A 72,089-nucleotide genomic window follows, 5' to 3' on the forward strand; every position below is an offset into this window, starting at 1 on the left:
CACGACAATGACAACAGAACTCCCCCCCCCCCCCCCCCCCTTCCCCAACCACTATTCCTTCTTTTCCCATAATAAGCCGCATGGTGATGGGAAATCTGGGGGTCCTGTGAAGCTAAAGACTCCTTATCACAGCGCCTTTTCCACCCCAATTAATACCCATCTCCCCCTATAAAATCCCCCCCTCCATTAAGAAAAGGGGGACACACTATTCTTTCCCCCCTACTGTCGATTTGAGAGAGAGAGAGAGAGAGAGAGAGAGAGAGAGAGAGAGAGAGAGAGAGAGAGAGAGATAGATAGAAGAGTCTCAAGGGAAATTCCTCGCTTGGAAGAAGTTTCAAGTACCCTCTCTTCCTCGCTATTCCCGTGATCTCTCTATCAACTACCACCTAGTTGGCAAAAGGTTGCAGAAGTCAAGGCAAAGCGTAGGAAACTCCAGCACAAAGGAGTGCCCCGAAAGAAGAGAAGGCCCACATTCCAAGCTCCGAAATGGCCCCGAAGCGCAAACTCTCCCAAGTAACCGAAAAGACCTCAACCATGAAAGGAGGATTGGATAAAGATGTCATCGCTAACCCGAATGGGTTATCAGGTATAAATGCTAATTCGACACTCCAAAACCACGTACCGTTATGGTGTCTAGCCCTATGAACAAAATAGTAAAGCATAATCATCGTAGAAAGAAATCATACTTTTGCATCCTGTAATCTGCATAATTGGAAAGGTAGTTGTAAAGGCATGAATCAAGTTCATGATCATGATTTTCCATGAATCGATTAAGCATCTATGGGTTGTTGCAATACTAAGGTGATTATTAGGCATCAATTTTTGCGAGTGCATCTTAGGTTACTAATATATAAATATGCAAGACCGTGTAAGATGATGGCATCCTATAAACCATTAGAGAGATTTGCCTTGTATTTACATAAGGCATGACGAATTCATGTACCTCACACAAAGAAAAATACAAGTTACAATTTATGATTTGCATAAGTTCATTGAAATGAATTTCAAAGAATAGAAGCTCTGCATTGCATCATCAACTCAGGAAAGACTTGCATCTAGATTTGCATGGCATCATGGATAGTTTTGGTTGCACTACATGATAGGGATTCATCTTAAAAGATAGATTTAGGATGCACATGTAAATTATTAAACTTAATTGCAAGAGGCAATTCGATAAATATAACCCTAGATGATAAGTAAGGCTAAGGTCTAATTGTAGAATTAATGCTACAATCATAGATTGACCTAGAATCAAGTAAATACACTCACGGGTCTCTATCTTAGCAAGTAGTTGTTGCAATAAGTTCAATAACACCTGTAGGGGTATCATTTTAAACCATGATACAACTCGATGTTAATACAAGAAAACTACTCGATGTCAATATAAGAAAACTCGAGTGTTGTATCCGCAAGAAAGAATGACCATTCGCCACGTGACGTTTGATGCTAGTGATTGCTCAAGGATTGCAAAGGGCTTAGTTTGCTCTTGGCTAGTGGGAGGAATGAACAAAAGTTTATGTTAAGAATTCTTAAGGGAGTGAAACCCTAGGGTAAAATTGGAAACCCCAACAAGGTTCTAAGGAGAAAAATGGTTACCAAATGACCAAATGAAATCCTAGATTGAGTTATTTCAGACATGTGATCCTGAGACAAGAACCCCGAATTAAAGGCTAGCAAAATAGGGCAACTACCATCTAGAAACTATTAGATATAAACCCAATAGTGTAATTGCTCGCTCCTATTGCATAAGAATGAGGGTTGGAATGAGGGTATTCCCTATCCCTCAAAAGGTCATGGCAATTGACAATAAGGCAAGAAAAACCCAAAAGGGTGAACGCTAAGTGTTCAAAAATAGGAACTCCACCTTAGCAATTGTCCTGAGCACTCACCTTCATTGTTGTTTGTGCTTGTAAATTTAGGAACACCGTCTATGAAAGGATTGTATGATCTAAACTCACAAAAAGAAATTGGATTAATGAATAAGGTTAAATTCAAGGAGGGTGTGCCAAACCACCCCCAACTAGCCACCAATCCTATCCACGGGGGTTAGTTTGAACGTAGAAGGACGCTTGGATCCCAGGGGGGCTTTGGCTGTAAATTTCCCACCTCCAGGTCCTACTCAAATGATCTACATTACTCGAGATGGATTCTCGAGGCCTTATTACTAGTGCAAGGATGGAAACTTGGAGGAAATAAGATGCATCCTCATGGATTGCGGGAATCATCCTTTTTCGACAAGATTTGTATGTCAATTAAAATGCTAATATAAAGTTTACTTCCAAGGAACCTATCTAAATTATTTTCGTGTCAATGCCATAAGTTACGCAAACGAACCCTGTTCCTTAAAATGCTTAATTAAATAAGCTAATTTTAAATGTCACACATAAATGTGGTATGACCTAATTAGATAACTAAAGAACGCCTATTGAGGGAAGCGGGTGGGCAAAACCCCTGACGAGTCCGTCCTATGGAAGGGTGGTCGCAAAGAACTAGGAGGCTTCTCACAAGATTCTACTGTCATACGATCTTTAGGCGTTGCTAGGTTAAAACCCGATTCATGCCATTTTAGGGGACTAGAATGGGATTATACCCTACGGGTAGAGAGGTTGAGTGGTGCATCCCTCTCGTTTCCCATTCTGTTTGAACCAAGTGCGGCATGGGTCAACTTCAATTTGGGTATCTTTGTGTAAAGTAGGATGCCCAGGAAACGAACTGACGCTAGAATGCTGTTAGTATTGAGATATTTGCAATCTCACCTATTGTAGCCTCTTTTATGAGGCAGTTTAGGATTAGGACATGCAGACAAACTGAATCCCATATGCACAGAGAGGAAGATTGCTACCCATCCAACAACTATAAAGCATTGAACTTGACTATCACTTTTTATATGGAATGAATACAATGTCATGATGCTTTGTACTTTCAGTGAAGTGTCTTGTCTTTGTCAGTCCTACACAAGATTGTGTTTATGATTCCAAGCTGCCATCTTGGAACCTAGTTCACTTGTGTAATAGTTTGTCTCTACTTGTCAGTCCTACACAAGATTGTGTTTATGATTCCAAGCTGCCATCTTGGAACTTAGTTCACTTGTGTAACAGTTCGTCTCTACTAGTCTATGTCATCATTTTGTTTGGTCCTCATCTTTGATCCACCATAGCCACTGCCATGTTCTAGATCCGTGTCTTCCCCCAAATGAATACAATGTCATGATGTTTTGTACTTTCAGTTAATTGTCTTGTCTTTGTCAGTCCTACACAAGATTGTGTTTATGAGTTCAAGCTGCCATCTTGGAACCTATTTCACTTGTGTAATAGTTTGTCTCTACTTGTCTATGTCATCATGAGTTTAGTCCTCATCTTCGATCCACCATAGCCACTGCCATGCTCTAGATCCGTGTCTTTCCACATGGTATCAGAGCGCAGAGCTGAGCATGGCTTAGCATGTCTCAACTCTCCTCTCTGCTCCTCTCACTGTTCACAGTTTGAGATCAACTCAGGATAAGTGCATAACTTCATTTTTAACTTCATTTGCATCTTGCACATTGTGGTAGCCATAACCAGTCTGCACCCTGCCTCCTTTGAGCTCTTGGATATCTTCATAGAAGGCATATCTTTGCAAGATTCCTTTTGGACATATCTTGCTAGACTTCCTGTGCTCCTCTCTGGCACTTCAATCAGTAACATTGCTGCTCCCTAGCTTCAGCATTGCTGAAATTGATCACGTTGTTCAGAATTGTGCCTTTGACGGGTCATATAGTTCGTGTCGCTGGTAGAGGCCACCATTTGTCCTGCGATGATATGGCTTTTTAAGTTACATATCCAAGATACCCTCCCATGAAATATCTTTCCAAATGATGTACTCTACGCGCTACTATGACTAAAAAACTAGTCGACCTATTCTGAAACCCTAACTCCATAACCATCTTCAACTTCAAGCTTATCTATTATCTCATTTTCTCTCTCCTACCACTTAAGCCCAATCATTGATGCCTTGATTCACTGATTTACTCAAATCTACACATCAAGGAGAAGAAGTTCTCAGAGATCTTTGGAGATTTTTGGAAGGTTTGTGAAGATTGGAAGACCAAGTATTCAACATCAAGCTCAAGCTCTTCTCCCACTTCATTTTTCTCACTCCTCTTGACTCAACAAAGTTGCTGCCACTCTGATCTGAGCTCCCAGCTTAGTTTCTAACAAGGATTCAAGTAAAATTTATCCATCAGCAAGGAGGGGACTCAAGTTGAAGGACAAGACAAGCACCGAGAATCAAGTCAAACTCAAGTAACAAACATCAAATTTCAAACTAGTATCTTTTGATACTACATTGCCATTGCTTGTGTTTTTTGACACATACAAAGATCAACTCATTGTTGGTTATTCTCAGTTTGTGGGAATTAATTTCTAGTCATGTCAATGACAAGCAAGAAGATTTCTATGTGGATATACTTCATGAAGAGTAGCATGACTCATGTTTCTTATCAACACTATATGGAAGACTTGTTTGTTCTACTTGCAAGGATGGATGGATTTCCCTGTTCTAAAGAGCTATCAATGAATCTATTAGAAGATTTTGAAGACATTTTCATTACCTCAAAGATGATACCTTTGCTTGAGGGGGACATGGAAATGAAGATTAATGCAATTGTTGCAAGAAAAGTCAATGAAGAAGTAGACCAGGAGGACCTAGAAGAAGAGGACCAAAATATCAAAGGGGTGGACACTAAATCTGCAAGAAAAGTGAAGAACAAGTACAAGATCAAAAAGAGCAAGCTGGACTACATCGACATCTACAATAAATAGAAGATCTATATCAAAAGAAATGCTAAAAACCACAAGGGCCTCACGGTCCTCGATCTTATTTTTTACTAACTTTTTTAGCCTTGTAATTCCTAGCCCAAATGCTCCTTATATAAGCTTGTAAAACTCCTCATGTAGCCTTGTACTACAGCCTATGTACACTTTGTGAGGCCCCCCTTACAGCCTTTGGATGACCATCATGTTTGTGGTGCCCACACTTAGCCTTTTTTGTGATAGCTTTTGGTGTTTTGCCATGTTTATGGTATGCCCACACTTTGCAAGTGTTGCTCTCACTAAAGCCTCTACACACTTTGTAATTTCTGGTTGTGATTAAGAAGAGGTGTTGAGATATTTGCAATCACACCTATTGTAGCCTCTTTGTATGAAGTAGTTTAGGCTTAGGACATGCAGGCAGACTGAGTCCCATATGCACAGAGAGGGAAATCTGCTACCCATCCAACAACTATAAAGCATTGTACCTGACTACCACTTTTTATATGGAATGAATACAATGTCATGATGCTTTGTACTTTCAGTTAAGTGTCTTGTCTTTGTCACTCCTACACAAGATTTTTTTTATGAGTCCAAGCTGCCATCTTGGAACCTAATTTACTTATGTAACAATTTGTCTCTACTTGTCTATGTTATCATGAGTTTGGTCCTCATCTTTGATCTAGCATAGCCACTACCATGCTCTAGATTCACGTCTTTCCACAGTTAGGAGACCTTGACCACGAGGGACCCAAGTTTCAAGTCGATCCTAGTGGGTTTGGCTGTGAACATTCCATTGCTAGGCGGACTCGGGAAACCCTAGGTGACAAACCGTGCGACATTCCATGGAAGTTTCGGGCAGCATCGCTTAGACTCGTCTCTCAATGGACCACTAAGAGCGTGCCTGGTTAGCTGATAGGTAGGCACATTACAGTTGATATCAAAGTCAACCAGCGAATAAAATAATCAAGATAGGAATAAATTGGGAAGAGTGAAGTGATGTTTTCACTAGGAAACATTTTTTTTCTTTTACTCGTGAATTGTTGCTGCTTCCAGACCTACAAGTCATGGAGCAAGTTCCTCATGTTTCATATCATGTTTAGGATGGTTGTGAACTATTCAAGTTATCACAAATGATCCGACATGATGGGGGTCTTGGATTGACTCTACAACCCTTCACTATTGTATACGAAAAGGCATTGGACTTAAAGCATGGGTTACTGCTAGATAGATGCCAATCGACTTGCCTATCTTCAAAACAATCTGAAGAGGCTAAAATGGTTGGAGGACTTGAAGATTATCAAGTTATTCATCTTCCATGAGGCACATGTGAACTCAATCCTACACATCGAATGCCGGCAAGTAGAATAGACTCGCTACATCTATGAGGAGGTGATCAAATCTTGCCAGCAGACATAATTAAAATAATGGGGCAAAACGAACGTCATGGCTATCAAAAACAACATGAACGTCCCATGACTTATTGCTTCCTGAGAATCCATTCCCCAAATCTAGATTACTATTTTGTCCCTGTAGCTAAGTCCAATAAGGAATTATTAACTTGGCGTTGGTGTATCTCTTGGGAAGAAAATCATTCCAACCAATATCTATCTATTCCCGAATAATTGTACTTGACGCTTATGCTTCCTTATGGATAAATAAGAATTCTATGATTATTTGATTTGTTGCATCGTAGTGATAAAAAAATAATTTGCTCATTGATATAGATTGTGTATAAATGTGTTAATGCAATCCTAATGCGAATGTTTAAATTGAAAACAGACATAACCCCAAACACGAAACCAGAATCTTGTCCCCACACTAAGCGTGGCGGAGACACAAGAGAAGAAGTTTCTTCTCAAACAAATCAAACCTTCGAAATTTGATGGGAAAGGGAAGACTATTGAAGCCGATGCCAAATTATGGATTGAATCCATGGAAGATTACTTCAGTGCAGCATGAACAACACCTACAAACTAGGCCATGATTGCCAAGATCAAGCTCAGTGGAGAAACTAGGCTTTGGTGGAAGCAATGGTGTAAAGACGAGGCAATCACTGAAAGCACAGTAACTTGGGATAAGCTAAAGGAAGTAGTGCAGGGAAGGTACATGCCACTTGCATACAAAACTCAGAAGATGAATGAGTTCTTTAATTTGAAGTAGTTGGTCCTGTCTCTGGAGGCGTACTACTCGAAATTTGTCTCGTTGTTAAAATATGCCCCGACAATGAGTATTCCCCAGCAAGTCTCGAAGTTCTATGATGGGCTGAGCCCACAAATGAACACTCCGTTGGAATCAATGTGTCCTTCAAATTTATAAAATGCATTGATAAGAGTGGGACCTATTGCCCAAGACATCCAACCAAAGTCTAGGAATAATAGACCATGGTCTCACAAGGACCAGAATCCAGGGATGTTGAAAGCTCAATTTAAAAGGGCGCAAGGATAGAGTCAAGGCCAAAGGAAGAAGCCTAGGGCAAATGCGATCAGTGACTTTGTCCCCACTTAACAAAACGGCCAAAGTCTGCGATGTTTTCACTGCAAGAAACCTGGGCACTACAAAAGAGAATGTCCCAAACTTGGCAAAGATTGTCATCAAGGAAAATTCAGTGGACAAGCTAGGACTACCCGTGGCTGTGGACGTGCAGCACAATAGGAAGGGCGAAAACTTCCAATATCACCACGAAGGCAATCAATGGAGAAGAAGACCAATCTCCATCGAAGCTGAGAGTGAGAGGGCATTCGTTCATGCTTCTCTCCACAAAAAGGGCCCAAATCTCCAATTTTTGGTGATCTAAACTCCATTGGATTACCAAGGTAAGAAATCAAAACCTTGATTGACTGTGGCAGTACTCATTCTTTCATTTCACCAGCTTGTGCGAGAGGGTTAGGGATAGCCATAGAAGTTGCACCTGCCTTACTTGTTGAACTAGAAAATGGGCAAAAAATTACTTGCACAAGACAAACTACTAAGGTGGAATTTCTACTCAAAAACGAGCCCACATCTGTTAAGTTCAGAGTAATGAATCTAGAAATCCATGAGTGCCTACTTGGGATGGATTGGCTAATCCCCAACGTCGCTCATATCCTTTATGTGAAAGGACAAGTCTCCTTTCGAAATCCTAAAGGTGAGCTAGTTACTATACAAGGAGAAGTAGGTAAACCAAAGATCTAACAAGCTAAGGCAACGTGAATAGCTCAAGGAATAAGGAAATGATTACTCATCTATCTGATCAAGCTAAATAAGCCGAAACAAGTAGAGGACTCCAATGAAGAACCATCATGGTTAAAAGAGTATGCAGACGTGTTTTTGGAAGAATTGACAAAATTACCACTACCTACAGAAGTGGATCATGAGATTAGTAGGCTAATACCAAGAGCTACACTAGTCCCAAAAAGGCCCTACAAGATGTCCATTCCTGAAGCTATTGAGTTGAAGGAACAACTCAAACAGCTATTGGACCAAGGCTACATACGCGCCAGTAGTTCTCCTTGGGGGGCTCCATTCTTGTTTTAAAAGAAGAAGGATGGTACACTTCGCCTTTGCATTGATTATATAGGCATGAACCAACTAACCATCAAAAAATAAATATCCTATTCCAAGGATAGAGGAGTTACTTGATCGATTGTAGGGAGTAAGAATCTTCTCTAATATTGACTTGAGATCAAGATACTACTAGGATTCATGTCAAGTTTGAGGATATTCCTAAGATGGTATTTAATACCAAATATGGTCATTTCGAATTCACAGTAATGTCTTTTGGTTTGACTACTGCTCCTGCCACATTTAATAGGCTAATGCAAGACATTTTTAGACCAGATCTCGATGATTTTGTACTTGTCTTCTTTGATGACACCTTGGTTTATTCCAAGGAAGAGGAGGACCATGAATCCCAAGTTTGTCAAGAATTGCGTGGTGGGGGGGACTTGCTTGAGCTATGGCGCCAAACACACACTATATACACAAGAGGAAGCTCACTCAAGAACACAAGAAGAGAGATTGAGGCCAAAACGTTTTCTTGCTGGTTTCTTCTTCTTCTTTCACACACTATACAATGTATACAAAGTATAGATAAGATACAGCATAAAGGAAAGTGGCCTACTAAGCCAAACAGTGCATAACTGACTACACTAATCGACTGGCGCTATGTATTTGCCAGCTGTAGGTAGGTGTAACAAACTAAATATAATAAGTGATAAGTCAGTGTCCATGTGAGTATCATAATGACCACCAACTTGCTAAGTGTAGATGTACGGACCCATCTAGCCAGGCGGTCCATTATCAATGTCCGTACATGTTGAGCTTGCCACCTCAACATTCCCCCTCAAGCTCAACTCTATCTCTGCAACTTCAAGTAAGCTTCGGAACTTTCGAAGCTTCTCTGCACCTAATGCCTTTGTGAAAATGTCAGCTATATGATTCTGTGTGTTGACATATGCCAAGTCAATCTCTCCTGCAAGTGCCTTCTCTCTCACAAAGCGGTAGTACACCTCAATGTGTTTTGTCCTAGCATGGAACACTGGATTCCTAGCTAGTTGTATGCTGCTCATGTTGTCACAATGAATGACAACTGGACCATCTCCCTACATGTCCAAATCACCTAATAACTTTTGCACCCATACCACCTCACATGCTGCCATAGCAGCACCTCTATACTCAGCCTCTGTACTCGATAAAGCAACTGTAGGTTGCTTTTTGCTACTCCATGTAACTGCTGCACTACCAAGGAAAAACATGAATCCACTTGTAGATCTTTTGTCTGACATGCTACCAGCCCAATCTGCATCTGTGTATCCAAAGACTTATGCATCCTTACCTGCCTCATAAAAAAGTCCATAATGTAAAGGGGACTTCACATACCCCAATATACGTCTAACTGCATCCAAATGAGGCTTTCTAGGCATCTGCATAAACTAACTAACAAGGCCAATAGGATAGCTTAAGTTTCGCCTTGTGATAGTCATGTAAATCAAACTCCCTACTATCCTCCTAAACATAGTAGGGTCTTCTATCATATCCCCAACATCAGCACTCAACTTCACATTTTGCTCCAATGGTACTGAAAGGGGCTTACATGCTATCATACCATACTTGGATAACATATCCAAGCCATACTGCCTTTGGGATAGCCATATACCATCATCACATCTAATCACCTCAATACCAAGAAAGTATCTTAGCTCACCCAAATCTTTCATCTCAAACTTCTTCTTCAAGAAGTCCTTAACTTTAACAATCCCATTGTCACTGTCACCTGTAATAATCAAGTCATCCACATAGATGACTATGATGACCAACCTTGCATCTCCCTTTCTTACATAAAGTGAGTACTGGAATATTACTAGTCTATCAGCTTTATCTTTTAGGGCTTCAACTCCAAGTCCCGCTTCGTATCTAGGAGCTGTTACCATGTCCCAAGCAATAGCATGCCACTGTTGAGAATCCCCTTCGTACCAAAGGAAGTGCCTGAATTTCTTTTCTAATTCCAACCATCTTGATTTGTTGAAAGCAAAAATTGTTGCAGCAAAAGCCATCATTGAAGTGAGAATCACTAGCTTCCCTCCTGGTGAGTAAGCATCACTTCTCCATTTAGAGGCCTTTCAAGTGAATTTGGTGAAAAACCACTTTGAACTTTTGCTTTTGTGAAATCCCTATACCCAAGGGATAGCCCAAGTACCGAATGATTTCTCTCCTTCTGCAATACTTTGCAGTCTTGATTTGCCAGCCATTCAGAGTCTTCATCGTACCCAATGTAGAGCATCTCTATCTTCTTGTGGCTCAGCATCGAGCCTAATAGGGAGGGCACCCCTACCTTATCGACCTCACTAGATCGAAGGGTCAAGAAGTACAGGCGTTTATCTGAACCACTGCAGACGCGTTGGTGAAGAGGGTTGACGCCATGCTGACAAACTTGCTGTTAATGCCAATGACGCGCAGGGTGGTTAGGATGAAGTCCCATCCTACCCGGTCATAGGCTTTATCGAAGTCTAGATTAATCAAGACCATCTTTTGATCACTAGCTAGGGCTCAATCAACAACAGCTACCAGATTTAGTACTGCGTCCTGGATTTTGCGCCCATGAATGAAGCCATACTGTCTACCATGCAGCAACTGAGGGAGAATATATCATACCCTCAAGGCCAGAATTTTAGCCATTACCTTGTAACTAATTACAGTGACCAGAGTGAGTGGTTGCCACTGGGAGATCTTCAACCTCTCGGCAGACTCCGGGATGAATTTAACCAGGCCCCGATTGAATTTAACCATATCAATCGCCATTTAATTGTTGGGAGAGCCATTGCCACTGTAGCCCCCCACCCGCGGAAACATTGCTTGCATAAACAGAGATCACTACTAGTGTTTTCCCTTCCACTAAGATAGAGACTCCTAGAATTCATCCATCCATGTCAGCCCACAACACCGAAGGCATTAGCTCTTGCCGAGCAATCACTAGAGAGCCACCTCCTCCTCTTAAGGAGTTTTTAGCCAGTGTCACATATCCTGGAAATGACATTTGACAGGCCTCCCATGGAAGATGAATTCCTGCCCCAGTTTGGGGCAACCTATCAGGGCCGAGCGATCATACAGCAGTTCCGCTTCGTCGGTAAGGGTTTTTTCCTGGTCTTCCTCAACTCGGCTGCAGAGCGTGATTGGGTGCTTGGTTGTGCTGTTGGTTTTAGAGGTAATCTTGTCCTGGCTATGCCCTAGAACCCTGCCTTCTCTACGGATACGGTACTCCAGTTTGAGTGCCCTGTTTGGGTCACTCTCCCTTACCTACCTATTTGGCTGGATGATGAGGTCGTTGCCATTGCAGGCACCCTACTAAGGTAGAGTACTCTATGTACCCTCCGCATCCACTCCAATGGGTTCGCTCAGACCCGACCGCAAAGTCTGCATCTTATGGGATAGGAAGAAAACTACACCAGAAGTATTGGAATATCACAGGTTCTGGAGGTTTTGAACTCCTGCTACAGGTTCGTTCTGGCGCATTCCTTGATACATGCTATCTATGCAAACAAGGAGGTCATTTTGCTAAAGATTGTCCTACGAAGGGTGCGGCTCCCACAGGAACTGAAGCTGAAATGGAGGTCAAAGGATCTGAGGCAACTCTCACTGTAGCAAAGTCTAAAGGCAAACCGCAAGAGATCAAAGAGACTCCCACTGCAGCAGCAAAAGGCAAAGCACAGGAGGCTAAAGAGGCCCCAAAAAGGACTGCAAAGAATGGAAAGACCAAGGGAAAAAAAGGAAAAAACAGGATCCCCATCAAGCAGCTGGCTCGTCTACCTTTGGTGGGATAGAAACTTTTATGCTGCTATTGCTGGTGAAGATGGCATCTCGGATGATCTCATTTCCTTGGATGAATAGAACATCAATGAAGCTGAGGCTGGCCTCCTGGAACGTTAGGGGCCTCTGCTCTGTGAAGAGGAAAACAGTTATGTATGATCTAACTGCAGAAAAAGAAAGCTTTGATATGGTTGCATTCGAGCGGTACTTTTGCAGCACTAATATGATCGACAGCTTCAAATATGTACATGTATGCTTCAACAACAAAGAGTGAATTCTATAGGATCCCATCATCGGGGATGAGAGAATAGAGGAGCGGACAACATCAGCAGTACGTGGAATCCCTTCTTCTTTCTACAAAAAGCTCGCTCCCTCCCATGGTTCTTAGAGACATTAGCGATGACAGCTTCAAGTCTAGCGTAGAGTAGATACTTCAGGGACAAGTAGCCTTGGATCAGGCAGATCATGAGAGAGTTCTAGTCCCCTCTAGGCTTCACGCTCACAGCAATTATAAGCACTAATCCAGCGCCATGGCATTGTGATCTATCCTCAGGTTGAAGGGTCATATTCTAATCCCCCCAAATTAACAATGTCGGGGAGGTTGTAAGTTGATCACTGACAGATTACCATTTGCAGCACCACATCCTCTCCCCTCAGCTTAGAGTTTAACAGCCACTGCAGACCCATCACCAACCTTCCATATCGGACCGAGAGTATCTTTGCGGCAGGTCATCCAAGTCTCATGCTAAGGCCTCACTCAGAAAACTTGCATCTTGTCGATAGGAATTTCTATGCCCCTATATTGAGGGTGCATGAGTATCATATGGATGATGTGCATGGTTCTGTATAATAGGCTGAAACATTCAACCAAGACTGTCTCAGTGACATGGAATATGAAAGGTTTTTGACCTTTGACAAAAGGAGAAACATTTGATATGGTTTGATTCGAAAGCATAAGTCAGTAGTCATTGTCCTTCAGGAGATCAAATTGGATGAAGCAAGAGTTGGTGGCTTCACCTTGCCAGGCTACTCAATTTTTGCTAATATTTGCATGTATGGTAAGAGAGGCACCCTTTTGGATACGGTAGTATTTTAAAAATCCCTTATGTTGAATCCATGTGATACATACATATATTTATGGCTAACCTCCCCAAGATTGAAACTCAACTTGGCCATTACAAGTTTCTTGTAATGCCTTTTGGATTAACTAATACACTTGCCACCTTTAGTAAAATTATATTTTTCTTAAGCATCAGCATTATATGGGTTGACATTATAGTTACTAGAAAATTCACAATATAGCACAAATAACTTCTATAGATGTGATCGATTACATTTATGTCAACCCCTATAAAAAACATAGCTACAAACCTTGTGGGTAATATTGCGTCTTAGGAGATTCAACATTTGGAATCTTTTAAAAAGTTTCTAGCTTTTATATCGGATTTGAAAACTATAGTTTTCTATGTCAATTGATCTAAAAAGTGACATACAAACCTCAATTCTTTTTAGCATTTTGATCTTTTATAGATCAAATATTTGGTAAAGTTAAACTAGTTTCAACCACTTCTAATCATAAGAGAAGTCTCGTTATAATATAGGATATCTACTTTTTCCAACTTTCTAAACTCTTTGGTTGAACCACATTAAAGAATGTAAAGAAGATTCTAAAACCACTACCCTTGCCAAGAATGTACTACTATTTTTTGAGTAAAACTCACATAAAAACGTGATAGTGCTAAGCTTTATTTCTCACAAGCTAGCATTTTCTTGTTAACTTAAGAACCCCACAAAAATTGTAATTTTCTTCTGTGCAATCAAGCATAAAATTAGTCATTAACAAATTAGAAACTTTATTAGAAACTAATTTGATCCTTAAGAGGCTTTTGGGGTGTATGGTAGCATTTTGTTTTAGTTCCCCTTTTGGAAGGGAATCACCATCTTATACAGACAAAATTTATGTGAAGAAATTGAAAAATCGACAAATATAAGACCATATTTAATTGTTGGAAATATAAGTGTGGTCCCTTTTCATAAATGCCATCAATTTTAATAGTATGAGACTCTTTTTCATCAATAATAGCCAATCTTGGAAGAAGAGGCCCATGCTAGCTACTTTAATAGTTGGATAACATACTCTAAAACCATTGAAAATGGAATTAAATGTGAGAATATCATGTTCATTTTAAGATACCCATTAGATATGCATTACCATGGTATACATCTTCAATGGGTGACCTTTAAGAAGGATTTTTAAAAGAATATTAGAAATCAACCTAATACAAAAAGAATATTTTCACATACTCATTGAATTGACAAGATAACACCAAACTCTTAAAAATTTGAAATAGAATTGATAATCAATACAAGATTATACACCATGAATATCAATAATTCTAAAGGGATCATTTATGTTACATATGTGCCCTCTCTAGAAATTTGAAATTGTCAACCATTTGCAATCCATTTGAAATTAGAGTACCCAAATGGAGAAAATGTCTAAATTTCCTTAATTAGTATATCTTATGAAAACTTGGATTATGAGTTTTGAAGATTGTCCAAAACATAGTCATTTTTGGTTTTTTTAAAGGAAATCTCCTTATGAGAAACATGCAACCTACCAAATGGTTCACAACTATGTTAAAAGCAAGCTTTGATTTTTTCTATTCCTATGTTGATTCTATTCCAAGTTTTTGTTCATAATTTTTTGTTGATTATGTGACCTTGACTATGGTTTTGTGTTCTTTCTTTGGGTAAGTTTACAAAAGACTTTTGACAAATCCGTGCATACATTAACTTGAGCCCCTATTTTCCAATTGTTTTGATGAACCTTCTCTTGTTATTAATGGTATTTTAGCTACCTAATTTTTAATAAGCCTTCCTTTATTATTACTGGTGTCAATGATTTGGGATAGACATTGTTTGAATGCAAGGTAATGCCCTTTCTTTATTATTACTAGTGCTAATGAATTGGCATAGACATTATTTGTATGCAAGGTAATGCCCCATTTCCTATGAAAGTTTACACTATGTATCTAAAGAATTTTTTGCTTTTTCCCATGTAGTAGAGATTTGGAAGCATTCTATTATGGGTGTCAAATTCCCTATTAAAATTCATTAACAAAATGTTACACATTTATTATCTCAACCATTGGTTATTGACAAGTATATAAGATGGACTTGACTTATTCTAGCTTTCCAATCTTTGATCTAGATTCAAACTAGAAAGCTTAACATCCTACCTAATGTTTTAAGCAGACTTTTTGTCCATAAAAGGAGATGTTGGAGATTTTAACGTCTCATCAATGTGTGAAATGTCACCATTTCAAAGAACATGGATCAGTCATGCCTTCAGTATTCTACAAGACCAAACAAAACGTGGGAATACACTTCCAAGGATCCATAGTTGGATTGCCACTACAACTAAACATAAACGCATGATTCAAAGTGATTATTGATGGATTTAGCAAGCATTTGCAATTTATTGCCTCCTAAAAAACACACTCTACATCTCAAAGTACACACCCAATCCTTATGATAGTTTTTGTAAATCATATAAAGGCCAAAAATTTAAGCTTCTAATTGTGACATTCTTAAGAGTCATTTTTTTCCAACCTTAGCACTCAGAGATTTCAAAATTTTTTTCCATCCAAACAATGATAGTCTAAAGTGACCAATAGTACTATCTCAAGTTTTCTATCTTACACAATCTCTAACACATGCATTTCCATCCACATCTCCATTTTTTATTATCTACTTGCAATTTTTTGTATTCTCAATATGGAAGCCAAACTAGTAAAGTACTCATTTATTTCAATATTGCTTGCAAATGAGAACATAAATTGTGGAAGTAGTAGGTTGCATATCCTTTTATGTTGGAAGGATTTATTTCCCTATCCATTCCTTGCCTCTAACTCTTTTAGCACATATTGAGCTAGCAATAGGACATGTTGGCTAGACACATTAACTATGAGCTATAACTCAAGCACTTTGGTACATCTTTTAAATGAAGGATTCCTATCTTTATTGTATGTTCTTTCTCATTAATCTAAAAGGACTATATAAAGGATGAGCCAAAGGGGTAGCAATCTTCCACCTAAAGACGATAGAAAATTTTGCCATTCAATATAAATGTCCAAATTCTTATGTTTATAGGGCCTTTTGGAAAAAAAGAGGGAGTTGTTTGATGTAAAAAAGGTTTTAACATCATGGTTCATTGTTGGATTAATAAGGGAAAACTTCTAAGGATCCCAAAGGGCCATCCTTTTGTTGGAAGAGGTTTCTCATACATTTTAAGTCTGAATTTGGATGTTAATGATTGTTCCACAAGCCACTAATGGTTTCAACCTGTGTGTCATGCTAACATTGAATTTCCTTTGCATATTAGAACGCACCAAGTGAAATTCATCAAGTCTCTTTGGGAGGACCTACTATGAGTTACCTAAACAAAGGTCTGCAAAGTTCTACCAAATGTCTTCCCTTTCTTTTTCTAGACTAGAGCTACTTGTTTGTCTAAAATCCACAAAGGTGTCTAAGAAACTTCCTGAATGTAACCTCTAAATATAACTTCTTTGGGCTTTTACTGTTAGTAATGTGTAAAGCTCTGTATATTTGTGAAATGAAATACTACAACCTTCCTTTGGCATTTAGAGGGCTTTGATTTGCATTTCACTAATTTCTTGACAAGCTTATAGATGTCAATGCAAGATCCATGTATTTTGGTTCTAGTACAACTTTTCAAAATCACCATGGAAATCCTACTCTTCCCATAGTGTTTGGTGGGATTTGATATGAATTTCACTAGTCTCTCAACATGCTCATAGGTGTCTTGGATACAAGGCCCATATATTTTGGTTCTAATACTACTCAAACAACCACATAAATATTTTGTTGCCATTGTTCCCTAAAGGAAACCCATGTTAATGTTATGTCCTTTGTGCAAGCTCTTCCTACTAGGCTTCCAACATGCCAAGAAGGATAATAGTGAATTCTAGGAAGAATGAAACATTTCAAAACAATGTTGTATGCATTAAAGAATGTTGAAAATCCTCCCATCTTTTGAGCTTATTTATTTATTTATTGTTATCAATTTTCATTTTAATCAACCATTAAAACCAATGAGTCATAGGAGCTTGAACATTTTCCCTTCTAAGATTTCTTCCAATCTCAACTCTTAACCCCATTATGATACTTCCTTTTATTAGGATTTTATACCTATTTCCCTAGTGACCATGGGATATGAAACTATACAAAATTGTGGGAGGCCTTCATAAACGGATCTTATTGACTCTTCATGTTGCACTATGCCAGTGTTGTTTTTTGGAAAATGTTTGACACATCTATACACAAGCTATTCAAGAATGGCATGCTTCATGTAGAGGTAGAAACAAATTATTAAATCTCTACAATGAACTTGAGATGAGATGTAATGGTGAAGAAGGGTTGTTAACCTAGGTTAATTAGGTAAGAGACTACTAATTTGGATTCAAGATTAGCTAATAGGACATCAACCCACCTCCTAACATTTACTCCCAACCCCATAAACTCCAAGGCTTGTACAACATAAGGCAACTACAACCTATGACATGAATTTTTAGTGCCCATTGTAAAGCAATGGTTATTGTTTATAGTGTTTAGCATATTCAAGATCCTAAGTATCAATGTATGAATAATACTTGTAACTATGATGAGGGTTTCTACTATTATTGATCCAAATGTTTTATCAAATGGCAAAGGTTTGTCATTTAGCATCCTAGTTTGATTCTCATTCCTTATCCCCTCTTTTTGCCAACCAACTTGCAATTATTAATCCTTCACTTGCAATTATTAATCCTTCACTGTAAAGCATTGATAATTGTTCTTTTTTTGGTCTATTAGTTTGCTATTCTAATGTTTTGGTAAACTATTCCTACAAGTTTGTTGAGTTTTTCTAGGTGACATTTTAAAGTTGTGGCTTCTCATCCCATACCTATTTGACAACAAAGCTTTGTCAAACAAAATCCTAAATGCAAGCAACATCTATGAGGCCAACCTACACAAGTTTGTCTAGCCTTGACTTGCCTCCATTCTCAAGACACCCAATGCAACCAAGATAAAGCCCTCTCTTTGAATGTGTTCACAGCACTTGCTCAAGGGCATTACAAAGCCCCCTTCACACATACAAGTTAGTAATGACACTTTGAAAGTGTAACTATAATCTTCCAAAGGTCAATTTTGTGTCCATTGAATTTTTCCATACTCAATTGTGTCCATTGAGCCTATCCACTATGCCAACTTTTCAACACTTTCCTTATCGAAAAACTATTAAAATACCCTCAATTCTTGTGGAAATTCCAAAATACCCATCAAACTTTTAAGTTACTAAGAACCCTAAAATAATTTTGTTCAAACTATAAAACTTATCTAAATCATTTAATCTAACCCTTGAGTGTCTTAGACAAAAATCACCACAAATGAGCTTGAGAATAATCTACATCTCCATCAATCATTATCTCATCTTATCTATCATTCGTCATTGCTCAAACATAATATCCTCATAGTCAAGGGAGATGCATTTTATTGAGGGTTATTATAGCAATTTAAGAAATCTAAGGGATAGTTTGAAAACTTCAATTTTCCTTTGTTGTGTATCACTTCATATCCTCATTACAAGTCACTCAAGCCACACGTCCTTAGACCGACCAAGCAATCCAAGCCCAAATAACCCAAAAAAGCTCATACAACATGGCTTACTATAAAGTATATCCACATGAAGCATACATGGTTAAGATGCCACACGTTAACATACATGGTTAAGATGCAGATGCTACACATTGGTCTTGGCAACTAAACAATAAACAAAACACAAGCACTATAACCATCGAACTACATGCTAACCTGCCCCAGAAGGACATGCCACAATTAGTGATCCTCTCAACCAAAAAAGTAGGTGCAATAGAATGGAACAAATCCAAACAATGCAAAGGCAACAATAATTTTTTTTCCCAAAGACAGGAAATCTATCGCTAAACTATAAGGTTCTCATACAAGCACTCCAATGATAGAACAAAACAAACAAAAGAAGTCCAATACAAGAGCTGGGTGAACAGCCACTCAGGCCGCCTATAACAGCAAACAATATGTGACTCTAGAGTTACCCTGTAACCTCTCCTGTCCAAAGGCAATAATAGCTCAATCTGATGTACGTGTTGCACAATCTGATGTACATTTAAAACGTGAACTAGAATGCAGGTCACTCCATGAGAAAACAGCATCTACTTGTATTACAAATCATGGGTATATGAGTAAGCACTCAAAATCCAAGTAATTGCTACATCATTAAAAAACCCATGAGTAACATTGAACAGTGTCCAAATAGCAATATCTCTGGTGTCTTGAAACCCTAATAAACTCCCCCTTATTGGCTGAAAGACTAGACGAGTGTGTGCATCAATCTTTTGACCATTGAATACCATTGTTGCATTGAGCTTATTGGACCACAGACAAGTTAAGTGATTGTCTTATATGCTCTTTTTTCTACATCAAGTAAATTTGTCGATTATGTTCAGTACATTGATCTTCAAATGCTTATTGGCAAGTCTTTAACATACCTGATTCTGGTACCATTTTTGTGTGAGCAGATGGCCATGACAAAGTGAGTAAAAGAATGCGAAGGGCATATCTTTTTAGCTGATTTTCATGCTTTGCTTTTAATATCTTCAATTAAAAGCAAACTGATAGATCAAGAAATAACCGGTTTTCCATTCTACCAGGATATAGAATGACAATTTTCTGGCAAAAACCAAAGTTGTTGCATGACTTGCTTTGCAACCTGTTAATCTACACTTCTTGCAGCATCTTCTCTGGTAGTCCTTGGTCTAACAGTGACCAAAATTACCACAGCTCCATAACCAACTAAAAGCAAGCCTAGGCAATTGACAAACATTGACTCCAAACTAGATCTTGTAATGACCTTGTTAACCATGAGAAATGTTACTTTTTCTAATAGACCTGTCTCTGCAGTTACAAGAGCCCAAGAGTATGTGACCAAGCCCAAAAATATGTGCCAAGGTAAAAACGTTGTTCTTATCTTTCCAGCAGCACCAGGATACCAATAAATTACAAATGCAGAAATCCACTGCCAAAGAGTCAATGAATGGTCATTAGTTACAAAACTGACTACACAATTTGCCAATGAAGTACAACCACCACATTTTAGTTTTGCCAGCATGGTAAATGCAGAATCACATTAAGCTCTCTACCTGTAAAGAAAACATAAGGACTGTTGAAATACCCAGCCATGAGTGCAAACTGTAGAAATCATCAATTCCTTTTGCACCATGATACTTAAAGGCTGCCCAAATGCCAACTATAGCCAGCACAAAAGCCAATGCTTGGATAGTAAGATGAACTGCTTTCTTATAACTCTTTGTACCTGGAACACCCTTGAACACCAGAATTGCTGCATGGACATTTTGCAGTACAATTAAAATCCCATGCTTAACTTCAGGATTTGCAACATTTATTGACAGAGGTTAGTCATGTAACTCACCTTCACTTGTCAGGACAATGAATCCCACTAGCATGAAAACTGGATGCACCTGCAATCAAAAAGTGTGGCTTATCAACTTTTCAATTTTAAGTTACTTAGGGGAGGGGTTACTGAAAGAAGTAGAATATGTTAACCATCGGGATGTTGTGATAAGTTGAGTGACAGGGTTTGAGTAGACCATGCAAACCAGAAGATCTGGACAACTAGAAGTATGCCAATTATCCTTCCGAGAGCAGGTTAAACACACAATAGTTTCTTAGCCTCTCTACCAAACAAAGATACCAAAATAATTGCATGCAGAAGCTGCATGGCTCAAAATAAGGTCAGCTTCTGTACTTTTGTGTGTTGTGTACTTTAAGGATCAGACTCACTCGTCCTCATTAAACAAGCTAAACCAATCAAATCAATGTTCATATGCACATCAAGCACTTGTGTCACCTGTGTTCACAAAGACAGTTGAAATAGTTTACCATGTTGCAAGTAAACTGCTATTTGGTGTTCTCAAGGTTTTGATGAACTAATTCCTAATCACTATAGGCAGTTTTTGCTTTGTGTAATCACTGATCATATTGCTCTTTAATTTATCTATAAACAAAAGGGGATAGTCTTGAAAGCAAGGGTTATTCGAAAATGTAAGAAAGAGTTGTCAAGCACATACGTGTGAGAAATATGCAGATCATCAACATAGCAGCTGTCATATAGAAATTGCTGCAATCACCAATGACTATCTAGACAAACTGTAGGAAACATTTCCTTTCTTTTTATAATGCCCAAAGGGCTCAATATCTAATAGAACTCAAGAACTTGGACTCTGATAATCTGATAAGAGATCTGCCAAATGGCCAAATTTGTTTTCTTTGAGAAGGAATCTAGCATGTGACTGATTTGATAGTCTAGACTCTATTGAAAAGAGCTTTGGTGGCCAAGCAATCTGAATGAAGGTGTGACCTTAAGTAGGCTACAAACATTTCAGACGATGAGGTCAAACAAATTGACCCTTAACTAGCCTGTCCAACAAAAAATATCCAATCAAACATCTTATTTTGAAGGCAATTTGTTTTCCATATATTGTCAAGAGTTTTTGTCCACAATCTTAACAACATATTCATATGCCAAACATGATCTCCTAGGACATCTAGATCAACCAAGCTAGACAGCTCCATCAATCAATATCCCCGTCTCTGAGTGGACTATGTCAGAGTCTCACGTGTGGACTGGGCTTGTAGCTAAACTGAGGCCTTATGGGTCTCTTTGCAAACAAATTTGTGATCTGCCTCTGGGTGGGTGCAACCAGCCTTCCTTCTCAGAGAAGGTAGTGATAACCTGATTAATCAACAATTACAGCAAGCATAAAATTCACATGAACTAACAATGCAAATGTTACCACTTAATTTTGGACAATGGACAGCATGTTGGTCCCAAAACTGGCGCCCCTTGCTAAATTGATGGAATACAATGAGATTCCTTGAATCTCCTTTACTTTCCCATTGCCTCTTGTTGTTATAAATGACCAGCAAGCCTTCAAACCAATTTGCCCCCTAGTTTGCTCAGGGATTGAGCTTCAATTGTGCTCCTTGGGTGACAAATTCAGCCCCAAATGTTTGCTACCTGAATGGCCACTTGAATCTCTTGAAATTGCCCAAATTTCAATGACTAAAATTCAAGTCTCCAAGCCTTCAATTTTGAGCACCCTTTGTGAGGTGGCTATCAAACCCTAACTTTTGACATAAATTAGGGTTTAAAACAGAGATTAATCAAAAACTCCACCTCCAATGTTTGCTTTTGCTGGTTTCAAACTTGCATCATGAGAAAATTCAAACTATTTAGACTAAGATAAAAGCTATCTCCATTGACAAAACACCCCAAACATGATATTGCTTGGCTAAAACAACCCTCAAACTACTATCACCTACCGCTAGTCTCTTCTCGGCATGTCACTAGCTCTCGAGGGTCTCTTGCTAGCTATAAATGACCTGTCAACTATTATTGTTAGGTTAGGGTTCAACAACACGTGCACACTCACACACACAGTGAACAAGCGAAGAGCAAGAGAGAAGAGAGTGCTAGACGCTAACCTAACAGTGGTATCAAAACATACCTTTCAGTCGCCGCCATCACCACCTTAACTGCCATTGAGCCCTGTGCTTGGTTGCTCTTCTCCTTGCTTGTCATCAACGCTCAACTACATGCTATCTTCTCTAACCTACCCTTGACAGTCTTGTGCTGAGTTGACAAGTCAGCCCGAACAACATCCACTCAAACATCGCTTGTGCTGATAGCAACTGATGCGACAGCCCCTAACTTGCACCATCAGCCCCATCATGACACACCTACCAACAATCCAACCGCCGACACTCTATCTGATTGCATAACAACCAATCGGCCAGCATTCATCACGCCAAACGACCAATCCCCACCAGGTACAATCACCTAACGACTGCCACACCACGCTTGTACAGCCCAGTCAACCACTGTCAAATCTGCTGCCCTATCCCATCAAACTTGTTGCTTGTCGCCTATCAACAAATCTACCGTCCCCGACAATCTATGTTTTCTATTCCTCTTGCCATGCCACATCGAACCTAGCACCAAACAGTCAAACATTAATTATTATTTCTTCCTAAACCTTAATCAACATTAAGCCCTTTAAATTGCTGTTGTTTGCGTGCAATGCGCTTGTGAAGCACAATATTTGGGGATTATGTAGCAAATCCAATTTTCCCCCAAGATTCTTCCAAATTTTTTGGGACTTTTGCCTAAAAATCCATAATCTCACCAAAATTTTGAAAATTTGCACTCAAAGCTCAAAAATTCCTCAGTCTTATACCCAAATTTGGGGCCTTTCACATTCGAGCTCCAATTTCACTAAATTTCACCAATTAAATTTTGGTCTTTTGCAAAATTTCTCCAAATTCATCCACATTGCAGCCAATTATACCCTCTACATCGACATTTGTGCACATTAAAGCCCTTTCAACTAAAAACTTTTCATCGTTGCCATTAATTTTGTTTTTGGTCTTTTCTTTGATTTCTTTTTGTGTAGCACCTACATTTGTACTTTAGAAAGCAACTGGTTACAAAAAACCAAAAATTTCAGCAAGCCATGGCAAAGCATAATTATTTACTCAACATGTTTGGGGACTCCAACAAATTAAATGGCACTAATCATCCCATGTGGGCATGCACGATGAAGCATGCACTTGTTGCCAAATAGATTTGGGGTTATATGCATGATGAAGCATACACTTGTTGCCAAATAGCTTTGGGGTTATATGTTTGGGGACTCCAACAAATTAAATGGCACTAATCATCCCATGTGGGCATGCATGATGAAGCATGCACTTGTTGCCAAATAGCTTTGGGGTTATATGTGTGATTCAAAAGTTAGGTGTGCAAGCCCTACTACATAGAATGACACAAGTTCTTCTAGCTCATTCACAATCACCAGTGGATCTTCAGCTCCATGTCCTCCTACACCTCCCACAATAGATCAGTTGAAATGACACGGGTGTGATGCCCAAGCTCGTGCTTTGATTACACTTTTGTGCAAGAGACAAGTTATCTCACATATTCGGTCGTGTACAATGGCCAAGATTGCTTGGGATAAGCTTGCTTCATTGTATCAGGTGTGCAATGAGGCTCATGTAGCATATTTGCATAAGTAGCTTGAGATGGACAACATGATAGAGGGTGATTCTATGGATGTCTACATTACACGTATCAAGGGCATCACAAAGTAGCTTGCTACTATTGATGAAATCGTTCTCGATATATCTACGTTCTTGGCTGGTCTATCTGATACTTATTAGAGTTTTGCCACTACAGTTTGTTTACTTGTAAAGGGAGATGCTAATGCTTACACATTTGATGTGTTGGTATCACTATTGTTGCAAGAAGAGCAATCAAGGCTGAATCACTCTAATATAAGTATAGATAATCAAGCATTTGCAGCCAGCCATGGGAACAAAGGCGAGTCATGGCAACCGTGAAACTCCAAAGAAAAATGCAAAACAACTTCTTCTATGGGCTCCTCAAGCACCAAGGATGATGGTGCTAAGAAAAAGAGATGCAAGTATTGCAAGAAGAAGGAGCATGTTATTGAAGAAAGCAAAAAGAGAATGGCAAGTAAAAAGAAGAAACAATCAGACACGAGTCTTGCTGAAAATTCAGCAAATGCAAAGGATACAACAGTACATTTGGCAAGCTTGGACATTGCTTTGGTTAGTCTTATGCCTTTGTTGTGTGTTGTTCGTATGATCCTTCTTCACATAAGAATGGTCTTTCAGTTGCTGAAAATTGCACCACACATGGTATTTTGACAATGGCGCTTCTAAGCACATTACATCCTTTTGTGACTTGCTTGTATCATATGCAAATGTAAAAAAAAAAGGGATCAGTTGTATATGCAAACAATGCTTTCATATACCATTCCAGGCATTGTTCAAATTCCCATTGACGCAGTGGATGGAAAAACTATCGTGCTTGAAAAGGTCTTATATGTGCCAAGCATTAAAAAAAACTTGCTTTCAATTATCATTGCATGTGCTAGTTTTCTAGTCAAATTCCACATGGTCGATGTTGTGCCCATGACTATAGTGATGGGGATGCCCTCATTGTCACTGGCACTTTGCACAACTCTATTAGGTTGACTTATATAAGAGGAGAGTATCAAAGGATGGATTACATGTTAATGCAACCATTGTAGATGACGTTGAGTTATGGTGTACTCAATTTGGTCATCTTAACTATGGCAATTTGCTACACCTAAGAAGCAAAAATATAATACTCGATCTCCCTCCATTGAAAGCACCCACTCACAATGTATGTGAAAGTTGTGTACTTGACAAACTGCATCGTGCTTCATTTCCCAAGGGTGGCACTATGTGTGCTAATCAGAAATTACAACTTGTGCATAGTGATGTTTATGGGCCCATGTGTGAAGAAAACTGCTAGGGTTTGAACTGAGGACACACAGAATGTACGACCACGACAGAAACACAAAGAGACAGACACTGATACAAAGGGCAAAACTCAAACCCTAAACGCAAAACTCAAAACTCAAACCCTAAACGCAAAACTCAAAAACTCAAACCCTAGACGTAAAACTCAAAACTCAAACACAGAAACTCAAACACAAACAGAAAAAGGGAGAGAGAGAACACAACTCTGAAGTGAATGAATACTGTAAATGAATGTAGAAGTGTATAGTGTGCTCAAGGGTAGAGCAATGTCGGAGTGTGACGTCCACCGGAGACGGATCCCAAGTCTGTGACCACCAGTCGGAGTGTAGGAGTGCTGAATAGCGAATGGCAGCAGGTTGGTCACCAAAACGCAGCAGTCTGAAGGCTGAAACCTGGTAAACACAGTAGTGTACCACTAATCGGAGACTAGAAACTGCACACAATCTGATGTAAACAGTAGGCTGAAACAGTGTCAGATGTGGCTGGCGATGACTGGATGATCAGATCACAGCAGATGATGATGCCGCCAGCAGCTGACGTCAGTATGGATGAAGGCGTCAGTATCAGGAGCAAACATGGATGGAGTGGCAGCAGTCTTGAGGGCTGGACAGCCACGTGGGAGGAGGCTGATGGCTGAAATCTGCACGTGGAGTGAAGAACCTGCACAGACGAAATGAGGCTAAATGGGGGCGACCTGTCTATTTATAGATGTGGAAGGGCGCCCCAAATATTAGGGTTTCCACTAAACTCTCCCAAACCGCTCCCCGTTTTAGGATTTCCACTAAACTCTCTTCATAAACAAGACTTTTGTTAGTGGAGATGTGGTATTCACTAAATATATTGGTAAGCCCTTTATGGACTGCAAAAATCAACCCAATGTGGTGGCTATGGACATGTTTGACAGTTTGTTGCCTTTGTTTCAGCAAAGTGAACCTGATTTTGGTCAATTTCAGCAACCTATTAAGGGTTTACAGCAACAAATACATGCTGAACAACAGTCTCATTTTCAGCCCATTGATCAAGGCATTGCTGATTTATGAAGTGTTCGATGAGAGGGCTGCTATCCGGAAAGCTAAAATAGTCCCTAGATGGCTGCTAGATACATTATGGGATAGCAAACAGCTTGTTTCTCTTTCCAATAGAACTATAGCAACCATTCGCCATACATAGGGTAACTTGGTTGCACAAACACATGTAGCTACTGCATGCAATTCTCACATGTTTCTTTACATGATGCTTTACAAAACGAACATTGGATGACAGCTATGCAATCAGAGTTTGAACTCTATTGATTAAAATGGCAAATAGAAATTATGTGACTTGCCTACTAGCAAGCGTGCTATAGGCACTAAGTGGATTTACAAATTAAAATGCAAATCTGATAGTAGCATTGATTGCTACAAGGCACGTCTTGTTTCCAAAGGGTATACCCAACAGCATGGGATTGACTATGATGAGACATTTGCACCTACTTCATGTATGACCACCATTTGTAGTATTATTGCTTTGGCTACACATTATGATTGGCATGAGCCTCAATTGGATGTAAAGACAACTTTTCTAAATGGTAATCTTCATGAGAAAGCTTATGTCACTCAACCTCCTGGCTTTGTTCAAAAAGGGTCAAAAAGCAAAGTGTGTCGTTTACATAAGGCCCTCTATGGTTTAAAGCAAACACCTAGGGCATGGTATGAGAAGATATATATATACTTGATTGCTCTTGGCTTCAATAATTCACACACCGAGAGCACACTTTATGTCCGCAAAGATGGGGATAGTCTCTTGATTCTCATTCTTTATATGGATAATATGCTGTTAATTGGACCTCATGAGATATATATTTCAGCTTTAAAAGCTAAATTGCAACATGCTTTTGAAGTGACAAATCTTGGCCACTTACGCTACTTGACTTACAGTTTACTACAATTGAGGGGGGCATTATTTTGCAACTGTCTGAGTACATTGGGCAGCTTCTTGAGCATTTTCAGATGCACGATTGCAAACCTATCTCCAATCAAATTAATTTTAAAAAAATTAATAATTATTTATGGCTCAAAAAAAAAAAAACGATTGACCAACAATTAAATTGGCTAGGCCAATTTATCACCCCAGTGATCATGAGCATCATTAACCCCGAAGTACCATTAATTAATTAATGTCAATTCCCTAGTGCCACCCCTAACACTAATGGCTAATTAAATATTCCACGCCAAGTTCTTACACCATTTACCACCTCATACTAGTCAAGCATAACTTATTACAACTTTTTTCTTTGGCATCAACTAATATCTCGGGGTCCTATGTTCCACATTGCGAAATAATTAAGTTGCACCTCACATGTCAATTAGTTTGGCTAAAAAACCATAGCAAAGCATAAACAATAGAATGCATATATCAATTAGTTTGGCTAAAAAACCATAGCAAAGCATAAACTGTGCATAAACCATGGCTGAACTACCAATGGGATTCATAAAACTTTAAAAGACACTATTGTTCCCAAAACCAGCTGAATGCCATTGAGAATTGATAATCATCCACCACTGAAAATAAGCAACTAATAATCAATCTATGATGATCATTCACTGATGCAAATTGATGAATACTTATACAAATGTATAGTTTCAAAGCTACAATGAAGACCATATCAATCTACATACCAAACTACACTGACTAGTACACCAAGTAGTGACCTCATGGCATACATACTGTTAGCACAATACCTTGGATGCATGCTGAATATATTCAAGATCCACTATACACAAGAGTTGTCCATCACTGAGGGGGAGTGAAAGTATTACCCCCCCTTGAGTATCAAGCAATGCTCTGGACCCCTACTCTATTGAACTTGACTGAGTCCTTTGACGTCGGCTTAGTATCCATCAACAGGTGAAACAATATTAAAACTTCACCAAGAAGCAAACGGATACTTTACCTCTAACTCTTCATGCCCCAAAACCTGCCCCAAATTCTAGGCCTTTTTCTCTCTTGAGCATTGTGATGCTTTATACTTTCGCATTGTTGCAATTCCAACTTAGCGAAAATGCAACATTGCATCTAGTTGACTAGCCTCTCATGTATACCTAACATGTTAAGAGCACCAAATGCATTAGGAAGTATTCTTGTTTGCATACTTGAACCATTGCAATGTAACTGTGCATGGGAATTTGCATACCAGTAGCCATACCAAGATATATTTTCCCTTACATTGCATGCATTACTAGCTGTATTTTTCCTCATGACCGGAACTATATGAAACATTTGCATGGCCAACATTAATACCATGAGTCCCAACGACAACGGACAGCATATATACATTGCCAAACTTACCACTTTGAGTTCCAGCATCATGCCAACCTTGCTATACATTGGGTTTTTCCATTCCACTTGCCATACTCGAATACATTGGGCTGCCTTATGACTAAAGCATTACCCGCCATTGCTTGGAAAACCAAGTCACCACCAAACTACCCTAGGTGACCTACATTAGGATGCATGTCTTGCTGTCCAAAAAGCATTGGATTGGCACTTTCAAGTTGGCCTTGCATATGTATCAATTGCCCTATTGGCATCATTTGCTTATGCTCACTATCCCCATTTGGAACATCATGCTGCTGTATTGGCTCTTCCTTTGGTGCATCTCATTGTCCTGAAGCTCTATGAGGACGATTATGCTTCTTGCCTTTTCTGCCCTCTTTTAAGGGATACAAAAAGTGCATAAACCAAGGATCTTTTGCCGATTGCACAAGAATCTCAGCTGCTATTCTTGGCTGAAATTAAATTGGTCATTAAATACCTCTCGCTCTTGTAGGTCATCAACTCCAAAAGGCCTAGAAGGACCCACATTTTGGTCTAAACCAACATTATCAGCTTGTTATCCATGTTGTGTGCCTTGTCCTACATCAAGCATTACATTTCTCCCAACACTTTGTGAATTTTTTAGATTGAGAGGCATAATCCCTGCCTGACTCCATCGCACTTTTTGTGAGACATAGCGTCTGCAAGATTGTCAATTAGCATAATTGACGATAACCGGTCTAGCGCTCGTCTCATTTTTTCAAGTACTCCCTCATGTGTCGAATACACCACTGTTGCCTTAGTGAGACACAACTCCATCATGATAATTTTTGTAGAGGAAAACGCATTGGTGGGTACCATCGTTAAGCAGGCCTAAATTTTGATGTAGCCTAGTTCAGACTTGATAGTCGGGCAAGCTATGGAGGTTTCCTCATGTAATATTTGAAGTATTTAATAAACAAAAACCTACGCATTGCTAGTGGACTCAGCCTATACTATGCAACCATAAAAGGGGATTTTATGCAGAGACCAAGAATTCAAAGATACAACACTATCTTGTTATAATGCTTGGCTGAATACAATCTCAGCACTAGAAGCAAAGCTTCTTGCCCTCAATCAGGTGCCTCGAGCCCACCAAGTCAAGGGAATTGATGGTTTCCTAGCAATGGAACCATGAAACTAGCCTTCCTTCTCGGAGAAGGTGGTAATGATGTGGCAGTCCGTACAGTAGTCGTAGATCACAAACACAATAGTTCAATAGTTTACTAGCTGTAGACGATGTGGCTGATCAGCACACACAGCAAAAATCAATGTAAATTGCATGATGAAGATTAGAAACAAGCGCCAAACCGATGTAGACAGCAATGGGCAGCTTCAGATGAGATGTCCTCCGTGAACAGGGTGTGGACAACGAAGCTAGAGGGACTGAATCCTACAAAAACGAGACTGAGAGTGGTGGGCTGCATGCCTATTTATAGAAAGCTTGGGGCACCAAAATTAGGGTTTTGCATGTGGGACACAATAACTCTCTCAAATCACATTTCTTTTTCAAATACGAACGTTTCTTCTTTAATTAAGTGTGTTTTGGGGCTGTTTAAGTCAAGCTAATGCATTTTTAGCTCAACATGCTTCTCTTGTAATATGAGGCCTTTCAACTCCACAAAAGTAAAAGGCTGCCCTTCCCCCCCTCCCCCCCCCCCCCCCAAAAAGATGAATTCAGCGAGCTATGGAAACCAAGATAAGACTTAGGGAGTGATTTCAGCTCACCATTTCTGTATGCAAAATAACCTCATCAATGTTCCACAACTGCTCACAAATATCCAATAGGGGTGTGAGGTGATTGGTCATGCTGTCACTCTTATCCATATATGCATTAGCCAATTGTGTCCATAAGTAGGAGATCCTAGCTTCATTATGAGCTGCAAACATGGACATGCATCCCAAGGTGACATTCCACTAGATTTTTAGACTATAAATAAAAATCTTTGAAACTTCTCAAAATTTCATCATCGATATTTGGGGCTTTTGCATGACACACATCCCAAAGCACCGGACAGGTGCTGCAAACAACATTATCTTGTTGTTTAAGTGACATTAGGTAGATAAATTTTCGTAAATCTGAAAATTGCAGTGAAATTTTTGGGATTTTCAGCATTAAGTTGCTGCATTTAATGTTGGACACACATACCAAGGTATATGCAATTATACAGCACTTTATGCCATTTGGGCATGTTTTTCAAGAAGAGAGACAATTTTGACGGTTTTGCACTTGCTTTAGTATCCTATATTGGGATTTTGGTACTAAGTCAAGTATAGTTCACACTCCAGTTTGAAAGTGTTTGGCTGCTCAGTTTGTGCATAAATTGCAGCCATGTCAAATCACGAAACCCAACATCAAAGCAACATTTTGGGAGTCCTCACTCAAGACGACAAGCTAGATGGCACCAACTATCCTCTATGGAGTTTTATGGTATGCAATCTTCTCATTGCAAAGGGTCTCTAGTATTATGCTACAGGTGATTTACCAACACAAGGTGAGCTTACTCCTCGAACATGTTAGCGTGGTGCTAGAGGACAGCCAGTTGCTCATGCTATTGCTCTAGTTGCTGCCCTTGCTCCTACAACATATCATAGGAGATGGGACTTGAAAGATGCACTGGCTTTGTCATTGATTGCCTAGTCACTTAATAGAGCCATCATACCTCATACATGGTCATGTAAGACCTCCAAAATAGCTTGGGATATTTTTGAGCGCCACAACAAACAGCAACTTCAAGGCGCCTTGGGATGCATGCCGAACGTAAGAATTACAAAAGCCACAAGCACGCAAATCTCAAAGAAATTACACATTGTCAACACTTTGAATAAAGTTGCACGTGTAGGACTTCAATTTTGCAAAAAGCCCTATATTTTTTGGCACTTCCACCTTCTCAAGATGCATGTCAAGTGGTTGATATGCACGATGGGCTATAGAAAGTGGCTTAGCTAGTGTGGCAACGTTGTTTGCAAGACTAAAGATGCAGCAAGCGGACTAGGACGACTAGCGCAAATTGGAAATAGGGTGGCAAAGGCGGATCCAGCAGGGCAGTCAACGGTGCAAGCGGCAGCACCTGGTGGCAATGCACAAGAGCAGAGACGGCGAACAGGGCACAAGAGATGGCAATTGCAACTAACAGGAGCTCCGAGCAATGCAGAGGAGGCAACACTAGCACAGGCAAGGTAGGCACAAGGCAACGCACATGCTGGTTGCAGGGTGGCACAAGCGCTACTGAAGCAACGTTGGCGGTAGATAGAGTAGCTTCTAGGTGGTTGGTGCATGTGCCAACTGGCTAGCTAGCATTGGCAAGTAGTTGCAATAGTGCAATTGAGCTGGAAGGCTCAACTCCTCCTCCTCCTCTCGAGCTGACAACATTCAGGACCTTAGGTGAAGCGGCACTGGCTAATAATGGCTATTCAAGATGCGCACAATGTGTGCTACTCTGACACCAAATGTTGGAACTGACCAGCTATGGAGAAGACAAAAAGAAGAAGGTGAGAGTAGACAATGTGAGTTGAAAGCATTAGATTGCACTTGTTAAATTGAAAGTGATATAGTGAAAGTACAACCTTAGATCTAAGGTAGACCAAACCCCTAACTTAACTCAAGTTAGCTAACTCTAGAACTTAACTCTAGAGGTGGTGACACAACTTATTAATATAGTTGTGTTAATAGAAACAAGAGTGAGAGTAGACAATGTGAGTTGAAAGCATCAAATTGTACTTATTGAACTAAAAGTGATAGAGTGAAAATACAACCTTAGGTCTAAGGTAGACTAAACCCCTAACTTAACTTGAGTTAGCTAACTATAGAACTAACTCTAGAAGCAATGACACAACATTAATGTAGTTGTGTTCACACTACAAACCAACTAGCTAAAATATTGGGCACTGCCCATAGCATTGGAAAATTCTAACAAAGTCCTTGCAAGACCCTGGCTGAAGCTTGCAAACAAGAGATGAACACAAAAGAAGACATAGAAATATGTCTACTAACAAGAGCATCAATGTTTACTTACCAAGTACGCGAGTACTCGCCCACCAAAGCCAAAAGATAATCAAGTCACATTATTTGTCAAAATATTACTTGCTCACCTTTTTGACCTTCTATGAAGTTAATTGTCAACTCCTTCACTATGATGTTTGTGTAACCAAGTCTAGTTTCTATTCAAGAGTGGGCCCTGGTTATACGGTTTCCACTTCTTAAAAAGAGAAGGAAAGGAGTTGCACATCCTTTACCCAAAGAAATGTAGTTACAAATGAAACTTTATGCATTACCCATGCTTGGGTTTTCCCTAATCATCAATAGAAACTCTAAGATCTTGCATAACCAAGAGAAGTTAAAGTAATATCTATATCTCAAAAAAAGCAAGCAAAGAAAAAGCTCATGTCTCATATGAATGCATAAGCATGAACACACAATGCAGGTTGAGAATTTCTCTTTCAGTATCCTAATTGTCCCATAGCTTAAGACCAATCATTGAAGCTCTTATCTCGTTGTTTATAAGCAACCATCAAATGTCCTATACTCATGGCCAATCATTAGATACATAATCCATTTTTCTCAACTAATCCCTCGGCCATTTTGGATCCATCTTAGACCTCAATAACTAGGAGCTAGGAGTATGTTCTCTTCCCTTAATAGGTCCAAACATTGATTATTTCCATACCAAGCCCATTAACCAACACCATCTCTCATTATTGAATCCTAAGACACAGTATTTCTCGTCTCAATCCAATACCTCATATGACTCTCACTCTCCATTCCAAGAAGGTGGCCTTTCAAAATCCATCACATCCATAATAGAGATGTGTCCCAAATAATCCATTCTATCGCACAGGGCATGTAACATGGTTTATATGGGGCATGCATGCGTTTGTTTGTTGCAGGAACATTGCCTAAACTGGGCTTGTTTGTGGGCAAGACAAAGGTTTCTAGTGACAACCAAGAAAAAACCCTACTGTAAATGGCGTATAAATGTTGTAATGTATAGGTTTTCTATAGAACATACAGATTATGATCTCGATAGAAGCACGTCAATACCAAGATCTCAAACATGCATCGCTTTAGAATTTTGAATTCTGAGATCATGGGAGTTCTTCTTTTCCAAAACGCTAAGTCATCAGCTCCTTTAAAAATCCTCCCTGGTAAAGAACAGTGCAAGGGCGGCCGCCCTCCTCTGACTAACAATGTGTGACAATCACACCTGGCAATCCCTCAAGAGAGAGGGAATGTTGTGATGTTGAAAAATGTAAGCTTACCTTGTCCTTATATGTGATTTCTACAAGCGGTTAACTTACATTGAAAACAAACAGGACAGTAAGCAAAACTCAAACGGGAGGACAGGTATTCTTACGTTGAAGACAAGATCATTACTGTCTGCTAGCTGTGTGTTGTGTGCGATTAGCGGGAGGCCACCTCTAAATCGAAGGACCCATGCAAGGACGAAGACGGAGCACGCCAATCCCAAGCAGTGGGCAACGATCAGCAAGGTGTGAGAAGAAGGAGAAGAAGAAGACAACGACGACCTCGACGAGCTTCTGGTGTGAAGATTGTTGGTCCTTTGGATGATGCCATGATGGCCGTCGTCATGAGACGAGGAATTGCTCAGTCTGTGAAGGTTGGGCCGCATCTCCTGTGATGTGAGTTTGCATGCGTCGCGTGAGCGCGCGCAACAAAGAGAGAGAGACACATACACACGCGCAGACACGGACACAGAGAGAGAGAGAGAGAGTGTGTGTGTGTGTGTGTGTGTGTGTGTGTTGAATTTTCCAATTTACTATATAAAATACCTCTCAAATTTACTAAAATTCATAAAATCTATATCTATACTATCTCTCAGTTAACATTTCCCAGGGCAAAAACTAGTTACTAGACATCACATGTCAAATGTCATGCCTTCATGGCAATCATAGCACTTTTCCCAAGGCTTGCTTTTCATTTACCTTTTTTCACCAAAAAACAATACATGAAAAGATGGAAAAATAGAACTTGTCACTACATATTCTAGGAACCGGAAAAGATGATCCAATGATGCACTACTAACGCTAGTCCGCTTCGCTGCCTTGAACGGCAAGCGAAGTTGTCGCACAGCAACTTCGCTCAACAATTCATTTCTCATCTTTCTCTCTCCTCTTTTTCCTCTCTCTCTCTCTCTTTCTTTGCCTTCTATTTTAGTTTATTTTTCTTTTCTCCTGGTTTTCTCTCTCTCTCTTTTCTCTCCCCGCTTTTCTTTTCTCTCTCTCTCTCCTTTTATTCTCCCCCCTCTCCTCTCTTTTCCTTCTCTCTCCCTCGTCTCTTTTTTCCTTTTTTTTCTTCTTCTTCTCTCTCTCTCTCTCTTCATTCTCTTTTTAAATCTTTTATTTTCTCTCTCTCTCTCTCTCTCTCTCTCTCTCTCTCTCTCTCTCTCTCTCTCTCTCTCTCTCTCTCTCTCATGTTTGTATACCTGGAAAAGAAATAGACACATTAGTATAGATCTACCTTTGCAAGACATGGAGAGAGAGAGAGAGAGAGAAACCAAACCTTAAGTATAACATGGATAATAATCTAGATTCTCTACTAAAGAATAAGTTGCAAAAATCTATGCATCTAGTAGCCTTAGAGTTTACTAGTTATGACATCTAGATGCATATGAACACCCTCCTTGAAGAATACTAAGAGCAATGCAGTTTCATGATATGTGAACCCTCGAGTAAATGAGCTAAATGGTTGAGTCCTCTGTGTGTGTGTGTGTGTGTGTGTGAATCAAAAGAGAGACTAATGGAGGCTCCACTGGGATAAATGCAGAGGAAGGAAGATATGATGGGCTCTGACTCATGTATGAAGCTTCAACTCCTTATCCCCTTCTTCCGACTCATGTATGAAGCTTCAACTCCTTATCCCCTTCTTCTCTATTATCTCTCTCATTTCATCCCTACGATGAGTTGCAATCGTGGGAGCATGTGGACGACATGACTCAACCAAGGGCATATCAACACCTTCACAAAATCTAAGTTCTTCCCTTATGTTATTTATTTAAATAATCACTCAAAAGTCTATTCTATTAATAAGGGATAGTACGAACTTGGGTCCTAGTTAGTATTAAGAGACTAGGATTGGTTGTTGTCACTAGTGATTCTAGGAGTTCTCTCCATATGCTATTTCCATAAGTGAATATTATAGTTCAACTAGAATGTATAAAGGGAAAATGAAGAATGAGTGCACTTTAATCTAGAAAGGCGAAGTCATCAACCTTCCTAGAGTCATAACTAATGCTAGCATAGACAAGATATGGAAAAAGTATGGCATATCATGGAATGGAATTTGTTAATAAACAAGTCATAGGTTAAGTCTATATCCTATGTGTGCATAAATAAAAGAGAGGTTGTGTGTAAAGAGACTTAAGGGTCAAAAAGTATTTATCACTTTAGTGAGATGCTTTGTGTGTAGACTATTGACAATGGAAGAAAGAGAAGAATGAAGATGAAGAAGAATGTAACATATCCCCCCCTCCTGCCGTATGACCTCCCTCCCCCCTAATTAAACGATTTTTTTGAATTGAAAAAAAGAGGAATAAATCCCCCCCACTCACACCACCAACTGGCAGACGACGTGGGCAAGAGGAGGGAGCTCCAGGGGGGATGACATGGTCAGGAGGGGGGAAGTAACGAATACTCCCTCTTCCCCTCCCCCCCCCCCCCCCCCCCCCAATTACTTGCATGGTGGCGGCCATCCAGCTGGCCGCCCTATTGGGAGTAGAGGGGGAGGGCCTCCATACCTTACCAAAGCTCCCCCCCTCTATAAAAGGGCCTTGGGTGTTGAAGAGATAGAAAGAGGGATCATTGCTGCCCGACTGGTGACTGTAGAGAGAGAGAGGGAGAGAGAGAGAGAGAGAGAGAGAGAGGGAGAGTAAGAGAAAAGAGGGAGAGTAAGAGAGGAGAGAGAGAGAGAGAGGGAAAGGGAGAGAAGAGAAAAGAGAAAGAAAGAGAGAGAGAGAGAGAGAGAGAATTTCTCTCTCCTTGAAGACTCCCGAGCTTGCCATATTTTTCCCCCCCTCTTAGAGAGGGTTCTCTCGTAACCTGGGTGTGTAGCCACAAAGGAAAAACCAAATTTATACGATGCCTCCCAAGCAAAGTAAGGTCCAATCGAACGTGAATCCCGCTTCAACTGATGGAGCTGCGAGTCAAGGAACCGCGTCACTTGGTAATCATATGTGACTTCATTGGGAAGAGAGAAGTATTTGGCAAAAGTCTATGATAACTAACCACCATTTAGGCTGCATCATTCTATCATGTTGGAAATTGTGTTTTATTACACTTTGAAATGTTTTGAACGAGTAAATGGCACTAAATATTTTGCATTCATGTACATTAAAAAAATTAAGGACCTTATTGATTGGTTCATAGTGCTTTAGATTATGCACTAGCATTGGCATGTGAAGGTACTGAAAAATGGGTTGTTATGATGCCTATGCATATTAATCATTAAGCGGAAATTGTACTTTTTTTTGCATTGCAAAATTGGTTAAACTGAAAAGGTAGGGGTAAAAGCTTGAATCAAGTCCATGAGAATTGTGAGTGCTACAATAATGGGTTAAGTATGTTTAGGTCATTGCAACAATAAGCCAGGTTTTGGGCTTCTATAATCCTTTAAAGAGATGTAGCACATGCATTAGGCCTGATGACTTCGTGTCCCTCGTACAAAAGAAAAAAATACAAGCCTCTATTTATAATTTGCGTAAGTGCATTGAAAAGAAATTCCCAAGAGTAGAACTCCGCATTGCATCATCATCCTAGGAAAGGTTCACATTTAGATTATGCGGTATCACGGATGGTTTCAACAGCACTGCTAGTGAGTCATCTTAAAGATAGTTATAAGACATGCACATGAAGCATTAAACTTAATTGCTTAGGTAGTTCAATGAGATAAATCCTATATGGGGCTTAACTTGACTTATTTAGGATTAACGGTAATTGAGCCAATCTATTGTTACTTCATAAGTGGACCATGAGACAACAAAAACACTTACTGGCCTCTATTCCAAATCTGGCCTCGATAAAGATGAAACAACCTTGAAGATATCACCTTTAACCATGACACAATCTATCATTAATACAAGAGGTTCAAGTGTCGTTTCTTCTAATGACAAGAACCCTGGATTAAAGACTAGCAAGCTAGGACAGCTTCCATCTGAGAACTTTCGGATATAGATCCAATTGCGTAATTGCTCGCTCCTATCACACATGAGCGGGGTCGGAAAGAAGGTATTCACTAACCCTTGTAGGATATTGGAAATTGCTGCCAAGGCAATAAGGTCAAACGCTAAGCGTCAGGATAGGGACCCCCACCTCAGCAGATGTCTCGAGCACTCACCTACACCTTTGTTTGTGCTTGCAAATTTAGGAACACTGCTTCTAAAAAAAGATTGTGTAACCCCAAACTCATAAATGAGCATAAAGAATCAGGTTGAACTTTTGGAGGGCGTGCCAAACCACCCCCAACCCTAGCCAAGGGGGTTCTAAATAGCCGTGATGGGAACATGGACCGAACCTGCCACGAGAGGTGTCACCGCGGGTTGGTCTGAATGTAGGAGGATGCTTGGATGCCAGGGGGGCTCTGGTTGTAAATTCCCTGCCTCCGAGTCCTACTCAAATTATCTGCGTGACTGGGGATAGATTCTTGAGGGGCCCTTGTTACTAGTGCAAGGCGGAAACTTGGTGGAAATAAAGTGCATCCTTACGAATTGTGGATATTGTCCCTTTTGAACAAGACTTGTATCTTTGATAAATTGCTAATATTAAGTTTACTTCTATGGAACCTGTTTGAAATTGTTTTTGTGTCAGTGCCATAAGATTACGTGAATGAACCCTGTCCTTTAAGAGGCTAATTAAGGAAGCTGCTTTTACATGTCACACCTAAAAGTGATAGGGCTAATTAGATAACTAAAGTACATCGAATGAGGGAAGTGGGAGGGCGGAACACTCGACGGGTCTGTCCTACGACAGGGTAGTCCCAGAGAAATGGGAGGCTTCTCACAAGATTTCAGCGTCGTTAGACCCTTGGGCAGCACGCGTTAATTCCTGAATTCATACCGTTTTTTGAAACCAGAAGGGGATTATGCACTACGAACAGAGAGGTGGAGCGACGCATCACTCTCATTTCTACTTCTCCTTGAACCCAGAGGGGTATGGACTTGCTTCGGAGTGGGTAACTCTGCATATAGTAGAGTGATTGAGAAGCCTTGACCACTAGGGATTCAAGATTCAGGTCAATCCCAGTGGGTTCTTCGACCACGAACATTCCGTTGCGAAGTACACTCGAGAAAACCTAGGTTACAAACCCCGTGACATTCCATGGGAGTGTTGGGCAGCGATGCTTAGATTCATTTCTCGATGGACTGCCAAAAACGTACTTGGATAGCCAATAGACGATCACATTGCAGTTGGTATCAGAGCCAACCTACAACTAAAACAATTAGGGATAAAAATTGGGAAGAGTGAGGCGATGTGTTCATTAGAAAATGTTTTTCTTTTTTACTCACTTATGGATTGATGCCGCTTCCAGACTTATGAGGCATGGAGTAGGTTCCTCGTATTTCATATCATGTTCAGGATAGCTATGAACTCTACAAGCTATCGCAGACGGTTTGACATGATGGGGATCCTGGATTGGCTCTACAACCCCTCACCACTGTATGTGGAAAGGCGTTGGACTTGGAGCACGGCATACTGCTACATAGACGCCAACCAACTTGCCCATCTTCAAAACAATCTGAAGAAGTTAAAGTGGTTGGAAGACTTGAAGATTATCAAGTTATTCATCTTCCATGAGGCTTGTGTGAACTCAACCCTACACATCGGATGCCTGTAAGTAGATCAAAACCGCTACATCTACGAAGAGGTGGTTAAGATTTTACCAGTGGGACTGAATTAAAGTAATGGGGCGAAATGAACGTCATGGCTATCAAAAACATGGATTTTTTGAACTTCCCATGACTTATCGCTTCCTGAGAATCCATTCCCCCAATCCATACTACTATTTTGTCCATGTAGCTAATTACAATAGGGAATTATTAACCTAGTGTTAATGTAACTCCTGAAAAGAATCATCTCAACCAAACCCTATCTATTCACGAATAATTGTACTTAAGGCTTACACCTCCCTATGGCTAAATAAGAATTGGACAGCTTTCATCTGAGAACTTTCGGATATAGATCCAATTGTGTGATTGCTCGCTCATGTTACACATGAGCAGGTTCAGAAAGAAGGTATTCCCTAGACCTCGGAGGATATCGGAAATTGCCGCCAAGGCAATAAGGTCAAATGCTAAGCGTCAAGATAGGGATCCCCACCTTAGCAGATGTCTTGAGCACTCACTTGCATCTTTGTTTGTGCTTGTAAATTTAGGAACACCGCTTCTAAAAAAGATTGTGTAACCCCAAACTCATAAATGAGAATAACGAATCAAGTTGAACTTTTGGAGGGCATACCAAACTACTCCCAGTTCGCCACGAACCTAGCCGGGTTCTAAATAGCCGTGATAGGAATGTGGACCGATTTCGCCATGAGAGGTCTCACTGTGGGTTGGTCTGAATGTAGGAGGACACTTGGATGCCAGGGGGGCTCTGGCTGTAAATTCCGCGCCTCCAGGTCCTACTCAAATGATCTGCGTGATTCGGGATAGATTCTCGAGGGGCCCTTGTTACTAGTGCGAGGCGGAAACTTGGTGGAAATAAAGTGCATCCTTACGGATTGCAAATATTGTCCCTTTTGAACAAGACTTGTATCTTTGATAAATTGCTAATATTAAGTCTACTTCCAGGAAACCTGTTTGAATTTGTTTTCATGTTAGTGCCATAAGATTACATGAACGAACCCTATCCTTTAAGAGGCTAATTAAGGAAGTTGCTTTTACATGTCACACCTAAAAGTGATAGGGCTAATTAGATAACTAAAGTATGTCGAATGAGGGAAGCGGGAGGGCAGAACCCCTGACGGGTCTGTCCTACGGCAGGGTGGTCCTAGAGAATTGGGAGGCTTCTCACAAGATTTTACCATCGTTAGACCCTTGGGCAGCGCGGGGGATTATGCGTTATGGACAGAGAGTTGGAGTGACGCATCGCTCTCGTTCCTACTTCTCCTTGAACCTAGAGGGGTATGGACCTGCTTCGGATTGGGTAACTCCGCATATAGTAGAGCGACCGAGAAACCTTGACCACTAGGGATTCAAGATTCAGGTCGATCCTAGTGGGTTCAGCTGCAAACATTCCATTGCGAGACGAACTCTTGAAAACCTAGGCAATAAACCCCGTGACATTCTGTGGGAGTGGTGGGTGGCAACACTTAGATTCGTTTCTCAATGGACTGCCAAAAACATGCTTGGATAGGCAATAGATGGTCACCTTACAAAGAAGAAGATCGATTGAGCCTCCATATCTTGTGCCATAAATTTTGGATTAAGGAGCGCAACAAATTGAAGTCTACATCAAATTGAGAGCTTGTTATCCACCATTAAATCATACACAAATCCTCATCTAATCTATATAAAAGTAAGTACACAAATTTAAGAGCTATTATAGCTCAAATTTGGGAGCTATTGAGCTCACTTTAAGCGCATTTTCGAAGCCAAAGGAGGTTGGACATTATGTATGGCAACAAGGTTTGGATCAATTTTGATTGTAATTTCAGGTCATGTACCAATTTTTGGAAGCAAGGGGAGTTGCTTAAGCTCAGGTCCTACTTAAGCAAGGGGGCTACTTGCAAGAAATAAGCACATGGGTAGCTTGCCAAAGCTTAGGGGCTTAATCTAGTCCAATGGTATGAAACGATGTGGTGGTGCGAAATGATTCCATCAACAATGCAAAGGAGACTTGGTTGTTCATTGCAATTAGTTCTATTAAGCTTAATACAAGCTTTACCTTGAAGCCTTTGCCAAGTCCTCTATCATAAAACTCATTTCACATTGTATCTCATTGAGCTAGTTCATATTTTGGGATGTTCACACTTGGGAGAAAAAGGATTGGTTATCTATAACTCTATGTTCACACTGCAGCCTCATGGATTTGGTTTTTTGACAAGTTGCTTTCCCATTGGAGTCTCTTCAACTAGTTATTTTTCAAACTAGTTTATAGCTATGTGTTCACATTGCAGAGGTTGGAACTAGTTGTTTTGTGGTTAACTGGCCGGCTTCTATGCCATTTTTGAGTGCAAATTTGGAAGGAAAAATTTGTCAAAAAAATTCCTAAAAAGTTAGTGTGAATTGAACTTTTCTAGGACTTTGTTCTTTGCATTACAAATGCACAAAAAAAAAAGCATGGAAAATGGTCAATTTTAGACCCATATTCTAGTGCTTTTAGGGTTGCACGGACCCTGTTTGAGCCCCATTTTCATCATTTCTTGTTGAACCTAATGCTTAACATACGAGCATGATGTATGGATACATGTGATAGTAGTTGGATACATGCATGATAGCTATAGTGGTGGAACTCAGTTTATGTGCATTTGCTTGGGCACTTTAAATGTTTATTTGTCTTGGTTTTGAGCAGTTTGTTACTTGAACTTGTTCACATGCTTGGATAGTGATTTGACACATTACATATTGCTGGTTTTTCTAAAATTGAGACTATCATGATGTTAGAAACCATACAAATTACTCAAATTGTGGGTGACAAATTGAATAAGGATAACTATAGTGTATGGTCCTATTGCATGGAAAAAATTTTGATAGTAGGGAGAGGTCTATAGGATCTCACTATAGGTGAAGATGCATACCTTGAACTTCTTGATGAGTTCACAAAGGAACAAAAGGACATGTAAAAGTAGGAAAGTCTTGCATTGGATATCTATATGCATCTCAAAGACATTAATTCTGCACATTAAAAAGGCTAGTATATGCAAAGATGCTTGGGAGATCATTGAGAAAATGTATGGCACTTCCACATGCCTAGAAGGTATAACTAAAGCATAGATTGTATGGTACACGACTTGGAAATAGAACCATTAGTGACTATGTGGTAGAAATAAAGGAGGTTGTAGAGGATCTTGCTTTGATCAATGCACTAGTTGATGATGATGATTTGGTATCTATTACTTTGAATGGACTTGAATTTGCATACAAGTCCCTTGACACCTCCATTTCTGTGAAAGGAGGATCTATGTGTCTTTGACTTATTGGACTAAGGCAATCTTACTGCAATCCATATTATGAGCATGATATCTGCAACTTTGACTCATTAGATGTCTCCGTATGAGAAGATGTATGGAAGAACACCTATAGTTGCATATCTTAGGGTGTTTAGTTGTGTATACTATGTGCATGTCCCTAATGTTTTGAGGAAAAAGATGGAACCAAAGGCTATCAAATGTGTTTTCCTTGGCTATCCAAATGAGAAAAAGGGTTACAAATGCTATAACCCTATCACTAGAGAGGTCTATTGGGTACAATATACCCCCATGCCTTGTGTGAGCGCTCCACAAAGCATGTATTTATTGATTTATTCATCTCAAAGCTCAAAAATAGCCCAATTTTACAATTAGCATGCTTTAACTTTTGTGTTTGCTTTTGTCCAAATAAAGAATAAAGCGGTTAGGCGGTCCAAAAGTCGGACAGTGCGCCCAAATACAATGTCTAATAATGAATATTTAAACCGTGCGCCCATGCACATACAAAATAATAGATATATATCAAGTGCTTCAATAAATAAGAGCACCTAAATATATATTAATGCCACGCCTTTAATGATAAGATGCACGTCCATGATAATTTCTTCTAAATAACTTGAATACACGTTATCGCCTAGTGCTTCCCCAATGCCACCACCGCCTGCTCTATACATCAACTGAAGCATTCACAATTGTTAGAAAATAATAAAATTAAACCGATAAAAGTCAATACCTAGCAGTCTTCAGCTACAAAATAAATAAATAGGTTGGAACTCTGCCATCCTAACCTTAATTTAATACGAGTGCGCACTCTAAACTCATAAATATCCATTAATTTAAATATGTATTTTGTGGAATCACCCGCTATGGAATCACACACTTGCACGTTAAATTAACATGACACTCAAAAAGGATAGGCATCCCCGTCAACTTTTCACACAAAGAATCCACTTTGTGTACGAGCCTTGGCAAATAAATATAGTTTTATGAAATCCACCACAAAATCTCACAGAATCCACCGTGGTCTCACAAAATCCATCGTGGAATATGCCTCCTGGCATCATACCCCCAGGGTGGGATAGCAATTGTCCTCAATTGCTATTAGCTCAATGTGGAGTGAGCAGTGAGGGGTAAGCACTTAGGTCACGAGTGTGCATCCATTGGGCCTCTTCAACATGATAATTTTTAAACTTTACCAAATATCTAGAATATCTACAACCAATTCTAGTGGTCATATAATTAGTGTCTAAAATAATTTCGGGTTCAAGGATTTCAGTTTCTTCTTCTAACAAAGGAGGGTTTTCATAGACAGGGTAGACAGATAATTGGCCTTTAAAATGTCGTAACAAACTAATATGAAAAGTATTGTGGATTTTCCAAAGTTGGGGTAATTCTAATTTAAATGCATTGTCGTTGATTTTGTGAATGATTTTGAAAGGTCCATAAAATCTAGGAGCTAACTTTACAACAGGGTGTTTCTCAACACTTTGTAATCTTCTATTTTCAATGCGTAATCAAACATAATCATCAACTACGAAACTCATAGCTTTTCTTTTCTTATTAGCTTGTTTTGTGTATGATTGTTGGGCTTTTGCAATCTTGTCTTTGACTTCAGCAAAAATAGTAGCATGTATATTTGCAATATCATCATCAGCTTTAACTTTGTTTGACAATGATGTAACAAGTGTAGGCAATCTATATCCATAAATAATTTCAAAAGGTGCTTTCCATGTAGCTATATGTGGGGTGTTATTGTATGCAAACTAAAGTAAATGCAAGTGTGTATTCCATGTTTGTGGTTTTGAAATTGTGTATGCACGCAAAAGATCCAAAATTGTACTGTTTGCAGCTTATATTTACCCATTTGTTTCAGGATGAAATCTAGATGAAAAATCAATCTTTGTACCTAAATTAGCAAACAGGGTAATCCAAAAATTATTGTAGAATCTAGAATCACGATTAGAAATAATAACTTTTGGCAAACCATGATTAGTGAAAATAGTTTTCAAAAACAACTGAGAAGCTTGAGATGCAATTAATGTTTTTTTGCATGGAATGAAATATGCTTGTTTGCTAAACCGATCTACAATAGTCCAAATCATATCATAATTAGCTTGAGTGTTAGGCAAACCAATAATAAAATCCATTGAAATATGTTCTCATGATCGTTGTGGAATTGGTAAAGATATTAACAAACCATATTGCTTACCATGGTGTCGCTTAACTTTTTGACAAATTAAACATTCAAATACAAAGTTAGAAACATCAGATTCCATCTATGGCCAGTAAAAATCTTCAACCAATATATGTAAAGTGAAAATAATACCTCTATGGCCTTGATATGGGGGACAATGAATTTTGTGCATCACAAATGATCTAAATGGAACAGTTACACATAACCTTTTCTCATAAAACATAAATCCATTAGCCTAAGAGAATGAATCAATTGGAATCTAGTTATTTGTAATTAATTTATTCCAATCAGCTTGAAAATTGGGGTCTTGATCATAGGTATCTTTCATAGGATTAAAGGAATCAAAAGATATCACAGAGATGTAATGAATAGTTGGTCTTCTACTCAAGGCATTTGCAACAACATTTTCTTTTCCAGGTTGATATTGGATAAGTGGATGAAAACTTTGAATAAAAGCAGCCCATTTAATATGACGGTCAGAGATTTGTGGTTGAGTAAGGAGATGTTTGATACTTTGTTGGTCAATTTTGATCATGAATTCAGATCCCATTAAATAGTGTTTCCATTGTCGTAAAGCTTGTACTACTACTACTAGCAATTCCTTATCATAGGTAGAATACTTGAGTTCAGAGGTTTTAAGTTTGTAGCTAGAGTAGGCTATGGGATGTGAATCTTGCATAAGGACAGATCCTATTCCAGATCTACTAGCGTCAGTGACTACTAGGAAGAATGATCTATTAAAGTTAGAGAGTTGCAATACATGAGCATGTGTTAAGGCATGTTTCAGTAAATCAAAAGACTTTTGCTGATTTTTAGACCAATGATACACAATACCTTTCTTTAATAATTTTGTCAAAGGTAATGCAAGCAATGAGAAATTTCTCACAAATTTTTCGTAGAAGCTAGTAAAACCCGATAAATAACATAATTCATGCACATCTTTAGGTATCAGCCAATTCAAAATTGCTTCTATCTTTTTAGAATCAACTTTAATACCTTCAGATGAAACAATAGGTCCTAAATACTCAATGTGGGTTTGGAAAAATTTACTCTTTTTAGGATTAGCATATAATTGATTCTCTTTCAATAATTTGAAAACCAAGGATAAATATTCATAATGCTTGTTCTCATTTTTACTGAGAACCAATATGTCATCAAATAAAACAATGACACAATGCTGATGCTTCAAAAATATGTGATTCATCATACGACTGAACGTGGCTGGTGCATTAGTTAAACCAAAAGGCATAACAAGGAATTCATAATGTCCAAATTGAGTCCTAAATGTAGTTTTGAAAATATCGGATGTGTCTAGTTGCACTTGATGGTATCCAGATTTAAGATCTATTTTACTAAATATTGTAGCCCCTTGTAGTTTATCCATGAGGTCGTCTATCCTAGGGATCGGATATCTATTCTTGATAGTGATCTTATTTAGGGCACGATAATCAATGCACATCTTATAGGTGTTATTTTTCTTCTTAACTAACAGGACAGGTATACCAAAAGGAGAACTACTAGGCCTAATGAGTCCTCGGGTTAACAATTCTTCAACTTGGGTTTGAATTTCTCTATGTTCAATTTGATTATGTCGATAAGGTGCTTTACATGGTGGTTGAGAACCTAGAATTAAGTCTATTTTATGATCTTCAGGACGTGTACATGGTAAGCCAGGTGGTAAGTCAGCAAACAAAATAACCTTTAAATTGTGAAAGAAATTGTGCGTGCCTAGGATGCATCTGATTTTGATTAACTTCAATTTCATTCACCCATATTAAGTAGGATTTGCTACCTTTTCTTAATGCACGTTTAGCATGTGTATGACTAAGCAATGGAAAATTATCAAGAGTGTGCATACCATGCAATGTGATTTGTTTTCCATTAGAATGAATCTTCATTGAATGCGTGGAATAATCTATATCGAGATTATATTGATGACTCCAAGGCATTTCTAAGATAATGTCACTAGATTCCAAAGGCACAACTATGAAATTTCTACGCTCAACATAATCACCAATTTTAATTTCTAAGTCGTGCACTTCTTGTGTTCCATTGTATCTAGTGCCTAAGAATGCAACCTTGATGCGATAATGAGTGGAAACAATATGTAAATTCAATTCTACGGCCAATTTTGCAGAAATAAAATCGTGTGTGCTCAGGTCATCATGTAAAACAATCTTTTCTCTACTATGCACAAGACATTTCATCGTTAATAAAGAATCGAGATTTAGCATACCTGGTAAAGTATCTGAAGTAATAGCGATATCATCATCATTTTCTGTGAAATCTAGCATTTCTTCATGGTCTTCATCTTCAGTCGCTCCCAAGTAGTTGATGTGAACAGTTGACTTTATTAATTGATAATTCACCGCTAGATGTCCAGGTTGATGGCACTTATAGTAGACTATAGATTTGGCTTTGGAAACATTATTGGTAATAGCGGGAAGTTTAGGAATGTTGGGATTTGGCGGGAAAGATGGCTTAGGATTTGGATTTGTGTTTGTTGGTAAAGCACGGGGTCATGCCCAAGATTTACAAAACGAAGATGGAACAAAGCGATTTTGATTGAATCTTCGAAATTTAGAATTGAATTTCTTTGTATCGAAGTTACCGTTATTTGGAAATTTTTGTGGTCACTTCTCTTGTCCTCGAATTTTGTCTTCAGCATCATGGGCCAAGGAAATCGCATTCTCGAGAGTTGTTGGCTTGAACATGTTCACTTCCCTATAGAAGTGACCAAGCAAACTGGACATAAACTTGCTCTTATGGGTCACCTCAAGTACATCTTTGAGCATTCGAAGTTACAATAAGGCATTCCAGAAACGCTCTGTATATTGTGAAATAGGCTCGCAATCTTTTTGTTGTTGCAGAAGATCCCACTGTTTGATTGCTTTTTCATGGAATTGAGGTGGAAGAAAATTCTACAAAAATTTCTTTTGAAAAGTCTCCAAAGTAGTAGGACAATCGATACTTTTGCGGACAACAATCCACCATAGCGATGCTCTATCCACTAAATGATTAGTGCCACACTTGAGTTTGTCTTTTTCGGCATACTATTCTTCATGGAAATAATCATCAAGCTGACTGATAAAAGTGAGAATAGTCTTTTCATCGCATAATCCATTAAAAGTACGGAATTTGAAATTTCTTTTACTTATCTTAGCTTCTTTCCGGATAGATTGTGCTTCGAGTGTCGCATCGATCGTGCCTCGTATAACATCTTCAGGTTGCAGTCCATCTTGTTCGACAGTAGATCGTTGAAGAGTGGCCAATTGAGCTTGCAAAGTTTGACGTGCTCTTCGTTCCTCTTGAAGCTGCATCATAATTAGGTCCAATTTTTGCTCCATCGTTGGTTTCGATAAATCACCTTCGACCATAAAATCTTCCATATTTTGATTTGTCATCCTGCAAAATTTCAAACAACCTCACACACTCAAAATCTTGTTAGCAGGATGAGCGTAGCTCAAAGTCGGGTTTACAAGGCTTGCTCTTTTTTTAAAAAAATAATGGCTTTTAGCGATCTTTTTTCCTTGCGGATACAGAAGTTGCTGAAATCCTTCTTCAATGAATACTTTGCCCGTAAAGACTGCGTATAGCAATCTACTTGTTGCTGGAAATTATCTCTGTCAACAGCAGGGTGTGAATAGAGGCTTGCAAGGAGGTTGAAAGGAGTTCGGGATTGACTTGTTGAGAAACTCCATGTGAATAACCGCTAGAGAGAAAAATTGACTTTAAAGCTTTAGAAAGCTTAAAGTTTTAAGCTTTATTAAAAAGCTTGATAATTGGAATGTATAGGATCAGGACGACAAGACGACGTCGATGGATTTGACACTGTTAAGAAGGTGCTGACGCTCCCGCTGCCGCTGAATTCTTTTAAAAAGTAAGCTTTGTTATACAGCTTGTTAAGCTTTTAAGCTTGAATTTACTTATCTTTCTTCTCTGCTCTGGGAATAAATATGTGTTGATGAAGAAGTTTCCTGGGTGGTCCTTCGTGATCCAACAACGCAGCAAGGGGTTCTTTACTACCAAGAACATACTGGTATTGACGGATTGAGCCCGTTTGTTCTAGGAGCTTCGCCTTCGCACGAGATGGTAGGCGATTGGAAGCCCTTGATCTCAGCTTCGCTCTGATACCACTGATGTGCAAATGGGATGTTGTATGCATACATAGTGAGCATCAGAAGGTCCCTAAGAATAAAGAACTCTACTTTAAGCTCAAATTTCAAGAGAATAAACTTGCACGACATGAGGCAAAAAGACCAATTGGGTACAATCTCCCCCCATGCCTTGTGTGAGTGCTCCACAAAGCATGTATTTATTAATTTATTCATCTTAAAGCTAAAAAATAGCCCAATGTTACAATTAGCATGCTTAGCTTTTGTGTTTGCTTTTCCAAATAAAGAATAAAGTGGTTGGGCAGTCCAAATGTCGGGCAGTGCCCAAATACAATTTCCAATAATGAATATTTAAACCGTGCGCCCATGCGCATACAAAATAATAGATATATGTCAAGCACTTCAATAAATAAGCACGCCTAAATAAATATTAGTGCCATACCTTTAATGATAAGACGTGTGCCCATGATAATTTCTTCTAAATAACTTGAATACACGCTATCACTTAGTGCTTCCCCAATGCCACCGTCGCCTGCTCTACACCTCAATTAGAGCATTCACAATTGTTAGAAAATAATAAAATTAAACTGACAAAAGTGAATACCTAGCAGTCTTCAGCTACAAAATAAATAAATAGGTTGGAACTTTGTTGTCATAACCTTAATTTAATACGAGTGCGCACTCTAAACTCATAAATGCCCATTAATTTAAATATGTATTTTGTGGAATCACCCGCTATGGAATCACCCACTTCCACATTAAATTAACGTGACTCTCGAAAAGGACATGCATCTCGTCAACTTTTCACACAAAAAATCCATTTTGTGTACGAGCCCCGGTAAATAAATATAGTTTCACGGAATCCACCACAAAACCTCACAGAATCCACCGTGATCTCACGTCATCCACCATGTAATATGCCTCCTGGCATCAATAGTAGAGAGGACTATGCATTTTTACACCCTGGATATCAAAGAAACAACACCTCCAATAAAGGTAAACACATAGCAAGAGATGGATTTCCTATTGTCTGCATGTCTTGCATAATTAGAGTTAATGTACCCCATGACTCCTATATCTTAGCCACCATAACATATGCACATATCCGGTGTACCCTTCAGGTACCTCATGATATCCTTGACAATGTTCCAACGCCGCCTACCAGGTGTAACCATATAGTGTGCCACAACTTCCACTGCAACAGCTATGTTAGGATGAGTGGTTATCATAGCATACATAAAATTGCCAACTATGGAGGATGCATAAGGGATCTTGGCCATCTCAGCCTTCTGCTCATTAGACTGCGGACAATCAACCTGGCTCACCTTCACATGAGAAGGCAAAGGACAGCCAATAGGCTTAATATCCTGCATATGAAATTACTCAAGGACCTTCTAGATATACTCCTTCTGTGACAAGTAAAGGAGCCCTTGAGAGTGGTCACGCGTAATGCACATCCCAAGAATATGTGAGGCATGTCTTTCATCTCAAAGCTCTTCTTGAGTTAACTTTTCAGAGCATCTAGCTTATCAAGAGTTCTCCTAGCAATCAAGATGTCATCCACATGATAGAGTGCCAAAATCAAAAGGCTATCATCATGAGTCTTCCTTTGTATAAACACAGATCCATATCACTGCATGTATAGCACTATGAATGTATAAAAGCATCAAACTTGTAGTACCATTGCCTAGGTGTCTACTTAAGGCCATAAGTCTCTTTCTCAATCTACACACTAGGTGTTCTCTACCTTTTTCCTCAAAGCCCTTAGGCTACTAAATATAAATCTCCTCATGCAAGTCCCCATGTAAGAAATTCATCTTAACATCCATCTAATAAAGATCCAAATCTAACTAAGCAACCAATTCTAGTACTAGGTGTAGGGTAGTCGTCTTGACTACAAGAGAAAAAACTTCCTCAAAGTCAACACCATGCTCTTGTTTGAAATCCTTAGCAACCAATCTGGTCATATAGGTAGGCTTGGGGCATTTAGGGGTGCTCTTTAACTTGTACATCCAAATGTATAGCAATGCATGCTTTCCATTAGGCAAAGAAACCAACTCCCATATTTGATTTTTTTTAAAAGAGTCAAACTCTGACTCTATGGTCCTCTCCCAAGAGTAACTAACACCACAACACATAGCCTCATCATAAGTGAGAGGCTTACTTACATTTGTCACCATCACATAATCAATAGAGGGCTCAAACCACTCAGGAGGATGTCTAGTTCTAGCAAAGCATCTCAAGACATGCTAAGGAGTCTACACATTTTGTCTAAAATCATGGTCATGGGCCATTGGAGTATCAACTGCTCCTACAAGCCATCTAACTTGCTATATGGAGCATGAGGCTCCTCTTGAAAGATAATCATACGTATCTCGACTATTGTCTTAGGCTGCTTATGCATCCTTTCCTCATGGAAAACTACATCATGGCAGCGAATGACTTTCTGAGCCTGTGGATCCCATAGGCGATAGCCTATCTCACTTGCATCCTAATAACCAAGAAAGATGCATTTCATGAACTTAGGATTGAGCTTTGTGCACTTGTCCTTAGGTACATGGTAGAAAGCCTCACAACCAAAGACATGCAAATCAGCATACAAGGGAGATTTCCCAGACCACACCTCCTCTGCAACCTGAAAGTTAATAGTACTGTAAGGAGATCGATTGATCAAGTGTATGGTAGTAATCACTTCCTTAGCCCAAAATTGTTGTGATAAGCCTACATGGCTAAGCATACTATGGACCCTTTTCTATATTGTCATGTTCATATGCTTAACCATACCATTCTAGGGTGGGGTGTATGGGGTAGTCAACTGATGCCTAATACCCCTCTCATCACAAAACTACTCAAAGGCTTTAGAGACACACTCACCCCCATTATTGGACCATAGGCATTTCAGCCTATACCCAATTGGCTCTCAACCAATGCAAGCCAACATTGAAAGGTAGCCAAAACATTAGATTTTAGCTTTATGGGATATGCCCAAATCTTATGTGAGTAATCATGAATGAATGTGTCAAAGTATGTGCCTCCGAACAACTGACAAGGCATAGTTCCACATACATTAGAATGAACAAGAGCCAAAGGCTCACCCATCTGTAGAGAGTGCTAGACTTCTTATGCATACTATGTGTTTGCTTGCCATATAAGCAATGATCACATGACTAAAAACACTTATAGTTAAGGGGTGGAAGATATTACAAATGAGTAAGCATTTTCATTCCCTTTAAGGACATGCGCCAAGGCAATGATGCCAAAGAGATACATGTGGAACTGCAGCCACAGATAAAACATGATCTACGGATCCAGATACAACCAAGGGATATTAAGTGCTAGACTTGGCACCACGTGCCAAAACAAGGTTCCCACGGGTGATCTTTTAAGAAGAATCCCAAAGGAAATAAAGTAACCCTCATCATCCAATGTGCTAGTAGAGATAAGACTATTTGTGAGAGCCGATACATATCAAACATTATGCAAAGTAAACATATTGCCCAAACGACAAATTGTAGTCGGATATCACCAATACCAACTATTTACAATGTCAAGCCATTCCCAAAACGGACAGATCCAGTCATATTGCGATAAGAGTCGAACCACTCTCTATGAGGGGTCACATGAAAGGAAGCCCCTAAATCCATGAACCAACACTGAGTAAAACCAAGCGAGGCATCAATCAGCTGTGACTTATCCAAAGAAGAAGTTGCAAGTATGTAAGCATCATCAGAGTTAGGTTGCTACACTACATGGATCTCTTTGATCTTAATATTGGACTTAGTAGGGACAATGTTGTGATAATTAGACTTGTCCTATGCTTTCCCTTTGCCCTTTTCCTTATGCTTATCAATGCACATTTTATGGCATTGTGGCCTGATATGCCTTGCTTTCCCACAATAATGGCATGTCAAATCAGACACATCCATATATTTATTACAAGACTATCATGGGACTTAGAATGATACTTTTGCAGGTCTCTACTACAACGGTCATTCCCACTCTTCCCATCATGGCGATCTCGAAGAGTCAAAGCATGAGAAATATGAGGAGCATCTACATTCTTCCTATTGATCTCCTTTGTCAGTCCACCCTCTATATCAGACAATTTCAGCCCATTCTCAGGCATATTTGCACACATAGTAGTACGGAATGTATCCCAAGTCAAGCAATGTGACTAATAAGAACAAAGTAGTTTATCCAAAAACTCAATACCCTATGATAACATCTGGTCAATGATAGCATGAAACTTGCTCAAATAAATAGAAACACTAGTACCTTCCTTCATACAAAGGTCCATAAGTTGCTTTAGCCAAGACATTTGAGAAGTGGAGCTCTACTTATCATAGAGATTACGGATTTTCTCCTAAAGATCCCATGTAGACTGCCCATTTGTGAAACGTTATAATAAACCTGCTTGTTGAGGGACAGGATAATCGTGGACTTGCAAAGTTTATCTAAGTCATCCCATACATCCTAATCTTGACCTTTAGGCTTGATGCTATTGCATTCGATCAGTCTAATTTGAGATTTTTGCACCAAAACTTACTAAATTTGGGTCTTTCAATAGCCATAACTGCTACCATCCAACTTTTCAATGTTGAAGATGGCAATATCATTTGAATGACGAGCCATACTATAGGAAAAAAAGTCACAATATAGACCAAACATGCTACTATAGTATATGAAAACAGTCCCAACACCATTGCCAAAACAAGCTGAAAACAAGAGGTATGGATCAAATGATGAGTTGTCCACAAACTATGACTAAAATAGCATCAAATGGAGGGGATTGCTCTCATAAATAATGCAACGCTCTATATCACGCGAGAAAAAATTGAAGTAGCTCAAGGTCAACTACAATTAAAATCCAAAGCTCAATGTAATATTCAATTGTCAAGCAAGTGGCTCCCATTGGAATGAAAGCTTGATGCTAGATGAGTAAACAGAGCTCAAATTCTCATGTGAGTGGCATCCAAGCACCCAAGATACATCAAGTACATAGCTGGGAGCATAAGACCTAATAAAAGCTTCAAGCTCATAAGGCCATAGATCTCTAAAGCATCCAATGAAGTAATTGACAACCAATGTCAAATGTCTTAAGCTCAAATGCATTCAATAGTATAACCAAGCACAAAGCTTCAATTTCATGCACCAATACATCCGATAGAATGCCCAAATAGCATGAAAGAGCACTAGGCATAGATTGTCCTTGTTAAAATCTTGTTGTCCACTGTATGTATAGCAGTAAAATGGCAATCAAGACTGAGAAAAAGTGAGCTCAATTGAAGCCCAAAAGCATTCCGTGAGCATGGCCAAGCATGTGGCATCAACCATAGACATCAATGTATCATCCCAAGTAGCCGGGAAGCATCAATGAGCAATATGCATATGCTTTCATTGATAAAAATGACATTCAAACCTACTTATTACAAAATTAAAATGATAGTAAAATTGAGCCAATTATGGGCTCAAATTAGTCCAAAAGCATTTCAATACATTGACCAAACATTCCCCAAGTGTCCAACATCAAAAGAGCATCCCGGGAGCATCAAATAAGCCAAGAGCATGACATTTTCTAGACAAATAACATTCAGCCCTATTATGACAGTAATGAGAAAACATAGCTAAAAGAGTGCTCAAATTAGTACAATAGCATCTCAAACTAATGACATATGATCTCCAAAGTATCTGACAATAAAACATAGATATATGGGCATCTCAAGAAGCATATATGAGCTCCAAACATTGAAGATATGGTTGTCCTCATTTCATGATAGCATGCTTCCATGTTTGCATAGTTAATAGCTAAAGCTCAATGACTCAAAACCAATGCTCAATGTTAATGGTCAATGTTGGGAGGAGTGGTAACAATGCCAAAGGCTTTGTCCAATGCTTGTGAGAAATCAGAGTTGCAGCATTGGAAGGTGTGCACAAGAGGAAGGAGAGAGCTCAAAGTATAAGAACATCTTTTTTCTTATAGAATGAACATCTAGTGAGAGCTGTATGTACCAATACTTGATCACGGGAAGTTGAAGATGCCTTACTATTGCTGCTTTCTTTATGGTTCCTCTTTTCTTCATCCAAACAAGATTGGATGATACTTGCCAATGTAGGATCTGGAATGTTGGTAAGAGTGGTTACAAGAGTAGGAAACACCTGTTTTACAACTTTTAGGAGAATAGCTAGAGCATCTTCTTCATGTATTGGAGCTTGTATTGAGGCAAGCTGTGCCATAAGTCCCTTCATGTGAGAGATGAATTTTCCCAAGTCTTCTCCTGATTGATATTCCAAGCTAAAGAATTCAATTTTAAGGAAGATTTTAGTATTTTTACTAATGGCTCCATAGAGCTTTTCAATCTCATCCCATTTTTCTTTACCAGTATTTAGTTGATCAACATGATGAATCAATGACTCATCTAAGTGTAACATAATGATTTCTTGAGCATGTTGGTCATCCTCTATATCAACTAGATTTGCAGAGTTAATAGCTCTAGTGCCTTGAATGAGAGGCCAATACCCTCTCTCCATCATTTTATACTTGATAAAGACCTGCCTCATGGGTGGAAATCTTTGCCATCAAATTTTCAAATTTGAGGACGGACATCAACATATGTTGTGGCCATTGGGAATGTCTTACCACTTGTTAGAACAAGGGCTGTGTCTAGTCCCTTACAAGTTTGCCACTAAATGTGGAAGCAATTCAAAGTTGTAATGAGGAGAAGGGCTGAAAATCATACATATGTAATATTTCAAAATATGACTTTGGTGGTCCTTTCTTAGGGACAAGCTTCTTCCGAGGTTTAATGGTCTTTTTAGGCTTCAATGAGTTGAACCTAGACTGGACTTTGGAGTCCTCTTTGTGGTATGGTTCAGTGGATGACCCTTGTGTAGGACAAGGACGGTCTATGATTTCAATGCTTGTTGCTGATGATTTTGAGGAGAGTACAATGGCACTCATCCCTCGAATTTCATTGACCAATATACTCAAGAAGAAATCACTCAAGATATGCAATACACTTCTAGTGTATGATGGTCTATGTGTTTATAGTTGTACACATAGCCTTACAACTTGATGCAGGGTACTTAGTTGTTTTATTTTCCTAATGAAAAACATTTAGATTATATAAGTATTAGCATCAATGATGATTAGGCAATGTGCCTTAGTGCTTACAAGCACTCATCTGTAGCTCATGTTGCTAGAGATGATAAATGTCGGACTTGATGATGACCCTTCAAGTAGAGAAACCACTAAAATGAAGTTCCCAGGTTCATAACTCACTCTGGAAGAGTTAACTCGGTGATTAAAATCACTATTGATGACCAAACATTGAAAATTTTTTAAAATGGATGAAGCTTGAAGCTCTTGGCTATGGCTGCTAGAGACCCACAATTAGGATTTTGATCATTGCAGGCTGTAGGAGATGAATCAGTACAAACCCTCTTAGGTGAGCATAGTCCTCTGTAGGGGCTACAATAGCCCTAAGGTAGCCACCATTATTGTGCCTTGTACTAGACGAACTTCAGCTTGAATCAGGTCACCTGTGAAAACTACGCCAGATTTGTGATTTTTGCAATATCGTCCACCACGTCGACTAATCTCGATTTTTGTTGTGCCACGCGGAGTCCCCTTGAGTTGCTAAAGAGTTCCTCAAAAGGAACCATGAACTAAAACCTCTTCCTTCATTCTTCCCAAGTCCTCCATCAGAGGTGGATCTAGTTTGGCTATGGAGGCAAGAGGTAAAAGATGAAGATGATGGACAATCTTGTGCACTTAGTGAGGTTGAGGGTATAGGAAGTTGAAGGGATCAGAGGAGACTCTGATACCATGTGAGAAATCAAAGTTGCAGCATTGGAATGTGTGCACAAGAGGAAGGAGAGAGCTCAAATTACAAGAACAAAATCTTGTTTACTGTTGCTTACAAGTATAACTTGGGTACACTCTCCCATTTTTGATAGTGACCCATAGGCTGTTTATATAGCCTCTGCCAAGCTAGGGTTAGGGTTCCCCCTACCCCTAAGGCTATTCACACCCATCTACCCTTATGCACCCTTGCTTACAGTGGGTTCCTATGCCTATCTTCTAACAATGCTAGGGAGTGGTTTAGCAAGCACAAGTGCTTGAAAATGGCCACAGTTGAGAAAACATGTTTGTATTTCTAGCCCTGAATAATCCTTGAAATAAGCTCAAGGTAGGCTCAAGAATGCCTTGAGATATCCCAATAGGTCCTGAGAAGTCCTAGAGCAATGATAGCTCAATATGAACCTCAAGAGGTGGAACTATGGCTACCAATGGTGAAACCTTGCTGTAGGTAACTTGAATTAGAGCTGAAGTAATGCCAGATTGAGCTCAAGCTCATGAAGAAGAAGGTTGTGATACCAGTTGAAGGGAGAAGCCCAAGTGGAAGCACGAGCAAGTGGAAGCGAGAGAGGTGCAAGCTATGGTGGATGGGGAGAGAGAGAGAGAGAGAGAGAGAGAGAGAGAGAGAGAGAGAGAGAGAGAGAGAGAGAGAGAGAGAGAGAGTCAAGATATGGGAACTCCAATAGTCACAATGTGTGATCAGCCTTTCCTTTATTCAAATGTCAGTGAAAGAATAGAAAATGAAGTGACTGATGGGCACCCATTGCCTGTAGTGTGCAAATGCACGTACTGTCGGTGTAGTAATACACGCGTGGCTAGGCACAAGTGCCTTTACCCCCACTAGGGCGGTCATGAATCATCACGAGGATAGAGATGGTGGTGGTAAAGGAAGGAATATGCAATAGTGGCAACAATAGCATAAGAAAAGGTACATCAATATATGGTGATGCTAGGGGTATAGTAGAGGCCGAGTTGGCAAACTAGCAAAAACATTTGATGTATGTGCTAAGCTGAGAGAGAGAGAGAGAGAGAGAGAGAGAGAGAGAGAGAGAGAGAGAGAGAGAGAGAGAGAGAGAGAGAGAGAGAGAGAGAGAGAGAGAGAGAGAGTAGGATGGGCATTTGGGAACTAGCAAAAATGAGGTAAATTGAAGAGGTGAGTAAACACCACTCATGAGATGGAGGAGGGGATAGATAGATCATAGGGTTGGCCATTTAATGCAACACACACACACACACACACACACACACACACACACACACACACACAGAGTGTGTGTGTGTGTGTGCACAATAATGTAGACCCAAAGTAGGCATGTGCAAGAGAGAGGGGGGGGGAAATAAAAAAGAGCGAGGTTTGGGAACATTATACAAGTGCAATATAGGATTAGTATTAGGTTGGTGAAATCCTTCAATTATAATATAGTATAAATGTTCTACTTATAAATTAAAAATGTCACGCCATTTGATGTGTAAATTAGTATCTATCCTCATAGTTCATTATTTGTTTCAATGACCATTTTAGATACAAGTCAATTTTCATAATAGGTTTTTCTTTGGTGTTTTAACATGTCTTTTAACCCATTAGCCATCATTTCATTTTACATAGTGATTGAAACAAGTATGAATGGAGCTTTGGCCTTCTCTAATTGGATGTAATAGATTATATCATAATATAAATCATTATAGTAATAGATCAAATTGAACATGATAGATCATGTCATAATATAAATAATTAAAATTATAGATTATATTGAGCTACGCACACACATGCATGCATCTATGTATTCACACATATACGCATGCACACGCATACGTGCATGTGTGTGTGTGTGTGTGTGTGTGTGTGTGTGTGTGTGTGTGTGTGTGTGTGTGTGTGTGTGTGTGTGTGTGTGTGTGTGTGTGTGTGTGTGTGTGTGTGTGTGTGTGTGTGTGTGTGTGTGTGTGTGTGTGTGTGTGTGTGTGTGTGCAATTCTTCTTTTCCTTCTTTTCTCTCTCAAATGCGCACACTCAAACACTAACATGTACACATGCACACGCATACGTGCATGTGTGCGCGCGCATACACACACACAATTCTTCTTTTCCTTCTTTTCTCTCTCAAATGCGCACACTAAAACACTAAAACACACTTTGTCTCTTAGACAAGTGCACAAGGGATTTAGATAAGAAGAGGTGACTTACTAATGCTTACCTATAGCTTTCCTTAGATCAATTATACCATGTATACACTAGTGCACATTCACACACACACAACATGTTTGGTCTCTTTATCTATCCTCTTACACAAACTACTACTTACTATCCCCTTCCTATCCCTTTTTTCACCCTTGCTAGTTTACTATATATGCACTATAATATACAAGCTCTTCCTTTAGAACCTTCATCATAAAGATTACTAGGAACTTTGTATTTTATACAATGCATAAGTAATGCTCTCTCTCTCTCTCTCTCTCTCTCTCTCTCTCTCTCTCTCTCTCTCTCTCTCTCTCAATTTCTACCTACTTCTTTCTTTAAAAACCTTTCTTATAAAAATCCCACTTCCCCCCAAAATTCACTATTAACCATATACATATTATATAGTATCTCTTTTATATCTTTAGGCCAAAAATTAATATTATTACCTTCATTAAGTGATTGGGTTTACCTTTTAATGCATTAAGAACATGTAAGGAAATGGATATGAACTCAAATTTTCTAAGAAGAAACCACCAACACACACATATAAACACATGCACACACATACACATACATATGCACATATTGAGAGAGAGAATGGGCACTTGTGGCCTCTACACAAATAGGATCAATGTCCTCACATTAAGGGATATAAAAGGGGCACCATCTAGCCAAATTTGAAGTGGACTAGGGCACTTTTTACATACGAGTAGAGAGATGATGTAAAAGAGGAAGAGAGGAGAAGGCATGGTACAATATGTAGTAAATGATTAAAAACACTAATATTCAGGGTTACAACTAATGCAACCCAACCCAAAGTGGTGAGGGACACAAATACACATAAATGGAGGGATAGTGGTGATGATGATGTAGGAAGAAAAAGAGGAAGAAGGGGAGAAGAGGATGATGGTACATAGGGGTTTGGGGTAGTGGAATGGGAAGAAAGGAGGATGAGGGCAAGAGTAGGAGAGGATGAGGGTATGATGAGGAGGGTGATGAAGTTGGAAGATAGATGGGGGTGAGGGAGAGAGAGATGGTATGTGTGATGAAGTGGGGAAGTAGGGTGGTGGAGTGGAGAGGTATTTGGGGAGCAGTGAGGGAGAGGAAGAGAATAGAGATAGTGAGAATGGTGGTAGAGTGGAGTATGTGTGTCCCCCCCATGAAGGCTCAAAGGGTTTCCTTTTATAAGTACTTGGTTGAATTATATCATCTACTAATTTTAATTAATCAAGCATAATAATCTTGATTAATTAGAATCTCGTATTAGATGATGCACTAGGTGATATAAGATAGTGCATGAAGTCTCCCCTCATAATACATTTTGTTGTCTTGAGTGCATAAGTACTCATGGTCAAGCTTCCCAAAATAAAAAAATAAAAGAAATGTAAACTACAAAGGTTAGAAAATACTAGAGAGAATTGTGCATATGTATTACTAATATAATGTGATTCTTTACAATATGGAATGGATAATTTTACAAGGGTTTAAGTAGAGAGAATGTGAAAAGGTATATACACTTCTTACAATATGTTCCAGTCTCCAAAAGGAGTGAGAGCTTGCTTTGGAGAGAGATTCATGGAGAAAAAGACTTTGAATAATAATTGAGAAGATTCTTAAATCTCTATAATTATAGATGTGGCCTTTGTTACGAATACCTTGTGCACAAATATATTATGGCCTTTCATTCCTTTGGTTACCTAAAGCTTTTTCATGCATGTACTATTTATGAAGCTTCAAATATTAAAGATGAGAATATTATAGTTGATAAGGTAGAAAAAGTGAGATGCATGAAATGAGAAAAATATAAGAGAGAAGAAAAAGGGAATCCAATGTATGCACCACATGGGAGAGTTATTGGAGTATTTCCTTTAAATGCTCAAAGGCATGTGTGTCCAAGCTTGGTCCCATCTCCTCCTTTCATTTTCAAAGATTCTGGCCAATGGCTCCAAGTAATTGACAACTTTGAACTTTTATAGAAGGTGTCTTCAGATCCCATTATCCTCATATTGACTTTCTTATATGCTTGGTACCATTTTCTTAAATGTGAGGAGACTTTTATGCACGCCACTCCAAGCCTCAAGGTTTTTTAATATCATGTGGCTCACCTTTGAATCCATCCAAGCCCAATGTTAAAATTATTATAGATAAATATTTCCAAAGAGAATTACTTTTAGAAAGGAATTTCTTAAGGAAAAAATAGATTACTCTTATTTGGTAGAAATGTCAAAGCCTTTATAAACATTAGTTTCTATATAAGGCTTAAACTACATACCCAAAAGCTATATACATCTTGCGTGATTTTAAGAGGAGGTTCACATGGAAAAATAAAGGGTTGTAAAATGCCCCCATCAATATATACATACGTACACACTCTTCTCTCCTATCTATGAACCTCTCTCTTAAACAATCTTTCATAATACACACATATGTGTACATTCGCAATATTCATAATTTTGGATCTTAGAGACATGAAAGGTGAAGCACAAGTAGAAGCATAAGTGCAAAGCAAGAGAGAAGCAACAATCTATGGAGGTTTAAGCAAGAGCAAGACAATATGTGAAAACTCCAACACTCATAATGTGTGACTTGCCTTCCCTTATGCTATTGTCATGTAAATAATAAAGAATAAAGTGATAATGATGGGCAATCGCTACCTCTAGTGTATAGGTATACGAGTAGTAAGTACAACTAAATATAGATAGCTAGGCATATTGACCTTTAACCCCCAACATCCTTCCACTTTTAAAGACAAATGTGCATGAGTGTGAAGCGAACAAGAAAAAATTGGCAAAGTACAATATGTACATATAAGTATAGTAGGATGAGAAATATATGTCATCTCATCTTACACCCATCCTCTTCTTGAGGGAGACATAATGTTCCATTGGGAGACTTTGAGTAAGTAGATATGCAAGATTCTTATCATCGAGATCTTGACAAGATTTATTTGCTTGTCCTCAATCACCTCTTAAGTGAAGTGATAATAGACCTCAATGTGCTTGCTCTTCACATGAAAGACCAGATTATGTGCCAACTAAATGGCACTCATAGACTCCAAGTGCAATGTGAGAGAGTCATAGTCATACCAAGGTCAACAACTAGATGGCCTAATCATAGGGCTTCCTTGCAAGCCTCAATGGTTACAATGTGCTTATCTCTATAGTAAACAAGGCCATACATTTTTGCCCCTAAGAAACATCATTGCTAATAAAGCAAGTGGACTTCTTACTATCTGCATGTCGTGCATAGTCAAAGTCTCTATAGCCCAAGACTCCAATATTCTAGTTGTTGAGAATATAAGCTTGGTATAGTGGGTGTGTGTATATGTGTGTGAAAGCACTCTCTGTGATAGACATTGTATGATGCGAGGATATGGATGTAAGGTATGGAGAGAACTGTGCCACATACGTGCACACATGTAAAGTGTGAGTAATAGTGTGTCACATGGAGACTCAGTAATACCAAGGTCGGCCTAACTAAAGAGACTCCTTGCAAAACTCAATGGCTACAACATGCTTGGCCTCGGTAGTAGAGAGGCTCATGCATTGCTACACTCTAAACATCCAAGAAACAACACCTCTAGCAAAGATGAAGACATAGCCAGATGTGGACTTCCTACTGTCTACATGTCCTACATAATTAGAGTTAGTGTATCCCATGACTCCTATATCTTGGCCACCATAGCATATACACATGGTTGTTGTGTTCTTCAAATACCTCATGATACCTTTAATGACATCCCAATGCCATCTACCTAGCGAAGCCATATAGCGTGCCACAACTCCCACTGCAAAAATGCTATGTCAAGACAAGTGGCTATCATTGTATACATCAAATTGTCCATGGTGGATGCATAAGGGATCTTTGCCATCTTGGCATCCAACTGTGGACAATCAACCTGACTAACCTTCACATGAGAAGGTAGAGAATAGCTAATAGGCTTACCATCCTACATATGAAACCGCTCAAGGACTTTCTGGATATACTATTGAGATAGAGAGTGTTCATGCATGATACGCATCCCAAGAATGTGTGAGGCCTATCCCATATCCTTCATCTCAAAGCTATTCTTGAGTTGAGTTTTCAAGGCATCTAGCTCATCATGAGCTCCCTAGCATAAGCATATCGTCCACATAGAGCACCAAAATCATAAGGCTACCATTACAAGCCTTCTTATGTATAAACATAGATCCATAGCACTACGGTTATATTCATGTGAATGCATAAAAGCATTAAACTTATGGTACTATGACCAAAGTGCCCAGTTAGGTTCATAAAGGCTCTTTCTCAACTTACACACTACGTGTTCCCTGCTTTTTTTTTTCAAAGCCATTAGGCTACGACATATAGAACTTATCATGCAAGTCCCCATGTAAAAAAGCCATATTTACATCTATCTCATAAAGGTCCTAGATCTAGCTAACCAACCAATGCTAGTATCAAGTATAGGATCATCATTTTGACATAGGAGAAAATACTTCATCGAAGGCAACACCATGTTCTTGCTTGAAACCCTTAGCTATCAATCTATCAAGGATAAGCGGGCTTGGGATGTCCAATGATACTTTTCAGCTTGTATACCCACTTGCATAGTAGTGCCTTCTTGTCACTAGGCAAAGGAACCAAATCCCACATGTAGTTAGTCTATATAAGGGGTCAAACTTCAACTGCATAGCTTTGTCTCATGAGTGACTATCATCTCTGTGCATGGCTTTATCATAAGAGAGAGGCTCACTTGCATCTATCACCATAACATAATCTATGAAGGGCATAAAGCACTCAATAGGCTAATGTCTAGCTCTAGTAAAGCATCTTAAAGGAGACTTATTCTACACAACATGGGGGGCCTAGGCCACTAAAGCATCAACTATTGTAGATTGTCTAGTTGGTTATACGAGAGCAAGAGGTTTCTCTTGAAAGATCACCCTACATAACCACTTTCTCATGCTATTTATGCATATTTTCCTCATGGAAAATGGAATCATGGCTACAGATAATCTTGCGAGCCTACGGATCCCATAGGCACCAGCCCATCTCATTTCTATCCCCATAACCAAGAAAGATGCATTTCACAATGTCAAGAAGTGAACTGGAGAGAGAGAAAGATGAGAGAAGAATACAAAAGAGAGAGAAGAAAAAGTGCAGAATTGAGAGAAAGAGAGTGACAAGGTGAGAGAAAAACTTGAATAGGAGAGAGAAAGATAAGAAAGAGAAAGAAGCCATTAAAGCTGAGAGCAAGGTAATGAGAAGAAGGACAATAATGTATTAATGTGTCAAAAAGATGAGAAAATTTACATGTACCCTCCTTTTATACCAATAACAGTGTGACATGGCATCAATACTATTTACATACTAAATCCTTATTCTTCCTAGTTCTTGCAATCCATCCTGTCCCAAAGGTTTTTGCCCTAAAAAACAAACTTACAAAGACTGGAAAAGGATAGATAGAAGAGAGTACTACTCTATTTTCAGCTTTAAGAATGGGAAAATGAATAAAAGATGAATGACATATGGACAAAAATGTAAGAATAAGAGTAGACATCAGCTATATACATGATCAAAAATGTTTCAAAGGTACTTGGAGCCTTAAAGTCTTCAACTGATGAGATCAAAATGAAGTAGACAACTTGATATATAAACAAACCCTGCTGAACCAAATTTGCCATAACTTCTAGGTAGAAGTGTCCAAATGAGTCCTACCACATGTCAAAACATAGCTTCTTGAAGAGTACTTTGACTGTATGTAGGTGGCATAATTCTAAAAATTGGGCAAAATAAAAACTATTCTAAAATGGTTTGTTGTCAGTATGCACCATAATTGGCTCCATAGTCAGTAAGCTTCAACCACCAATGTGTCCCTTAGGAAAGGAAACTCATCTAATATGGAATTAGGCCTCCAAGAGGCTTCCTCGAGTGGTAAACCTCTCCATTTGATCAAATATTCAGTGATGGGACAAGATCGAATCTTCTTCTCACACTAACCTTTCTTCATCAATAGGTGGGAGCTCATCAACTATATCAGCAGGATCACCATAGAAAGGCTTGAGCTGACTAACATAGAATACATTATGAATCTTAGTAGAAGAGGGTAGCTCCAATCTATATGCCAAGTCTCCAATGCACTTCAAGGTCCAGTAGGGGCCATAAAATATGTGAGCAAGCTTGTTACTGAATCCATCTTTCAAAGTAGAATATCGAGACCTTGGCATCTTTGACAAAACCAATTCTCCTTCTTGGAACTCTAAAGATCGCCTCTTCTCATCTGCATACATCTTCATTTGGTCTTGAGATTTCTTAAGATTCATCTTACACTATTGAAGAAGAGTCTGCATTCTTTCCAATTCTTCTTTCCCATGAGGATTAATTCTTTCATTAAATATGACTATGGGTAAGGGCACGTTATAGCCATGTATAGCCTCAAAGGGAAAAACTCCAATGCTAGCATGAGTGGAGTTATTGTAGGCAAACTCAGCCAAGTGTAACCAAGAATCCCATGAATTCTGGACATCATAACAGAAATGTCAAAGATAAGTCTCCAATCACTTATTTACCATTTCTGTCTATCCATCAGTCTGCGCGGATGATAGCTTGTAGAGGGAGCCAATTTAGTACCCATGGATGTGAATACCGCCTACCAAAAGTTACTCATGAACTTTGAATCTCTGTCATGAATAATCACCTGCGGTAATCCATGTAGTCTAAAAATATGTTCCATGAATTGACTAACCACTTGAGAAGTAGTAAACTGGGTCTTGGTTGGAATGAAATGGGCTACCTTGGTGAGTCTATCCACTACCACATATATACTATTCCATCCCTTTTTGGTAGTAGAAAAGCCAGTAATGAAATCCATGGTAATGTGTATCCATTTGCCTGTAGAAATGGGTAATGGCTACAACAAACCACCTAGCTTACGGGTGTTGTCCTTATTCTATTGATAAGGCATACACTTCATAACGAAGTCTTTGACATCTTTCCACAACCCTTTCTAGCATAAGCATTTTTTGATCTTATAATAGGTTTTGAAAACTCTAAGCTGTCTACCAGCTAAAGGCAAAGAATGCAACTCCTCCATAATTTTCCATGTAAAAGAAGAAGTAGAGGGGATGACAATCTTGCCATTTAACCAAATGAGGCCATTTTGAAGCTGATAATGCGAGTCATCTTCCATGAGACCTTGCTATAATTTTTGAAAAATATGGCTGAGCACTTCATCCAAAAGATAAGCCTACTATAGTTATTCAATCCAATCACTATGTAGCTTAGTCATTGCTGAAACTTTGCAAACCCACATACGAGAAAGAGAATCAGCCATTACATTATCTTTGCCCCTCCTATGAGTGATGTCAAAATCGTAATTTTGCAGTGTAGCTACCTATCTACATTGCTTAGGAGTAAGATTAGACTGAGTGAGAAAATACTTAAGGACCCTGTGATCACTTTGAACTCTGAAGCAGCTGCCATACAAGTAATGGTGCCATTTCTTTATTGCATGCAAGATAGCCAACATCTCTTGGTCACAAACAATCATAGCTATTTCCTTATCTGTAAGTTTACAGCTTTCAAAGGCAATCACTCCATGATCCTGTAACAAAATAGCCCTGATGCCTCAACCACTGGTATCACATTGTATGGTAAACTCCTTCGAAAAATCCAGGCATGCTAGAATCAAAGCAGAAGTAAGGAGTTCCTTATCTTGGTCATAAACAATCATAGCCATTTCTTTATCTGTAAGTTTACAACTTTCAAAGGCAATCACTCCATGATCCTGTAACAAAATAGCCCCGATGCCTCAACCACTGGCATCACATTGTATGGTAAAATCCTTCGAAAAATCTGGGCATGCTAGAATCAGAGCAGAAGTAAGGAGTTCCTTTAACTAGTTGAAGCTACTATCTACAAGAGCATCCCAAAAGAAAGCTTCATTCTTCAACCTATCAGTCAAAGGAGTTGCAATATTCGCATAATGCTTGATGAATTGGTGATAAAATGAAGATAGACCCAAAAATCCTCTAAGTGAAGTGGTGGTTGTAGGTGTTGGCCAATCTTTAATACACTGTATCTTCTTGGGGTCAGAGCCTAGATTCCTTTTTCATTGAGAATATGTCCCAAGTATTCCACTTTAGTCTACATCAAAGAGCATTTCTTTTCCTTAGCAAAGAGTCTGTGATGTCTCAATACATCAAAACCTTCCTCATGTGTGATAGATGGTCCTCAAGGGTCTTACTGTAAATCAAAATATCATAAAAGAAGACCAAGACAAACTGAAAGAGGAAAGGCTACAAAATCTTGTTCATCAGACTCTGAAAGGTAGCTAGAGCATTTGTATGCCCAAATGGCATCACTAAGAAATGATAAAGCCCTCAATCAATTGTAAAAGCAATCTTGATCTCATCACCCTCTCGCATGCGGATCTGATAATACCCTAACCTCTAGTCAATCTTTATAAAGAATCTAGCCCCCTTAAGCTCATCAAGATAATCATCAATCTTGGGTATTGGATACATGTTCTTCACTGTGATCTTGTCAAGATCCATGTAGTCAATACACATCCTAAAAGATCCATCTTTCTTTTTTACTAACAAGGCTGGAGATGCATAGGGTGAAGAACTAGGTTCAGTAAATCCCATCTCAAGAAGCTCCTTGATTTTCTTGGCTAATTCTTTCCACTCACACTTGGATAATCAGTAGGGTGGCTTATTGATTGGCTTTGAGTTGGGCTCCAAATCAATGGGGTGATCTACTGCTCTCTTGGGAGGCAATGAAGTAGGTACCTCAAGCAAGTCCCTGTACTCCTCAAGAAGAGCTTTCAAGGTTGGGTGACTTGTTAAATTTATAGACCGATCTTCAATCTCTTAATTCAAGTGCAAAACAAATATATGTGAGTGCCTCTTGTACTCCTTTTTGAGTTGTTGAATGGTGATAAGCTAAAAATATGACCTACTAAGAATTCCCTGTAAATGGATGAGTTGTCCATCAAAGATAAACTCTATATACAGCTGTGAGAAATCCATAGTGATTTTGCCTAATGTCATCAACCAATCACAATAGAGTACAATATCTATGGGCCCCATTTCCAAGGTAATCAAGTTTACTTTTGCTTCATAATTTCCAACCGATTGTAAAGAAACCTATGGACATATTTGGGTGATGGTTTCTTCTTTACCATTGGCCACCTGAACTCTTATGGGCTGATGTAAGTCAATGGAAAGACAATTTAGCTTGTCCATAATGGACTTATTCACAAAATTATGTGTACTACCACTATCTATCAAGATGAGCACAGTCTTCCCATGAATGTTACTCTTCATATGGAGTGTATTAGGGCTCTTAGAACCTATCCAAGCATCCATGGAAATGGAAAAACTAGTGGCAACAAGTGGCTCATCATAAGTCCCATCGAGGTCAAAAGGAACACTTCCACCTAGATCAAAAGGAAAAGAATCGGTGGATCATAAAAGTACTCTTGCCCAACTTCTTCCTCAAGATCATCATTTTTAGTAGTAGGTGTAATTGCATTAGCCTCATCAATATCTTCTTCAAAATCCTCAAAGACTAACATACTATGAACCTTGGCTTTCACATTTTTGTATACACACTTTGTGGCATGATCAAGTGTATACTTCTCCCCACATTTGAAGCATAAGCCTTTTTCCTTTCTTTCTTTGTAGAGGTCCATAGGAATAGACTTGGGATTCGTATTGGCTGAAATAGATTTAGCCTTGTTGTCCCCTTCTTTGAAATCAACTCTAGGACTGTTTGTTGTCTTGAAATTGCTTTGAGGTCTTGAAGCATTGAATGGAGGATAAGTCGGCACCCTTAAGCCCCCACTTGGTGCATGATTGCTGCCATAAACATTGCCAACTTGTACTTGTTTGAAAACGGTCCTTGGATGTCCATAAACAAGCTAAAATGAAGACTCTCTTCTATATTTCCTTCCATAGCACTCCGCAAGCTCAATAGCTTTGAAAAAGGGTGGTAGGGTTTTGCACCATGACATCAACTGATAATGATGGTTCTAAACCATACATGTACTTGTGGAGTTTAGCTTCATCATTGATACTCTCTACATACATGGTAAGATTGAGGAATTGATTGGTATACTCTCTTTACTTAGGCCTCTTTGCTTTAAACCATACCATCTCCGTGCCAATTTCTCTTTTTCATCAAAGGAGAGACAAAGTCCTCAATCATAAGTGTCTTGAAAGCTTCCCAATTCTCTACAATTATGTTTTCCTTTTTAATATACCTCCACCAAGTATGCACAAACCCCTCCAAATGCAAGGAAGCAAAATGAATCTTCATATCATTAGTTCTAGGAAATATATCAAAGTAAGATTCCAATTTGGAAATCCAGTCCTCTAGATCAAATGGTGAAGATGATTGACCATTGAACTTGGCCAAGATGATCATGAGTATTATGCATTGAGCCCCCAAAATGAGATAAAACTCTGCCAATAGGTGGTTGAGAACTAGTATGAAACCTTCCTATTGATAGAGGGCCTCTAGAAAGTTGGATATTCAGCCCAAAAGCTTGGGAGTTAGCACCATTCAAACTGCCCAAATAGTCATCATGTCTTTATGAAGTCTCACCTACTTCATATTAGCTATTTGGGATACCCCTTTGTGCAATGATTCCATGACCTTGACCATTTTAGTTAGGTAGCTGATGTGGGACTGATGATTTATTGCTTGAATAACTTTTCTCCTTTGCTTCTTTGGATCCCATTTGCATTTGCATCCATTGGGAGAATTTAGCCATTATTTGAGCATTACATAAATAGAAGAAAAATTTGATCAAAGACCAATGCTCTAATAGCACTTGTCAAGAAGTGAACTGGAGAGAGAAAGAGAAGAAAGAAGAATTGCAAAAGTGAGAGAAAGAGAGTGATGAGGAGAGAGAAAGACATGAAAGAGAAAGAAGCCATTGAAGTTGAGAGCAAGGTAATGAGAATAAGGACATTAATGTATCAATGTGTCAAAAAGATGAGAAAAATTACATGTCCCCTCCTTTTATACCAATGTCAGTGTGACATGGCATCAATACTATTTACACACTAAATTCTTATTCTTCCCAACTTCTTACGCACGGACTTGAAATCCAACTTGTTGCACTTGTCCTTGGGAACATGGCAGAATGCCTCACAACTAAAGACATGCAAATGAGCATATGATGGAGGTTTTCCAGTCCATATCTTCTATGCAACTTGGCAATCAATAGTAATGCAAAGAGACGTGTTAATCAAGTATATAACAATAATAACTATCTTAGCCCAAAAATACTACAATAAGGATGCTTGGCTAAGCACACTATAGACTCTCTCCTGAATCCTCATGTTCATACGTTCAACAATACCATTCTGGGGAGGGGTAATACCCCACTCATCACAAAGTGCTCAAAAGTATTTGAGACATACTCACCCCCATTATCTGACCTTAGATATTTTAACCATACCTAGACTAGTTCTCAACAAGAGCAAGCCAATGTTGAGAGGTAGACAAGATATCTGATTTTTGCTTAATAAGGAAAGCCCAAATCTTATATGAGTAATCGTCCGTGAATGTGACAAAGTACTTCGCACTACCTAGCGACTCATAGGGCATGGGGACCACATACACCAGAATGAACAAGAGCCAAAGGCTCACCCATGTGCTTCATATCAAACTTCTTATACATACTATGTGTCTACCTGCCATATAAACAATAATCACAAGACTCAAAACACTTATAGTTTAGGGGTGAAAGATACTGCAAACTAGTAAGAATTTTCATTCCTTTCAAAGATATGTGCCCAAGGTGATGATGCCAAAGAGATCCGTGTGGAATTGCAATCATATCTAAAACATGGTCAATCAAAGAGATTCGTGTGGAATTGCAATCATATCCAAAACATGGTCAATTGACCCAAACACAAGTAGAGGGTACTAGACTTAGCACCACATACAATAACAAGATTCCCACGAGAAATCTTCCATGAGGAATCACCAAAAGAGACAACATAACCTATATCATCCAAGGTGCTAATAGAGATAAGGCTCTTTGTGAGAGTCGGTACATGACATACAACATGAAGAGTGAACCTACTGCATGAACTAAAACACAACTGGACATCACCAATATCAATGATCTCCAATGCCAGGTCATTATCCAAAGATAGATCCAATTATATTGTGATAGGAGTGAAACTACTCTCTATGAGAGGTCACATGAAAGACAGCCCGTGACTCTATCAACCAGAAAACTGAGTATATCTTGACAAAGAATTAGTTAGCTATGAAGCATCCAAAGAAGAAGCTGCTAAGATAAAATCATCAGATACATCATGCTACACCACATTAATCTCCTCAATCTTGGCACTGGACTTGCTAGGTATAATGTTGCGATCATCATTCTTATCATGCACTTTACTCTTTTCCATTTCCTTGCGTTTGTCTTTGTGCATTTTATGAAACTGTGGCTGAATATGATCTACTTTCCCAAATAATGACAAGTAAGACTAAACTTATAGCCATGAGACTTGATGCAAGACTATCCACATGTCCTAGACTGATACCTGTCAAAGTCTCTACCACAACAATTTCTATCTTGCTGACCTCTCACAATCAATGCATGGGACATAGAGAAGCATTCACATTCTTTCTATTCATCTCTTCTCTCAAGAGAGCACTCTCAACATCCTATAATTATAGCCCATCCTTAGCACAAAGAGCCACA

At 39.1% G+C, this 72,089-nt stretch overlaps 1 protein-coding gene across 3 annotated transcripts; it reads right to left on the minus strand.

Moving 5' to 3' along the window:
* Nucleotides 1-19,789: 19,789 nt before the first annotated feature.
* On the minus strand, nt 19,790-34,631 carry LOC148033399 (transmembrane ascorbate ferrireductase 2-like). 3 transcript variants are annotated; one of them, XM_087681308.1, is made up of 4 exons: nt 34,250-34,631; nt 20,602-20,650; nt 20,485-20,511; nt 19,790-20,187 (listed from the first exon to the last, which is right to left on the minus strand). In XM_087681308.1, the coding sequence occupies exons 1-4, from the start codon at nt 34,523-34,525 to the stop codon at nt 20,027-20,029; spliced, it is 513 nt and encodes a 170-aa protein (XP_087537434.1). In that variant the 5' UTR covers nt 34,526-34,631; the 3' UTR covers nt 19,790-20,026. The 3 variants fall into 3 exon arrangements, with proteins under 3 accessions (XP_087537434.1, XP_087537433.1, XP_087537435.1); XM_087681307.1 differs by having other exon boundaries at nt 20,312-20,511; XM_087681309.1 differs by lacking the exon at nt 19,790-20,187 and adding an exon at nt 20,242-20,311.
* Nucleotides 34,632-72,089: the final 37,458 nt, after the last annotated feature.

The sequence above is a fragment of the Lygodium microphyllum genome, chromosome 7, assembly GCF_053477565.2.
Source record: "Lygodium microphyllum isolate KBCC chromosome 7, Lygodium_microphyllum_v1.1.10, whole genome shotgun sequence".
Classification (NCBI taxonomy): domain Eukaryota; kingdom Viridiplantae; phylum Streptophyta; class Polypodiopsida; order Schizaeales; family Lygodiaceae; genus Lygodium; species Lygodium microphyllum.

What these genes read in the sequence shown, in the direction of transcription:
- LOC148033399 (XM_087681307.1), bottom strand. Translation starts at nt 34,525, where the DNA reads ATGCGGCCCAACCTTCACAGACTGAGCAATTCCTCGTCTCATGACGAC. An exon ending in GTAATGATCTTGTCTTCAAC is followed by an intron (nt 20,651 to 34,249) that starts GTAAGAATACCT and finishes TTTTGATTGCAG; the next exon opens with GTGCATCCAGTTTTCATGCT. An exon ending in TCCTTATGTTTTCTTTACAG is followed by an intron (nt 20,188 to 20,311) that starts GTAGAGAGCTTA and finishes ACTCTTTGGCAG; the next exon opens with TGGATTTCTGCATTTGTAAT.